Below are 72,089 nucleotides of genomic sequence, written 5' to 3' on the forward strand. Positions count from 1 at the left end.
TTTATGTACCTGAAGACTATTGTTATGTCTCCCCTCAATCTTCTCTTCTCCAAACTAAACAAACCCAGTTTTTTCAATCTTTTCTTCTAGGTCATGTTTTCTAGACTTTTAATTATTTTAGTTACCCTCCTCTGGACTTTCTCCAATTTGTCCACATCTTTCCCAAAGTATTATGCCCAGAACTGGACACAATACTGTTGAGGCCTTATTAGCATTGAGTGGAGTGGGAGAATTACTTCTCCTGTCTTGCTTACAACACTCCTGCTAGTACATCCCAGAATGTTTGATTCCTTTGCAACAGTGTTACACTGTTGACTCATTTATTTTGTGATCCACTAAAACCCTCAGATCCTTTTCTGAAGTACTCCTTCCTAGGCAGTCATTTCCCATTTTGTATTTGTGCAATTGATTATTCCTTTCTGAGTTATAATGAAAACAATAATAAGTTGATTATCAAAGATTCAAGAGATAATGAATAAGGATCATGGAAACAAAAGGCTACACATAAAACCATAACATGCTTTTTGATACTAAACTTAACAGGCTAACCTTCTAGCTAAAGACCTCTTTTCTCTCCCAAAGTCTTTCTACAGCATTTCTAACTCAGGCCGGTTGAGTTTGCACCATGCCCATTTATTTCCTAAGTGCAGGATAAGAGGACGTCTTCTTTGCCTTCTACTTCTATCTCCAAAAGTCATTGTCTGTACTCAGAGACAGTATAACTCCCTGGGGTTTGTTTTTCCTGTGTGTTGCTGCCCTGTTGATTTCATATCTCTCTATTGACTTTGTATGTAAATGATGCCCACTGTTTTACCTTACAAAGCTTAATTTACACCTCAACAAACACAGGTGAATAAACATCATTTGTTTGACAAAAAACCTGTTTGTCAAGTCTGCCTTAATACAGACTTTAAAACATGTTTTCATCATATAAACATAACTCCTTATACAGTGTATGTACATACATTTCACAATGCTGTTAATAACTGATGTGGCTCCAGCTTTCATTTAAGACCTCCCATGACATTCTTTGGTGAACCAGAATATAAATACCATAATCAGGACAGTCCAGTAAACCTCCTTGCCAATTAGCATTAAGAGTTTCTTGGGTCAAAATTGCATAAAAAAATTCAAATTTCTCAAAGAGAACAAAATTGTCTATAACAGCAGATCTCCCAGGCCAGGCTGTGGAGCACTGATGTTCAGCTGAGTGGTATCTCGTGGTCTGCAGAAAACTGGCTGCCTTTGTGGAGATACCTCTTTTCCTTGTTTCCATGTGTTAAATCACACAAAGAGAGCTAAACTTTAGAGCTGGTTGAAATCTTTTGTTTCTGTGGAAAATTTTAAAAATAAATTAAAAAAAACCCCAAATTTTCCATTCCCAGAAATTTTTCCCCCCAGAAATTTGAAAACCAAAATATTCAAGTTGGAAATCTTGCTGCCTCATGGGAGATGTAGTTCAGGTGTCTCAAGCTCCCATTCTCTTCTGTTGGCTGGACTTCCTGATCAGGTGACATCTCCCATGATGCACCCTGGTCTCCACTCTCTGAGAGGTGTGGTGGGTTTCCATGGGAATCCCTGGCCGTGATCCATGATGAGACATGTTCCAGCTGGAGAGCCCGCCTCAGAGGAGAATGGGTATATGAAGGAACTGAACTACAACTGCCATAAAGCACCATGGCAGCATTTCTCAATCAAAATATTTCAGGTTTGGGGTGAAATATTTTTCTTTTGGAGTGTTGAATTTTTCAATGAAAAATCAACTTTTTTCAGCAGAAAATGGACACTTTTTGAAATAATTTTTGTTTAATCAGACTCTCATTTTTCTGTCAAAAAGCAGATGATTGTTTTCAGCCAACCCTGCTAAGATTACCTTATAGTCTGTCCAATATTGTTTTTCAAAATAAACCATTTTTGATGTGCCAAAGAGATGATAACAGCTGGGAGATGGGTCCATGCAATTATGAATGAGAAGGGAGCTGCTCAATACAACAACCTTTCTATTAAGTTGTGTTCCATACTATGCAAAAGATTGAGAATCCACTGATTTTTACTATCGATTTCAGTCTGCAGTGTTCTTATAAACACCTCCTGGTGACATAAGAAGGATTGAAGCTAATGCGGCTGTCTGTTAGATTGAAATTATTTTTAAAGGTTCAGCCATATGACCTCTGGTTATGTGAGGTCACATGGGGTAGTGGAAGAGGAGATGGATTTGTGGTAGCAGGAGCCTGGACAGATATCCGTTGTGTCTACTTCCACAGCCCCATGTGTGTAATGCACATGCACACATGCAAAAGTGCACAGCCAACTTAGGCGTGCTGAATATCATTCACCTGACTTAGAAGAAAGGATGCTAAACTATCACAGAATTTGTGTTAGAGTAGTACAGTGATTCTGATTTCAGTGGGACTCGTGAGTGTATTTCTGATGAGCATTCTCTCAATCTGTTTGGAAAACCTGGGTGGGTGGCACAGAGGAAATGGTGACATAACTGAACATCTGTCAATGGATTCCAAATGTGCTGTTTCCTGTACTCCTAGAACAATGAGGAAAGTGAGGGGAAATCCAAATAAACTTTGTGTGACAGGGAAAGGAGAGGAAGCCTGAAACAATATCCAGGACACCATCGAGAATGGAACTACCACTTCCTACAGTGTTCAGGGGCAAAAAATACTGGAGGGGGCTCTAGACTAGACTCTTCAAAAGTTGGCCAGCAGCCACATCACCTTAGGTTGTGATCTTATCATATGTTAGAACTAAGTCATGTTAGGCCTGTCAGTACTTAGATGGGATGACCTCGAAGGAAAAGCTACGGTGGTGCAGGAAACGGAGTTGGTGATATAATAGGAAGTCACTCTTCCCTCTGATTGAGTGAACTCACTGCCCTTATGGGGCCTTCTGCTGCTGCAGGTGTTATCTTTTGGAAGAGATGTGAAACCAAGGACCTGATCACTAGTGACTATTAAGGGTGTCCCTGGAGTAGGAATGTTAGGTCTGGTGTCTTGGCCAAAGTCCAGGTTGTGTAATTCTAGTTTGCCTGAAAATGAGGGGACAGATCACTTGATGATTACCTGTTTTGTTCATTCCCTCTGGGGCACCTGGCATTGGCCACTGTCGGAAGACAAGATACTGGGCTAGATGGACCTTTGATCTGACCCAGTATGGCTATTCTTACACTCTAAGATTTCTTTTGATAAAAGTCTTACTTCCTGTCCTAACATGTTGGATAGAGTTGATGTGTAGTTAAACATGTGCAACTTTCCATGTTTATGGGTACTGTAAGTAAAACTTTTTGTAAAGCACTTTGTGATTACTGAGGGTGAAAGGGGTTAAACTAAATGTAAAAATATTAGTATTTAGTATTAGATATTGGGTATGAGTTTGAGACCTTCTGAGGAGACCACAGTCCTATGAGTCTGAATGTGCACACCGTGACTGGAAGAAACCAAATCCAAAAGTACATGGACATTTTGCCTGAGTAAAGATTGAATTAAGACAGAAGTTTCTGCCTGCCTGGCTGAACATGGAAGTGAACCCTTTGACTGGATCTCAGCTTCTAGGCAGCTGATTGAAACTATGTTCCTGGGAAATTGGGAAAGGGGAGGGGAGGGCAGGAAAAAAAGCAATTTATCTGTATTATTATTGCCACCCAAATAATGAAATGAGTTGGAAAACAGAGTCAGCCTTTCAATGATTTATTTACCATGAAACAAAACACCACCCATGATTAAGGGTATGTTTTAGTCATGGGTATTTTTAGGAAAAGTCATGGACAGGTCATGGGCAGTAAACAAAAATTCACGGCCGTGACCTGTCCATGACTTGTACTATATACCCCGACTAAATCTTGGGAGTGCCGAGGGTGCTCGTGTGGGTGTGTGGGTGCTTGGGGGGAGCGAACCAGGGGCGCTGTGGGTGACTGGGGGCCCTGCAGGTGTTGGGGGGGCAGTCCGGGGGGCTCAGCAAGTGCTGGGGGAGTGGTCCGGGGGTCATCATGGGTGTTGGGGTGGGGTGGGGGAGGAGTTGGCAGGGCTGGCAGGCTCCCTACCCACATGTCCCTCCCTAAGCTCGTAGCTCCGTGCGCTGCCAGCTCCGCAGTTCCCATTGGCTGGGAACCAATGGGAGCTGTGGGGGTGGTGCCTGCGGGAGGAGGCAGCGCTTGGAGCTAGGAGCTGAGGGAGGAACATGTGGACAAGGTAAGCGCCGTCCAGAGCCTTCACCTCTTCCCGCGCCCCAACTCACAGCCCTGAACCCTCTCCCATACCCAAACTCCTCCTTTTGCTGTTTGGGTGGCGGGGGACGGTGGCCTAAGACTGCCCCGGCAGTGGCAGGTGTGACTGGTCCAGGGGTTGCCTGAGCTGCTTGGGCAGCCCTGGAGCCAGCACACTGGCCGCTGCAGAAGTCATGGAGGTCATGGAAAGTCACGGAATCCATGACTTCCACGACCTCTGTGACAAACTTGCAGCCTTGCTCATGATGAATATTGAAAAGAAAGGGAGAAGCTGTGACCAGTTTGGCTGGTCTCTTCTAGCTGATCTTCCTGTGCTCTCTGGTCTGAATTGTAGGTTGCTGTGTGTCTAGGGCTGGCCTTAGCTGGCCAGGAGTTAGTTGTGGGGTATTGCTTTGCTTGAGCAATGTTAGAGATCACACAATACATCTGCACTCACACCGAGATAAAACACTTTCGCTCACATGCAATCCACAGGGCCATTTTCATGTGGTCAGAGACATGCGCAAACAGCACTCACGTAGGTAGATGGGTACTCACACAAGTGGAGGTGTGCACACACTTGTACACCCATTACTTACATGGTATGGATATGCTGGACTGATGGTTGAGATCACATACACACACAATACACCCACCCTTCACACCTCCCACCCCAAATATACACAACACTTCTAGTACTGGGTCTTTATTTAATGTCCGGTAGCCAGAAAGGCAGCAGGCACCCAACACTGGGGTATGGATGTGGTAGAATATCAGAGATCACACACATACAGAAATACATATACACTGACACAAAATAGCTTCATATTCATTTCATTGAATCAGCGTCGCATCGGAGTCATTACTCGTGTGTGGTGATCATTCTCGGATGTGAGATGCTCTCAGTGACTGCTGCTTTTGTTTTCTTAAAGTACATAAAATCACATGTTCCAAGAACGTGGGAGGGGCAGAAAACAAGGACAAAAATTCAAACTTTGCTACTCTGGCTTGTCTCTCCTCCCCCCCCCCCCAAGAGTTTCCTCAGTGCTTCATACATTTAAATCCTCCTCTTTAGGTCATTTTTTCATCCCTGCACTATGATTCTGAAGTTGCTCCTGTTTAGCTAGTTCTGCATGTGGGACTGAAAATGTACCTAGACCTAAGCCTTTTTCCTACTAATCTAAAGCTAGCTTCCAAGTCCTCTCTCCTACACCTATCTTAGGTACTTATATGGCCCCCACCACCTCAATGTGTAAGCAGTTCACAATATGTAAAGTATTGAGTGCACCATACCCCGGGGGAGGGGGTGGTGGTGGTAAGGAAGTGCTATTATTCCCATTTTACAGATGGGGAATGGAGGCACAGAGGGGCCAAGTGACTTGCCCAGAGTCACACAAGAACTCTGGGGCAGAGCAGGGTCTCTTCTAAGTGCTAGGCTAGTGCCCTAATCCCTGGACCACCCATCTCTTCTACATCACTCTCTGTCATGAATACCGATATACATCCCAACCGCAGACTCCTCCACAGCACTCGCTAACAGTGTATTGCTGTCTCATGAGACCTGCCACCTTCACACTGATATCCCAAGACGCCTAACTATTTACATCTCTACCTATCAAATCCTGTTCCACATCTCACAACTGGAACCTCCTTTTTGCCTGAGGAACTGTCACTGTCCTCTACATATTTCAAGAGGCGAGTCCTCCTCTTAGGGAATTTGCCCCCCCCTCCACTTTTTCCCCCTCCCATTCCGAGAGCTGTACTTGGTTTCCTGCAATCTACATGTTTTGTACCTATTTGAATTCAGACAATTATCTCCCTTTTTGATAGGGTGTTGCACTGGCTGGTGAGTGAATAGGAGACTTTCCATCAGACTCTAGCACTGACTTGCTTTGCCCTGTGGAATGCTTCCCTCTGGGTTGGAAGCCATTATTTTTAACATCTTCTTAAACATTTTTTCTTTTTTTAAATACAATTCTAAAAGCTTAAAATAACTCTATACAAATAAATAGGAAAAAATGTATCACAATTTCCACTTTGTCCCACAGCACATGGCAAGGAAAATATTTCTCTACACGGGATAGAATACTTTTTGGTGCATAGCTCCTACTGAGATATTGTGTGTGCTATACCGCCATCTAGTGGATATAGTTTGTCACATCTCTGGCCACTTAAGTAGGAAATTTGTGGGTGCTAGATATTAGAATAGATCTCACTCCCTTTACCTCTATGAGAAGAAGAATTCACAGGTTATTTACAACCAGGGAGCAAGACCAGGCAAGGAGTCTTTGGATCTAACTCCAGACCCATTCCTCTCTGACATCAGGGAGCGGCACCAGATAGGAGCCAAGGAAATTTGGGCAGATTAACCTTTAATCCAGCATTTACCCAGCTGGTCTTCCACTAAATGTAGGCTCTGGAGTCGTTCCTGTCATTTATCCTACAGGCTAGATCTCCATCATGACCTCAGATTTTAGTTCAGTGCTGCAGGGAGGTAAAAGCATAAACTCCCTTTTAGGGACATGCTTGCTGTCATATTTAAATCAGAACCTTGTAACTTGTTCCCAGCTGTGGGGATGGGTGCCACAAATGCTTGTAAAAATAACAACAGTAATAAAAATAGTGAATAATGCAGCATCTCTAATAACACTCTTAGTTTGGCTGTTTCAGCTGGATGTTCCCTGAGGTTTGACAGTGATCCTGGCACTTGAGCTGGGATTTCTTGTGTTGGAGGAAAGTTCTACTCTGGATTCTAAGAGTTCACAAACTTCGTCCATTGCTCTGATGCAGGACTCAAGGTTTTCAGCCAGTTTCTGGATTTTTGCCTTTAGCACAGCTTGGCTCACCTTTGTGACCTCCCTCGTGTACTCTGGCACAAGAAAGTTGCGCGAACCGTAGAATACCATGAAGCAGAGGGAATTGTACAGCGAGATGGAAGCGTTTTTCTCTGACTGGAGCAAGAGGGGGTCCATTGGGCCCTGTCCACGGTGGAGGAATTCTAGGCAGCTCAGGATTTCCCTCATCTGGTTCTGACAGTTCACTGCGATCTCCTGCACCCTTCTCAGTTCCCTGGAGTTAGAGAGTACTAAGGAGAGATCGGAAGTGACATTGACAGCCCCACCGGCAGAGGCTACGCCCAGCCCCACAGCAGAAGCCAGGAGAGATGCTCCTAAAGTGGCAGGGCTCAAGGAGAGCCCCACGATGGCTGTGATTGCTCCTACTGCACTCAGGGAACTCCCGGTGATGTTTGCAATCAGGGATCGCCTGCGCAGCTTGTTGATGTTACGTGCAATCTCGCGAAGCTTCCTGATCTGGCCATGCAGTCTGCTTCTCTGATTCAGCAGCAGCATTTGGAAGTGGCGTGTAGGGTCCAGTGCTGTAGGAAAGGTTATAGCACTTCTCTCCATGGCCCTGTCAGGAAATACAAACAGATGGGCTTTACTCAGCCGGTCAGTCTTAGGAGTGTGTGTTTGAGGATTGGTTCAAGGCCCTGTCTGCTATATCAAGGTAGTGCAGATACCAGGGAGGTGAATCTCAGGCACTTCTTCCTCGATGGAGATCCTATGGGATTTATCCTGGGTCCTTTCTATTTAAAGGTGGCAAATACAGAGACTGATGAGGTGAAGCCTAGAGGGGTAATCCCTAGGACATGGATTCTCAGTGGAGGTCAGGTTCCCCATGGGGAGTTGCAAACATGTTTCAGGAGGGTCCTGCATCCATCATCTTTTTCTTTAAGGTTAGTTGGGAGTCAGATCCTGAAACATTTTTCTATTGTCACTGTATGGAAAATGTTGAGAACCAGGTTTCTAGGGTGAATTTGAATGGGAAGATAGTAGAATAAATGATTAAACAATCAATTTGTAAGCACTTAGAGGATAATAAGGTGATAAGTAATAGCCAACATGGATTTGTCAAGAACAAATCAGGCAAAACCAATTTAATTTCCTACTTTGACAGGATTACTGGCCTAGTGGATGGGGGGAAGCTGTAGACAGGATATATCTTGATTTTAGTAAAGCTTTTGATACAGTCCCACATGACATTCTTCAAATACGTTAAGGACTGTAATAAAGAGGATAGTAAGTGATTATTTTCCAGGTCGCCTGGAGGTAGGACAAGACCTAATGGATTTATTCTGCCGCAAGAGTGATTGAGGGTAGATATTAGGAAAATCTTTCTAATTATAAGGATAGTTAAGTCCTGTAACAGGCTTCCAAGGGAGGTTGTGGAATCCCTATCATTGGAGGTTTTTAAGAACAGGCTGGACAAATACCTTTCAGGGATGGTCTAGGTTTACTTAGTCCTGACTCAGTGTGGGGGGGCTGGACTTGGTGACCTCTTTTCAGGCTGTGAGCCTTGTGTGATCATTACTTCACTACCGGTGCCCTGTACTTAGCTTAAGGGAAAAGTGCAACAATCTAATGATAATGCCTAGCTCTTTATAAAGCACTTTTCATAGTTGCTCTCAAATCGCTTTCAAAAGTATCGTTATCCCCATTTTACGGATAGGTAAACTGAGGCACAGAATGACATGACTTGCCCAAGGTCACACAGCAGCAGAGCTGGGAAGAGAAGCAGATCTCCTGAGTCCCAATGCAGTGGCCACACAGCCTCCCTAGCTAAAGCAGCTTTGCAAAGGAGCTACAAATGTGTGTACACTGCAGCCAGCGGTGTGATTGCAGCATGTGTAGCTATCCCTGAGCTAGCTTTAATCTAGCAATGGTGAGTACCAATAGCGGTGAAGTTGTGGCAGGATGTACTTCAGCACGAGCTGTACAAATCTGCCCAAGATCTGGGGTATTACTTGGGCAGCTAGTCCGTGCTGAAATCCATGCTGCCGCGCCTTCAGTGCTATTCGTACTTGCACTAGCTAGATTAAAGCTTGCTCTGGTATATCTATACGACCTGCAACCACATCTCACATCTACAGTGCAAGAAGTTCTCAGGACAAATTATTTAGTGGCCTCAGAGTGCGGCCCCCGACTCTTGCTGGTGACCGCTCTCACACTTTCCCCTGAAATACTTAATTAGCGTTAGGAAAAACAAATAAATATGCACATATACACGTCCAAATCATTGTAATTTATTTATTGCTAGCTAGCAAGTCTGCTGTGAAAAGTGGTATTAACAAACATACAAGTATCATTTGTCATAGCAGACTTACTCAGCCCCAAGAAGTCTGGGGACAAATTAAGCCCTGGATGTGGGATCGGGAGAGGCAACAGGGCCCAGGGGCAATGGCGGGGGGGAGTGTTGGCCAGGGGAGGAGGCGGGGGGGAGGGGGGCTGGAGCCTAAAATCCCGTGGCTGGTGCCCAAAGCCTTGTGGCAGGAGCCTGCCTTCCCTGCCACCCCTGGGCTGAAGCCCAAATCCTGAGCCCCACCACCCCTGGGAAAGTGGGGAACTCACCGGCTTCCCAACTCTTGCTAGAAGCCCCAGCAACCAAGGCTGTCCATTGAGGACACCAGGGATGGGGAGGGGGCACTGGTTTCCCCCTCCCCAATCACTGCCCAGGCGGCTGTAGCCACAAGAAGAGCCCCTGGTGGCCACATGGAGGCCACATTTGATAAACACTGGAGATAGACCCTTAGAGGTTGTTTCCTGTCTGATACAATTTCATGTGGAAAGACAGGCAGCCACTAGAGTGCCAGAGGATGAAAGATTTCTGTGGCAGGGATCCTAACCCACCCCAACTCTAGAAGACACAGGTAACCAAATCAACGCATTAACACTATTCTCAACCACCGTTCCTGTCCCCTAAACTGGTACAGATGATAAGCACTGAGCCAAACGTTTGCGCAGAACATAATCTGATATGATGATAATATATAAGAAATCAATTCTGGTAGCCCCTTAATCATTTGTGCGACTGATTTTCTTGCTGAGAAAATGAACATTTTTCTAAAAAGAAAACTGCAGTTGCACAGACACTACTAGTAAAATAATAATTTTAAATATAGCCCCCTCCATTCCAGGCTTCCCTGGGGTCTCTCCCAATTTACAGGGAGAACAGAATCTTCAGCCGTTCTCTCCCTCCCCCAGTTTTCAGAAAAAAGTTCCCTATGTAATTAATTATTTAAATAATAATAATGATTAATATAATTAATAATAGAGATGTGTCTGAAACAGACCAAAAACGTTTCTGGGCAGAATACTGTTTCCTAATCAAGGGTGCTGAAGGGGTCCCAAGGAATAATATTTCCAACTTACCTTTTGTTTCCAGCAAGTCTCACCAAGGACAAATTTTATGCTGTTTCTGGATGAACCCAATTTATAGTTCCCACGAACCAATTGCTGCAGTGGGAATGCTTTGCCTCATAGTGGGAGTCTGCCATTTCCTGCCCCCCTCGTCCAGAAGGATGTGACACACTGGAAAGTGACCTGGAGACAGTGCAGCACACATCATGTTCAGGAAATGATCCCGTCAAATGAACATTGTGTGTTCGCTTTTCCTGAAGTGCAGAAAAAAAAATCCGACTATTCCTGGCTCTGAATGAGAGCAGTCATCCTCTTAGGGGAATCACTGCCCTTCCTCCCCTTTAAATAGCTAGTGACTTTATCTAGTACTACACCGAATGAGATGAGTGCTAGCCAGTCAGCTTGCTGGATGAGTGAACCCTCATGTGCTTGTAACAAATAAGGAATAAATAAAATACACTTTCAACCAATCAGTTTATTCGCTAAGCCTAGTGTACTTTTAAAAACTGAACTCTGATGGAGATCCTAGTTCCTGACTGGCTGGAGCACACACACAACATGATAGAATCACTGGCCTACACCAGGGAAGCTGTCATCGGTGGTAAGCAATCGGTGTAGCTGCACCAGTGCTGACTCTTGAGTGTAGACAGGATCATGCAGAGGTTTGTAGTGACTGAGCTAATAGAGGTTTATCCCTTGTCCTGACTTTGTTCTGTTTACAGTCCTTACCTGTTGTGTCATATTGAATTGAGGCTGTACATTCCTCAGGGTAGGGACTGTATTTATATTTCCTTTTGTTAGGTGCCTAGCATGGTATTGGACGTTCAAATAATTTGTGACCAGAATGAGGGGTGCATTTGCTGGATAAATTAGTCATAATGAATTAGTCACCAAGCTCTAGTTCTAACACACCCTCTGGCCTGCCTTTAGACAAGCGACGTTGGCAAAGTCCTGGGTGTGCCATATTTTTCCCGGGAAAGTGCATATTCCAGGAGAGGGCCACCTCAGTGGCATTCTTTGTATTATTGACCATGTCAGTGACCAAACCCCAAGTGTAAGCTGAAAATCTTCTTGTAGTAGCCAGCTATCTACCTATGCACACAGGATGGCCTTTTAGTTAGTTGGCAGGTGGTCTCTCACCAGAAGTGTTATAAATAATCAGAGCTGAGGATATGTTTGTTGGTGTGAAGGTTTGCATGGCACTGAGGATGGGAGGATGGATGTGGCTGAGGAGATGGTGGAGAAGACAGAACAAACATTGAACAGCTACAGGTGACCCCTGCCGATAGTGGTGGTGGGGGTGGGCGGAGTGATGGCAGCGGCTTCAGCAGTGTTACTGAGCATGCTCAGTCCGTGTGAGCATGCTCAGTACAAGCCAAGCAGCAAACCTGCCCCCCCCACCCCCGCGTCTCCTCTGGACTATCACCATTCATACAACAAAGTGCTGTTAAGGACAAGTATACTGGAAGTACTGACCTAGATATCTGTGATTAAATGAACCACAGCATGTTTCATTTGTAGAGCTGATTGGATTCCAGCCCCCACCAATGGAAAAATTTGACTTTTCAAAAATCTCAAAACTGAAAAAAAAATGACCAGCCCTATACATTTGGTTTGCAACCTCTCTTGCAGAACCTAAAACTTGATGAGGACTGGTGTACTGCTCTGAGCACAGGGCTAGGAACCAGGAATGTCTGAGTGTTAATTCTGACTCTGTTGCTGGGACAAGTCAAGTATCCTCTTGGACTCATGTGCCTCCTCTGTAAAATGGTAAGAATATTTATCAACATCACCCAGCTGATGTGAAGATTCATTAATTTGTATTTGTCCCATGCTTTGAAGATGAAAAATGCCAGGTAAGTGACAAAAATATTTTGTTGGGGAAGAGAATGTGCACAAATGCAGCTGTGAATGGAATGTTGTATTGGGGCTTCAAATACGTTACCAGCTTCTGGGGCTTTGACAGGCCAAAAGGGTGTGTTTTTCAATTGTATTTGCTCAATTGAATTAGCGTAACACAACTAAAAACCCTCTAAAATTCTTGTACGGCTACATTAGGAAAATGGTTGAGTTGTTTAAAACATGCTAGCTAATACCTTTTCAAAGCCAAGATCTAGTCTACACTACAAAAGTTTGCTGGTATAACTATACAGATATAATCCGCCTAGCATAGGTGTAGTTTATACTGTACCTGCAAAAGAGGGCTTTTGCCAATATGACTTTTTCCAGTTTGTAGAACAAAATATGCTATGCTGATTAAAGGACTTTTTTGCAGGTATAACTGCATTTGCGCAAGGGCTTTTGCTGGTATATAAATGTCATAAAAATCCACACCTCTAACTGGCATTATTACACTGGCAAAAGTTTTACGTGTATAGCCAGGGCAAGTTGTAGTTTTTAACATGTTAACACTGCCGGCTAACACAGCTTGAGATGTGTTAACCTGCCTTTTAATAAGGGTTATCAGAGTTTTCAGTTGTGGGGAGCTGACATGATTGAACAAGCATGACTGGCAACACATTATCTTTGCCTATGAAGACAGGGCCTTGTAGCCTAGAGGAGACTGTTTTCCGTAAACCATGGAGGATGATTACAGCTCTAGTATCACCACCATTCCAATGGACAGTGAAGCAATTTCAGCTGCTTTGTGGTTGATCTTGTCAGCAGCATTCCTCCCCGTGGGACCGTGAGCATGGAAATAATGGCTGCTTCCACAGCTCCTTGTGGCTTTGTCTAGGAAAAAAGTGCTTTTTCAAGCATTTGAGTCACAGGTTTTAACTGTGTCTATGTTGGTGCAAAGTGGGGTTGTCAGTTGAGCTAACTGGATTGAACCCCCCCTCCCCCCAGCAAACTCTCTTTCCCTAGCGTAGACAAAGCCATAGAGGCCCAGCGGTAAAACACAGGGCAAGTAGCAGGGGGAGGTTGATTGGCCAGTACCTTACATGGCCAGCTACCTCCCACCCCCAACTATAAAACAGAGAGGAGGACAGATTATTGTCTTTTGCATGAGCCTGACTGTAACACTTCCACTCTCCCTCACTCCTTTTGGTGGCCAGGTGGGAACCAGAGGCAGCAATCTGACAGAGATAAGCACAGCACCCTTAGGAGTAACTGACTGCTTGCCAGAGCCAGGAAGGATATTTTTGCTACAGTGTTCCCCACCACAATTTAATCTAGCATGGAGGGCTCCCCCACCCCCAGCAAGGATGCATGTTTTATGCCTTCCTTGGAGGACTGATCAGTTCAGTTATTCAAGGGATTTCACAGGAGTTTTCCAACACTTTTTATTCTCTGTCAAGCAGCCCTTGGAGGAGCTCCAGATCACTCGGTTAAGCTAGGGTCTGGCGACTTGAAGGCTAGTTGTTTGGTATTTTTCTCTTGCAGCAAGCAGTGGGGCAGAAGGTCATGTACGGGAAAGTGACATGGGACCAATCAGCACCCCTCTGGTGCAGGGAGCCCCACTGAGCAGGATTTCCCACATCTGGATCACCTGGTTGTGTGTCAATGCCAGGGATCATAGATTCATGAGGTTGTTAGCCTCGCTGTAGTGATGGGCTGCCCTGAATAGGAGGTCACATGATAGGTCACTGGGATATGATTGACAGGCCAGCTATTCCCGCCCCCAGGACCTTTTGCACATCCATCCAGTTGGCTAGAGCTAAACTGTTACCAATAAAGGTCATTGCAGATCTTTGCACCACAAATCTGCATAGTGTACTTTAGATACAAGATTGGCATTAACATGTGTGGGCATGGGACTAGGCTGTCTATAAGGGCTTTGCTATCTCTAATTTCTATCTTGTAAAAAAGAAAAAACCCACAAATTTCTAGAGTTTTCCACTCTATTCCTTGTTCTGTTTTATTTCTTGTGCATGCATAGGAGAAATGAAACATTAGAATGTCTGAAGCCCCTTCATTCACATTACACTCAGTTACAGTTTGGATGGCACAATCACATTTCCCGTACACTCATATGATAATGATTTCCAATCAAAAATATTTCCCTTGGGAAATGAGTGGTCCAGGTAAACATTCTGGATAATGGAGGGTGATAAGACATGGTCCCACATATAAAGGTCACTTATTTCTCCCACAAAGCTTTGGGCCTTCTCAAAGCTGCCCCAAAATGTGTCTGGATCTTGCCCCAGCATGACAATGCCCTGTGGTTGGATCCTATGCCCTGGTCTCAGCACTTTTCTTAGGCTCCTTTTACCATTTACCCAAAAGGCTGTGAGACCAGATTTGGATTCCCAGGTCACACACATGTGACTCCCAAAGGTATTGAGTTTGGGGAGGGTGAAGTGCACTCCAGGACCACTCAGGTACAAACTAAAAGTGCCATTAAACTCTTGCCACACATTGAGTTCATCATAGTACTTGGTGCGGTAGGAGAAAAGAATGATTTCTCGATTGGGCGGTAACTCTGAGGCCGCCTTCATGCAAAGTGTGAATGCTTCAAGACTCAAGGGCTGTGCTGGAGACAGAACAACATAGCTATTGTCTGTTTCTTCCGGGAAAATAAAGACTTTTTCAAGGAGACCTAGGACAGAAATCATAGCTAGTTATAATCACACCTATCCCACAGCAACTGCAATTCTTCCATCATGACCCTCTTTGAGGCATGAATGGGTTTGATTAGAATAAGACCAGGAGAGAAGACAGAATGTGAGTAAGGCAACATGTCCAGAAGTAATGAAGAACCTTCCACAAACGTGTCCACCTTTCAAACCAAGTGTGTGATACCAGCTGAAGAGAAAAGGATTTACTATTCAATATGTGATTTCATTCATTCTCCTTCACAGCCTTTGTGCTGCATGATAGGGTGGTTTGAATAAGTATTGCCAAATGGTGTGTCACGTGTGTGATCATGCTCAGTCGTAATAAGTGATGGGTGAACCTTGACATGTTCTGAGGTGGCTGGGCTTTGATGAGATCACCCATTCAAAAAGGCATATACTCAAGTATATTAGGGGGAAGGATGGTCCAGCGGCTGTCTCTTGTCTTATACTTAGATTGTAAACTCTTTGGGGGCAGAGACCATCTTTTTGTTCTATGTTTGTACAGCACCTAGCACAATGGGGTCCTGGTCTGTCACTAAAGCTACAAGGCTCTATGGTAGTACAAGATAATAATAATAACCCCTGCCATTGAGAAACAGAGGAAAGGATAACAGTACTTATGTGAGCTTTTTCTCCCCTTTGAGGGTGAAGGGGAGTCTGTGATGGAAGCTTTTAAAAAAGAACAGAAGCTGTTAAAGAGGAAGAAAATCTGAGGTTTTTGCTTCAGCTAGTGCAGGATACAAATTATCACTGATATATCTTAAACATGACATAATTTAAAGGGACACTGTCACAGAGTTTGGGCCCAAAACTAGACCTTTAAAATTATTATAGTGTAACCCACACTCTCTCATGGCTCTCCTTAGAGCCCTGCGCAGATACAAAATTTGCATCCGCATCTGATCCATGATCCGCAAACATGGTCTCCGGATATCAAATAGATATCCGTGATTTGCAGGGCTCTAGCTCTCTGTACTTCTTGAGGAGATAGTCAGTAGAAGCTCATGCTTTTAGGTGTAGAGGTCTTAGGTTCGCTGCTGACCGCCCATCCAGGGGCAGCATGTTACAATAGGAAGTAAATAATAATATGAGTATATCACTGCAGTTGCAAACAATGTAATTAAGACCGAGAAGAGAAAGTTGGTGGGTACGTTAAGGGGCTGGGATCAGGAGCCCTAGGTTTTATTTTCAATCTTACACTGACTCACCCTTTGAACATGGATACATTACTTATCCTTTTTTCCTCATTTAACCTCATTTACCCCCACCTGTAAAAGGAGGATAAAACTACTTGCATACCTCAAGGGGGCACGGGAGGTAGCAATGCCTAATGCTTTTAAACTGCTCTGAGACCCTCAGATAAAAGTACTATATAAAGTGTGAAATGTCATTACTATTTGAAGGTTTCACCTACAGCCCCCAACTGAAACCTCTCCAGCACATCATCAAGGCTCTACAACCTATCCTGAAGGACAATCCCTCACTCTCACAGACCTTGGGAGACAGGCCAGTTCTCGCTTACAGACAGCCCCACAACCTAAAGCAAATACTCACCAGCAACTACACACCACGCAACAAAAACACCAACCCAGGAACCAAACCCTGTAACAAACCCCGGTGCCAAATCTGTCCATATATCTATTCAAGGGACACCATCATAGGACCTAACCACATCAGCCACACCATCGGGGCTTGTTCACCTGCACATCTACCAATGTGATATATGCCATCATGTGCCAGCAATTCCCCTCTACCATGTACATTGGCCAAACTGGACAGTCTGTACGCAAAAGAATAAATGGACACAAATCTGACATCAGGAATTATAACATTCAAAAACCAGTAGGAGAGCACTTCAGTTTCCCTGGGAGATGGAAAGGAAAAAAGACAACAAAAGACATAAATCTGTGTTTTTATTAAACAAAGAAGTTGTTTGAAATATTGCTGATGCTTTTTGATTTATGCTGCTTTCAGTAGTGGCCGAAAGTAATGTAAAATCAATGGCTCTGCCCTCCTGGGAATACCTTTAGCACAGGGTATTGTTACTCAAAAACAGACCTAAAAGTGGCAATTCTTCAACAAAAAAACTTCAAAAACAGACTCCCACATGAAACTGTAGAACTGGAATTAATTTGCAGACTGGACACCATCACATTAAGCCTGAATAAAGACTGAGAGTGGTTGGGTCATTACAAAACCTAAACCTAATTTCCCCCATACTAATTTCTCCCTATTGTTACTCACACCTTCTTGTCAACTGTTTGAAATAGGCCACTCTCAATTACCACTACAAAAGTTATTTTCCCTCCCTCGGTATCCTACTGTTAATTGAATCGTCTCGTTAGACTGACCTCGCACTTGGTAAGGCAACTCCCGTGTTTTCATGTATTTATACTCCTCCTGTATTTTCCACTCCATGCATCTGATGAAGTGGGGTCTAGCCCACGAAAGCTTATGCCCAAATAAATTTGTTAGTCTCTAAGGTGCCACAAGGACTCCTCGTTGTTTTTACTATTTGAAGGAGGCTCTGCTCCATACAGGCATGGGGTGGGAATAGGAGCAAGGTGGCTTTATTCCATGTATGTGGCTCCCCACAATCTGGTGCTTTTGTGGGGGTCTACCTGGCTCCTGGCATAAATTAAAATAGCCTCAGAGAGGCCCTAATAATTTATGTGTTACTGTCCACCACAGTCCTTAGGGGCCACTGCTATACCTGAGACTAGCCACAGTGCATCTGTGCTTCGGCCACGTCCCCTTCCCACTGGATGCCTTCTACACTGGGGGCTGTGAGAGGTGGTGGCACAGAGAGCTTGTGGGGGATAGGGAGGATGCTTGGGGGAAGGGTAAGTAGCTAGAACCATCCAGGGAAGCCCCTGTGCTAAAGGTATTCCCAGGAGGGCAGAGCCATTGATTTTACATTACTTTCGGCCACTACTGAAAGCAGCATAAATCAAAAAGCATCAGCAATATTTCAAACACCTTCTTTGTTTAATAAAAACACAGATTTCTGTCTTTTGTTGTCTTTTTTCCTTTCCATCTTCCAGTTTTTCTTCTCTCTCCTTTTAAAATCTCTATCTGCTTCTCTCCCTCCTTTCTCTTTTCTCCAGAGTTCTACCATTTTTCATTGTTCTTTTCTGTGTGTTCATTCTCATTATTCTCTTTCCTGTGTAAAAGCAACCATGATCCCATGGAGTGTAGAACAACGCTCCCTCTCCATGTGCTTTAGCACTGTGTATGTGAGGAATAAGCATAAGCTTTATAGGAGGAATGGTATTAAAGCGAACCTGGGGGATCTGCAGTGATCTTGTCTGCCACATGAACTCGGGGATAATAATGAACAAGAGGTTCTCACTGAAGGTGACCTGAAGCCAGCCAGCCTAATCCCTGAAGCCAAATGTGCCTAAATCAGAATTTGGCCCCAGATATCTGCTATTACTACAGAGAATTTGGAACATTAGCCCTGTAGTGTGGAATCTTGGGTGACATCACGGAATCATCCTGCCTAACTTTCAGTTGAATCTTGTTCATTACCCATTAGACAGAGAAGATGCTGTGTTTCCCTGGGGATGGGTGAAGAACACATGTGGGGAAATAATTTGGCCTCCCTTGTAAACCTGTAGGAAAGGGGAAATGGAGATGCAGATCTGCACAACTCCTTCCTGAGAAAGCTTGGGAAAGGAAGGGTGATCAATAGGGTGGCTCCAGTCATCTGTGTAAACAGTGGACGAAGAGGACTTTGGGTGATCTGGGAGACTGATAATCTATTTATACTGCAGAGGGAGGGAGAGAGTGTGTGTGTATATCACATATATGCTCCTGTAGTAAGTGTTTACATACTGTATTTTCCACTCCTGATTTTGATCTATCTGCTATTTTTTCCTTAGTGCATAATTTAAAACACTAGAAATAAGAACAACCCTCTAAATCTCCATAGTTTTATAACAATTACTTTATAGATTATAAAGAATCAGAACTGTGGAGAACAGTGATCCATCTGTGATAACTTTCTGTCACTGGATTATAACTAATGTTGAGGAGAGAGACTTCTATGCCCCAAGTAGTAATACAGATGAAGTAATGCAGATGGTTTGGTGGCAGCAGAAGCACATGAAAATTACCCACTAAGGTTATGTTTTTCATTTATCCAGGAATACAATTCTGCTTTATACTCCACTCCAGGCAAGAGCCAGTGGAATCATCCCCTGGTGTAAAGCCATTTCCTGGGAAGATATTCTAAAATCTTTGGCCTCACCAGCCTCTCAAAGGTCCCAGTTTTCAGGTACAACCAGTTCAGATGACTGCTATTAATTAAACTGGGAAGAGCATCTTCAGTCTAAGGAAATATCCACCAGCTAAGTAATGAGACTTAAATTTGCAAAGTATATTTCAAGTAATAAAAAAGGGATTTATTTCACATTGTTGCCAGTTTGTTCTGCACAATGAGGTGTTTAACTAGCATTTCTAGAGATAATTTTTTTGTCTCATCCTGAGCAAACAGTAAACACCATCCACATCTATTACTTGCCTTTTCCTACATATACAGAACTGCAGCATCTCCTAATATTCTTCATTAAATGAGGAATTGATCTTCATGTAGCCTAAGTTTTGAGTGTGTGCGTTTGAATTAACCAGACCTACCGTTCTGTTTTACTGGATTCCGTTCAGGGCTTGTTTTGGAAAGTGGCATCAGCCAGTCAGCGTCAATGCTCAGGTAGCCTGGGAAATATGACATGTTCAGTATTGTTATTACCTTCTATTATTTGGAGGTACACAAATTACCTTCAACTATTTAGCATAGCGGGTCCCTTCCTACTTGTATGTGGGCCAGCTCCAGTCTATTGAGATTAGACATCACTTTCTCTTTTGTAATTACTGTGGTTCAAAAGGTGTGTTCATCCCTTTGTAACCTGCAAATGTAATTACTCTCTAGTCATTTCAGACCCTAAGAACCATTTCTCCCCAATGCAGGTTAAGCGTCTCCATCTTGCAAAAGTCCATTTTTGAAGCAACTAACAGTTTACCTTTTCAAACCTCTAGCTTCAGAAGCAGGTTTTCAATCCCATAAAAAATGATAATCTTCACCACTCGCAAAATCATTCTTTCACAGGGGCTTTAATTAAAGCTCTGACCCAGCAAAGCATTTAAGCACATGCAAAACATCAAGCATGTGAGCAGTTCTATCAATTTTGATAGGGAGTAATCAAGTACTTAAATTTATATACATGCCAAAGTGCTTTGCTGGAACAAGGTCTGCAGAAGGTTGGCTATCAACCAAAAGGGCACGGTCTTAAAAATGTAATTTCAAGTTACCACTGGGTTAAAAAGAGACAAATCCTGTCTGAACAGAGTTAAATAAGCAGTTCTGATTATGATGATTGATTATTATTTATATTAAGATAGTGCCGTGAGGCTAAGTTTGTCTCTAAAGGAAATTGCATTGTATCCTTCCTCCTGGCACAGAAATAAGTAGGATAACACAGGTTTGATTATTTGCTTCTCCATCCCTGTATTCTGCACTTTTTCAGTTTAATCATCCTTGGGACTTTGTCAGAAATCATTGCATCAGCGTGTGTGGAATGGACATGAAAAGAATCCAGAAGACTGGATTTTGGTAATTAAACACTGAGTCCTCATTAAGATTTAAGTTACACAGTAGAAAATAAGGCTAATCATTCAAGAAGTTCACCTCTCAGCAGTGGGAGAATTACACTGGCTGCAGGCCTTGCCTACAAACAATGAGAATCTTCCTCAACTCCAGCCACTGGTGGGTGGACAACAGTGTAACTGCACCTGTCCAAATGCCAAATATAGCCAAGGCAAACTGCTTTCAAGCAGACATAAATGGCACTCATGCAAATTGCGGTTGAGCTTGGCTACACTAGGGGTGTGCACTGGTACTGCTACCTGGTTGGTGGCTAGTGATGGCTGGGATGGAGGCAAACCTCCGGTGTAGGGAAGACATTAGCCTGAGGGAAGCTTTACATCTGATCGATAAATCTTTACATCTGATTGACTTTACATCTGATTGATAAATCTTATGGTTTTTTGCATCTCTATCCTTGCATTGACATTATGATTTTCAGCAATGTACTCACTTAAAGGACTTACAGGCAGACCAAAGACCTGCACTTCACACAGACTGAGGTATTCAGCTCGCCCAGGAATGGTCACTGTCACATACCGCCCTTGCATTTCTTCACAGTCAAATGAGAGGGTTTCCTCATAATCCATGCGGAAAACTGTCCCACATCTGGAAAGAATAGCACTCTGATTAAAAGATAATGAGCTGTTGCACTATACATGGATAACTAAATCCATGACCAATTTGAATTTTTAAAAGATGTTACATTTTGAGTTAGGGTTGCACAAAACACAGACATATGCTCCTTTTGTCATTCTCATCACTAAAAAAAATGGCTAGTTCTATTTGCTTCAGACTTTTTCCTTTGGGCTGGGACTGAGCAGAAAACAATCTGAAACTACACTTTTCCTGTAAGTTAGAGTAGGCAGGAAAGCAGGCCAAAGAATGGAGAACATCTTGCAACCTTCACTCTGGAGTTGTGAATGAGTCCAGAATGAGTTAGTGAGCTCAATCCAGTTCCTAGTGGATGGGTATCCTCATCAGAAAAACCACCACCACAACTGGCACTAATTGGTACAGTGGTTGAGAGTCCTAGAAAAGACCTAGAACTGAACTAGGCATGGAGACCAAAACCCCTTCTTACTTCTTTAATGGTCTCTCCACATTAAGGTGGTAGCAAATGGTATAGGTAACATACGTACGGCCACTGCATGCATTCTATGGATAAAAGGTCGTTCTCCAGAGCTGTCGCTCTAGCCATAACTAGTATTTAGTAAGGGAAAAAGAAACAGCTTCTAATTCATTCCATATTTCTTTGGCCCATAGTGAGTTTGATTTTGGTATGTTCTTGCAATGACAGCTCAAGATTAGGAAGGATACCTGGGATTCTTTATTCCACCTTGTTCATTAGAGTTCCCAATCCGGATCTCAGCACCGTTTATCCGATCCTTGCAACAGTCTCCTCTGTTTGTTAATGCAACAGAGAAGATTTTATGCTCTGATTTCAAATCCAGCCTCCACCAGGGTGACCATTCTTTATGTGTGTGGGTACACTGTCCCATCAAAGCGTTGGCAGATAAAGAGCCATCGATAGCATTCTGAGCGTTATAGGAGTACATATATCTGCTGGACTGGGAGGCAATACCATGTGGTGCTACATTTGGGACTGGAAAGAAAGACAGTTGGTTGTGAAATTACTACAGGTGTAGTACCAGGGAGACTAGTAGCTTCATCAAGGTAATCAGCCCAAGAACGTGTAAGAGTTAGTGCCAAGAGATACAAAATGCAGCTCTTTAATGGCAAAATAAGGAAACAGCCGAAGATCTACACATTTTATTGAAAGAATTACCCCTATGCCCACAGCTGCAAAATAAAGTAGATTAAATAAATCAGTCAAGATCTAGCCTATCAAAATCATAAGACAGAGGCCTGCTTCAGCTATCTGCTGATCCTTATTTATCCGGTCTCTAATATTGAGAGACAGCTGGCAAATGCCATGCCACATGGTTACTGTCAAGCCAAGCTAAGCCACTTCTCAGCACAGACTGGACATGCTTGGCCTCTGGGATGTCAGATACCTCCACCGACGCTCTACATTGCGTGGGTTAATCTCGCTCAATTTAGACACATCTTTTACTGAAAACTGGTTGGTTGGCTGCCCTACTAATAGAATCAGGTGTCTGCAGAGCACTGTGGAGGACTGGCAGCTCTTTTCCTCGCCTCTTCTCAAGCAGTGACATCCTGCCACATTGAAGTCAATGGGAGTTTTGCCATTGACTTCAATGGGTCCAGGATTGCACCCAGCTCACTTTATAGTTGCTCACTATAGGGGATATTGATTTGCTTGCTATGGCTCCAGTTCAGGAAAGCATCCCTTTTCCAGGACAGGACTTAACTTTAAGTGCTCTCCTGAATAGGGATGGCCTTAAGCACGTGCTTCAGCACTTTCCTGAATCAGGGCCTGTCACAATATGCTACTGGCATGCTTGCTGTAGGCAGCGCTATACACTGGTGCACTCTCCCTGTGACATGTGATATTAGGGTGTACTGTGGACAGATATTATTTGTGCGTGCTATAGGTTTGTAGTGATGAAAAGATAACTCAAAACCTCTATGAAGTGTTAGTAAAGAGAAAGCTGGAGACTAAGATGTGCTGCATTCTAATCTGCAAGCACCAGCTATATTGTATTTCATATTGCTGAGCTTAAATGAGGTCTGGAAAACCTTATCAAGCACTGCTAATTGTCCCAGACTATTCTGGCTCCTGTCACAGACTCTTGAGGTGACCCATGCCTGCCGATGGGGGGCGGGGGGGTGGAGTGAGGGCAGCCAGCTTCAGCAGTATTACTGAGCATGCTCAGTCTGTGTGAGCATGCTCAGTACAAGCCAAGCAGCAAATCTGGGTGGGGGTGGCCAACCCTGCCCGCTTCCCTCCCACAGCGCGCCAGGCTCACCATGTAAATGCTCTCTGATGGGCTGGGCAGCATAATCCGAGGCTATCTGCCATGCCTGGTTGGTTTACTAATGAGTAAGACTGCGAGTTTGTCACGGAGGTCATGGCTCCGTGACTTTCCGGGACCTTGTGACTTCTGCAGTGGCCGGGTAGTGTGACTGGCCCCGGGGGCCACCTGGGCCAGCCACACCAACCATTGCTGGGGCAGTCTTGGGCCACCCCCCTCCCCAGCAGCAGCAGGCATTTCAGTGTGGGAGGGGGGTTACTTTTACTAAAACTACCTGTGACTAAAACGTAGCCTTACTAATGAGTCTTGGCAGTCTCCCTGTGGCCATACAAGCTAGAAAACAAACAGTTCAGCCTGGCCAGGAACACAAGGTGACATTCTGACCCTATTGCAATGAATGGGAATTTTGACATTGACTTCAATAGGGCTGAGATTTCACCCAGGGTGAAGAGGAAGCACTGCTCCCACGTAGCCGCCTATAGCTACCTCTGCAGTCCTGGTGGCCTGTATACACCCCAACACCTTGTGAACGGATGATGAGACTTCTCCTGTTGTGTATTCTGAGAAGATTTATTTGCTCAGTTCCCAAAAGGCTTCTGCACGCTTTCACAGGCACCATTTATCAGCGCTCACTATAGGTGTGTATTAGCAATGCAGTGGAGATTTGCAGTTTCAGCATGCTCTGCATATAGGCAGGAGCTGAACAAGTAGGCAGAAACTGTCTAGTGGTTACGGTGATTAAGAGTCAGGAAACTTGGAGACTCTGCCACGGACTTGCTCTTATAGCCTGGTCAAGTTGTTTAATTTCTGTGATCCTCAGGTTTCCTTTCCATACATATAACACCCACCTCTGCAAAATACTTTGAAATCCTTGGATGAAATGCACTGTATGAATGCAAAATATTATTGCTACCTGCTGTAGGTTAGTAGCATTATTTATAGGCCACCGAGCTAGGCATTTTTCCATATATGTGTAGAATAACAAATGATAGACTTGTGCTCTCTCTATTACAGCTTGGGACTATAAAGTGTGTGTTCTAGGACAGTGGTTTTCAAACTTTTTTTCTGGTGACCCAGTGGAAGAAAATTGTTGATGCCCATGACCCAACGGAACTGGGGATGAGGGGTTTGGGGTGTGGGAGGGGTTAAGGGCTGGGGCAGAGGTTTGGGGTGTTAGGGGCAGGGCAGGATGCGGAGCCCCGTGGCCCCCAAGCCTAAGAGCCGAACCTGCTGCTGGCCACTTGTGGGGCACAGCGCGGTGTCATAACAGGTAGGGACTAGCCTGCCTTAGCCGGGCAGCATCGCCGATGGGACTTTTAACGGCCCGGCTGGCAGTGCTGACCAGAGCTGCTGCGATCCAGTGCCTGACACTCTGCCACCCAGTACTGGATCGCGACCCATGGTTTAAAAACCACTGTTCTAGGTTCTATAAAGCACGTGCTGAATAGTCGCTCTGCAAGCCTGTGCCAAGTGAACATAGAGTCCAGTCTGTCTAACTGTATTCCATCATCCATATCAAATTGGCAGCATTTACCTCCTGTTGTTGTCTTTGGTGCTCGGAGTGTTTCACCTGAAACATAGTCAAAAAAACCAAATCATTACCAGAGCTGGTCACATAGCAGAAGGGAAGCATGAATGTGTTTGTTCTTATGTACTGGGCCACTTTTCAAAAGAAAAAAGATGCCAGATCCAAAATTTTGCCCCTGGACATGTAATTACTGTTGGGTTTCTCAGAATTACTCCCTTATCCAAGCTTTCCTTTGGCTCAGCGCTGCATTACATACAAGTCTCTCCTGTGAGGGTTCTGGGGCACTGGACCCAGACGCTGATTTCGTGATTGACATCTAACACAAAACTGAGGGGATCTGCCTATAGACTTCATTGCTTGTAAAGCATTTTGAAGATGTATAGTGTTATGTGGGTGATCATCCCCCCCCACCCCAGGATAAATGTTTCCTATTGGGTATTAAACGTTGTGCCCTTGGCACGGGGCTTTGTTGTGCCACATCATGCCTTAACATTGCTGGTATACTTTTCATTACGCTGCACCCAACACCTTGCCTCTGAAGTATATGGTGCTTGTCTACCTTTTGCCTAGAACTAAATTATTCTGAAGCAATATATCATCGCTCATTTAGCCCCTTATGAAAAAGTCAAATGATCCAGAGCCTTTTCTGTCTGGTCAGTCTGACGCTGCATTTCATCCCACTATTACCTTCCCCTCCTTCATCTCAGTCTGGTGTTTTCCATCTGGCTGAAATTATTTGTCCCTGGCTGGCACTGTTGGGTGTAAGGACTGCATTAAAGTGGCTGCCAGTGATGCTTGATGAATAGGCTGGACAGGAAGGCTGAAGGCCAAGGTGGACAATAACAGTACCAAAAGGCCTAATGAAACATATCAAAGATATGCTGGAGAGCAGACCCCCTAAGGTCAATCAGTTCCAGTATCCACAGGAGATCTCCCAATGTACCTCTTTTGGATTTAGACATCCCCTTTCAGTGCTTTGGCCTTGACCCTACCTTCCTATGAAAAGACAATGATCCTGATTCTCCACTGCCTGGCAGCCTGTGTAGTCATTCATATCTGTACAAAGGGAGCATATAAAGGGAGTAGATCAAAGTACACTATGGAAGTTTTAGTGCATGACAGCTAGTGTGCTGTAGATTTACACCCCATCTTACCATGCATGAATTCTCTGTATAGAAAAGCCTTAAATCAGATTTTTTTTACTCACTTACCCCATTGATAGTGTTTTATGCTCATTCTGCACTCCCTCTGCACAGGGCTCCAGTAAATTTTGGGGGGAACTTTCCCCAGACACAGCCAGAAATCTATTGTGTGTGAATTCAGTAACTGTACTCACCAGGGAAAATCAATGGCAGACCAAACACCTGCACTTCACACAGAGTCAGGTACTCAGCTCGCCTTGGGATGGTCACAGTCACATAACGCCCTTGCATTCCATGACAGTCGAATGAGAGTGTTTGCCCAAGCTCCATGGACTCAACTGTAGCACATCTGGAAATGAACAGGATCTTATTCACAGAGAGCGGTTATGCATTGTGAATCTGAGAGAGCACTAGCACCATGAAGTCTGTATCTGTGGAATGAAAGCTCCCATCTCTTGTATGCTCACGCGCTGAAATAAGCACATGTTGGCCGGGATTTTCAAAAGGGCCTAAGGGACCTGGGTTCCTCATATCCTTAGGCCTTTTCAAATGTCTCAGCCATGAGGTTCAGTTGATCACTTAAAAGTGTTTCTATTAATGATTTTCTTAAATGACGTAGCTATTAAAATGAAGTCAGTGAATCACGAACACCGTTCATGCAGTAGTATGGTTAAGAATGTCAAAGCCAAGATAAGCAGGGTTACCACAAAAACAGGGACCTCACGTGCTTTGTAGCCACTCAGAAAACCAAAGAATTGATTTTTCAGTCACAATGCCGCATAATTCTCTGCATTGCATCATTTTTTAAAAGGAACTACAACAACAAAAAGCTACTGTATTTTCTTGCCATTCTCCAGCTCTTCATCTTGTCCAGCTGCTGTTTTAGGAGGTCTGCAGGACAGAGAGTCTGGCTGGGGACATAAGGGCATGAGGAGCAGAAGAGGCTGAAGCCCTGCCTTCTCTGAACTGCACTGCATTCTGCAGCATTATTCAGCGATTCTTCTTATTCATAGAATTTAAGGCCAGAAGGAACCATTAGGTCATCTAGTTTGAACTCCTGTATATCACAGACCATTACATTGCACCCAGTTACCCCTGTATTGAGCCCACTAATTTTTGTTTGGCTAAAGCTAACGTCCAGAAAGGCAGCCAGTCCTAATCTGAGGACCTCAAGAGATGGAGAATCCACACTTGTCTTGGCAGTTTGTTCTATCACTATTAAAACATGTACCTTAGCTATCTATTAAAAAATTGTTTGATAACCTGTGTGGCCCCTAACCTGAGAGATCAAAAAGAAAGCAGTGGCAGGAAGGGTTGGAGCATCATCTAGGGACTTGTCTACACTGAGAAATTACATTGTGTCAGAACATGACTTTGAGGAGTTATGGTAACTAGCAAGATGGGGATTGATTCTCGTTTATACTGAGGCCCCTTTATGCTGTTGACAGTGTAAAATCCCTTAAAATGAGGGTAAATTACTGTCAGAGCAATATAAAGGGGCCTTAGTATAGACAAGAATCAGGCTTTCGCTATATGCAAGGACTGTCACACTCATCATCATGTCAGCTGGGTTATTCATGACCCACTGACACAAAGTTAAACACAACAGTCCTGTGGCCAGTGAGTGCAGTTTTGCTTAACATGTAATTATTTACCATGACTTCTCAGGGCTGTGTTCTTACACAACATAATTTTCCAGTGTAAGGTGCAGCTCACCTGGAGTAAGGGCACCAAATCTGCCCTTGTTTGTAAGTGTGACAGCATTATTAGTACAATACTAAATGCTGTGAGAATTTTATATATTTCTTGACTTTGGTGGGTTTTGATTAGCAACCAGTTAAAAGGTTTTTGCATCGTTTGATGCACAAGACTTGGATTGGTTTCAGAGTAGCAGCTGTGTTAGTCTGTATTCACAAAAAGAAAAGGAGTCCTTGTGTCACCTTAGAGACTAACAAATCCTCACATATGGGAAATGACCATCTGAGAAGACTGACTTTTCACCACTCTGCAGGAGCGTGGAAAAGACTGCACATAAAACCTGGGCTCAAGTCCTGTACAGGAAAGGTACCCAGTCACTTTCATTCAGTTTTCTTCTACATGCTCAAATACTTCCGCAAACTACAACAGACCAGTACCTGGGATTCAGTGTCCCACCAAGCTCTGATGAGTTCCCAATCCGAATCTCTGCACCATTGATCCTCTCTTTGTAACAGTCACCTTGATTTGTGATCACCACTGAGGACACAATAAATGTTTTGCTCAAATCCACTGTCCACCATGGCTGGAACTCTCTGCGTGTTTGTGAGCACTGTTGGCTCGGGAAATGGTTCAATAAAGATCCATCAGTGGCCCTCATAGGATTGTCCTCAATCTCTCTGGTGCTAGACTGGAAGGCTGTTTTCCCCAGGGCTACATTAGGAGCTGTAAAACAACAAACACAGTTCTTATGCATCACCTGCTTTGGAGAGAAGTGCTAGAGTAAGAACAGCTTGATTATCACAGAAAGAAAATGTGGCAGTTTATAAGATGCACTGAGTTAATGAGCCAGAGTTCCAGTCCATTTCCTCAAGGACAGGAGTTCAATTCTCAGCTCTGGTCACCATTTGCAGTTTCAGCAGAGAGAAGCCAAGGACTGAATGGGCCTGGAAACTGAACTTTCCTATCACCCCTATGAAGCCTGCCCCTCCCAACCCATCAGGTTAAAATGCCTTGGAGAGAGAGTGAGGAACTACCTGAGGGAAACTCGGACTGCTCTCTGCTCAGGGATCAAGAGTACTTCCATCTTTGGGGGCTGCAAATGCAGCACTCAAAGGTCAACATTGATTTTGAATTGGATTTTACATTACAAATATCACCTTTATGGTTCAGATATAGAGTGCATTTCTGTAGCTCCTGTTGCCCAATTCCTCCAATCTAAGGATTCTTCTATAGGGCTCAAAATTACCTGACGGGCAGACAGCCCTGATCAAAACTGTGCAAATGGAAAGTGAACTATTCCAGTGGGGACGTATGATTTTTCCCACAAAGAGAAATTTTTACTTTCCCAGTAAGGCTGTAGCAGGGGATGTACCTGACACCACAATGATGATTTGCTCAGGAACCCAGTATCATGTTTAAAAAAACCCTCCAATATTTACCTGCTCTAGAGTTATTCAGAGTGATCCATATGTCAGTTTCAAAATGATCTGAAAAATTAAGCAGAGCAGGAGTCACAAGATGCCTTTGAGGACAAGGATCATTTATCCTATTGCATGTTCCTTGTTCCCAGTACTAGAGCACAGCCCATGTCTTCTCTCTGCTGCTTTCCCCCAGCAGGCATAACAGAGAAACCTCACTTCCTGGTAGTTTACCCAGGCAAGGTCAATGTTTCAGTGCACATGGGAGAAAATGGGCAGCAGCAATCTGCATATTCCAGGATCTGGAAATCTGCGGAGACCACCTCTTCACCATTTGGCTCAGATCTATTCTAGGATCTGCTCACAGGTATGTCAGCTTTATAAAAAATCAAATTTTTCTGTTAAAATTGTTTCGCTACTAACACTTATGTTTACTTGAACTGAAAGAGACTACAGGAAAAATATTCTTCTCTGTTCTCTATTTTTCTCTTTAATTTGTGCATTTTACACACTTTGTATATTGTTATAATGGAGGTTGGGTGGAACCTGGCTGAAGCTGGTGGCTATGATAGCTGCCCTTCGTTTAGGACAAAGGTAAGCAGTTAAGCTCCTTTTTGGAGTAAGGTAACTGAAACAAGAAGGACCACAAACAAAACACAGACCATACGCAAGGCTGGTCAGAAGCTAAGCTATGTGATTGGAGGGGTTTCACTGGCAACTGAATACCAATACAGTTGGCTGGATATTGTTTGGTGGAGGTGTGTGCATCTGTGAGCAGAAGCAGAAGGAGGCAGATAAGGCAGCAGGAAAGCCAAGGAGACAGCAAAAGGAGCTCTTTCAACAAGACAAAGCCAAGAGGGAGAGCTTTTGGGGCACAGTGCTGGCTGGACAGTGGTTTGGAACTGTGAGCAAGGAAACTGCCTTCTGCTGTTTAATTCCTACTGTGTTCTGGGAAACAGGACTCTGTGCACATGCCTCGTAAATAACCAGGATTGCTCCAAAGAAATACCTGACTCCATAATCAGTTTCTTCTCCTAATGTCAACAACACACAAGACTCCAAATACTGGCTAACACGTTCAGGTAAAAGGGGTAACAATACCATGAATTTCATGGTCTCCCCCATACAATTAGTCTATATTCTCTGTTTGGATGCATTGTTCACACAGCAACAAGGAAGAGAAAAACATTTTAAAAACAAGAAAATTAGATAGTAAAAATCTATTTACTTTTAACACATGTTTTGAAATTGACTGGCTCTCAAGTTGGCATCCCTTTAATATCTAATAAGTTCTATAATGTGTGGCTATGTTTATTAATAATAATTAATACACATATAATTAATCTACATGCAGAACTTTGAAGATGTAAGACACTAGATGAATGCTAATGATTATATTATGTTTTGGCAGGAAGATAGGCTATCATCTAACAGATCTTTTCCTTCTGTAACTGCTAAGATCCAAAAGGAGTTGCAAAACTTAAAGAGTGTGAAGAAATGAAGGCAAAGTTGGATGAAGTTTGTATCAAAAGTGAAATCAAGCCAGTGGCATACATGGGCAAAGTTCTGAAGGTGATAAGAGGCTGATTTACAGACAAGGAAGATTTGAGAAAAGGAGAAAGAAAAATCAGGACAAAGGGAGAAGACACAGTTGGGTTTGATGATTCTCCTCTTACCCAGCAGAATCACTTCTGGTTCTGGAGACATCTAAGAAATAGAAGTGAAGCAAGCAAAGTAGACCAGGCCTGTTGCATCTCATTTCATCTTTCCTATAAGATTCTAACTTACCTCCATTGGGGATCCTTGGGCCCAGAGTTTCATTGAGCATGAGGTCTACAAAAGAACAAAAATGAAAGCAAAAATAAACAAAAAATACTCAGTTTCCATCCTGACACAAACTAGTGCTGTCCAGAGGACAACAATTCCATTTTGCACAACTTTTGATGTTTCTAAATTTGTTTTCGTTCCACATTGGAATGAAAAAAAACAAACAAACCCACAACCTTTTGAATGTTTTCACTAAACAGAATTGTGTGACATCCATTTTCAGATTGACAACCAGAACTTTTCTATTTCAGGGGTAGCCTTGTTAGTCTGGATCTGTAAAAGCGGCAGAGTCCTGTCGGATGTATTCACCCATGAAAGCTTATGCTCCAGTACATCTGTGAGTCTATAAGGTGCCACATGACTCTTTGCCGCTTTTTCAGTTTGAGTCAGTCTCTTTCTGGTCAAAAGTGACCAAAGATCCCTGGACCAAAACGAAAAACAACTGCCCCCACCTCAATACCCTTCCCAGTGAAACATTTGTCAAAACCGATCTGTTTTGACTTTGACAAAATCACATACTGTACTTCAACAAAATGTCATGTAGTCAAAAATGTTCCAACCATCTCTAAAACTAACTCCCCAGTCTGCCTGCCTGATAGCAGTGCACAAAAATGGCCAATGAAACAAACTAAGACTTATATGCATTTCTTCTGGATCTCTAATATAAAGTGAAGGTGAGTCTGGGAAGGAATCACCTACTTCTGGGATGCCCTCTGTCATACACACCTACATTTAGAATATTCATTAAGGGAGCTGAAACAGTCATTCCATTGCTTTACTTCTACCTTACACTTCTCTCAGATGTGTGACTGGCTCAAGAGGGTCAGCCAGCCAGCTTGCCTGTGGAGAGCAGAGAGCTTGCACCAGCTCCAGAATAGAGACCAATTACACCCAGCCTTAGGTGGCAGCATCCTGCTTTTGTGCCAAGGACTGTGCACCGTCCAGTCTGGTCTTGTGGCTCACCCTGATTTTAAGCAGGAGCATAAAAAGGACTCACCTGATGGCATGGAGCAGCAGAGTCCCTAAGAGAGAAAAGGAGGCTCGTCTTGGAGGCTGGTGCAGCAGCAGTGATAAAGAAGGAATTTAGGATATGTCTCCACTGGGGCTGGAAGGTGTCATTTCCAGCTTTACGAGACATATTCATGCTAGCTCTGAGAAGCTATCTGATTCTATCTAAGACCAGAGGTTCGTGCTTGGGGCAGCTAGCCCCTCCCACGCTTGTGCCGCTATGGCTACACTCCTATTTTTAGTGCACTTGCTCTATCAGAGCTAGTGTGGGTATGTTTCCTCAAGCTGGAATTTACACCTTCTGGCTCCAGTATAGCCAGACCCTTAGTCCAAGGTTAGCTCAGAGCCAGCTTGGCTCCACATGGTGCGTCCACCTATTGACTGTCTACAACTCTCACGGGTGACAAGAGGACCTGCAAGCCCAGCAAGCTTTTTAGGCCCACTAACTATCTTCATTCAGCAACAATGCCAGGCAATTCAAAATGATAGTAACGTTCTTTAGTCTGGAATTTTCAAAGAAGCCCAAGGCAGTGAGTCATCCAAAGCCCACTAGAATTCACTAGGATTTGGGCCCCTGACTCCTCTGAAAATACCTTAGGAGACAAAAACAGTTTCAGGATTGTTAGCACCATTTTAGGGTTTATGTTTCCCAACAGCATTTTGCCAGGTATTTTATGCTGGAAAAATTGTAAGCCACAAGCCTAGTTTCTTAGTTAAATGGACATTGTCAACTAGAAAAAAAAATCACATATTGTCTGCAATTTTGTTTGTTACTTTGGTAATGGGTAACATCTAATGAGATTATCTCCCCCCCCCATTTGTTTACAGTGGCCTAAGTTTTACACTATCTAAGTCCAGGAGGGTTTTGACTCCAATGAGAGTATGTGCAGGCCCTTTGTGTATTTGACAGCATTTTGTGCATAGTCAGTTTCAGGGTTCCTTTGTATGTTACACATCTATAGACATCTGTAAACATCAACAACTGGGAAGCAGGAAAAAAAATCAAGTCATAAATGGCTGTCTTTCAGGAACTGGAGTTTTTTAAAATGAGTTCATGAGAGCAGAGAAGGAAAATTAAACAAACAAACAAAAATTCCCAGAAGCATACACTAAAACCAGAACCCAAGCATAAGGCACAGAAAACCAGGGAAGCCAAGGAAAAAGATGGAAGGAAACAGAGGCTATGTCTACACTAGAGGTCTTACAGCGCCACAGCTGTAACGATGGAGTTGTGCCGCTGTAAAGTCTCCCATTTAGCCGCTCTGTGCCGAGGGAGAGAGCTCTCCCATTGCAATAATTAAACCACCCCAATGAGCGGCGGTAGCTATGTCAATGGGAGAGCTTCTGGCGGTGTAGCATATGTCCATCTGGGGGTGGTTTTTTTCACAGCCCTGAGTGACATAAGTTTTACTGACAAAAGTGCTCGTGTAGGCACAGCCAGAGAAAGACAGACAGACACAAACCGTTCTTTAAAAATGTCGGACAACATTCATACCGATCCTTGACACAGTTCCAAGCGTCTCACACTTTGTTTACCATCTCTGTGCTCAACGTCAAATTGGAGACTTCACTGAGTCACAAACCTCATCAAAACTCTCTTTGCAGCAGAACAGGCTTTCCCACATTTCTGGTGTGTCCTTTTCAGCACACCACACACTTGAGTATGTTTAAAGCATGTACACACATCCATGTAGATCTGATTCTCTCCAGCCAAGGGGAGCCATGCATCGGAACACAAGCCAATACATTCCATCGGAGCAATGCTCTACTTACCAGAAGAATTTACTGGTAGACCAAACACTTGGACTTCACACAGTGTGAGGTATTTTCCTGTGCCTGGGATGGTCACAGTCACATACTGCCCTTGCATTCCTTCACAGTCAAATGAGCGTGTTTCCCCAGGGCCCATGGAGTCGATCTGGGCACATCTGGAGTTGAACCATATTAATAGCCATTATTATTATTATACTTTGACAACAACAATAGCTCAGATCACGGGAGGAGGTGGGGGAAGGATGAAAAATACAAAGTGGCCCCATAATTCAGCAAATAAATGTCATCATCATCTTATTTTTCCTCAGTTATTTGTTAAACAATGAATCACTATTAAGGCAGAACAACACACACAGACTATTTACTCTAGTGTCATCTATAGCAGTGCTATAGATAAGGTTGATTCTACAAGTTTGGCATGAGGATCTTTAGGGCCAAATTCTGCCACCTTTACTCACATTGTGTAGTACCTCACTCCTCAAGGAGTTTCCAGGTAATACTCATAAGAGTGGAAGAATCTGATGCTGAATCATTTTAAACAACAGCTTTCTTTAAATCGATACTGTAGATTCATTAAATCAGTGGTCTCCAAAGAAGAAGAAGAGCTGCCGCCGAAGACGGAGCAGGGAGAGCTGAGCTGCCGCCAGCATGCCGCTGAAGAATCAAAGGTCCAGGAGCACTGCTCCTTCGGCAGCGCTCCTCCCGCTGCACACCCCCAGGGATGGTCTTGCGCACCCCCTGGGGTGCGCGCACCGCACTTTGGAGGACACTGCATTAAATCAATGTCCCATGGGAAAGCGGTTCTGAGAAAGAAACTGTGAAAGTCTAATTAAAGGACCAATCTTGGTTCAGGAGCCACTAGCTTGGTCCTCTGCACTCACACACAATAGTACCATGAGGGACTCGGCATGAATGCTGGGGTTTGTGCTTCTCACTTCCAGTGCAGCATCAAGAGTCTTAAGAGAGCAAAAAGCTGATCATGCAATTACTAGCAGGAGAGATGAGGAAATTACTTTTAGCCTCTAAAACCCCAACTACACATCATGCTTGATAGAAACCATTTTAAAGCATGTTAAAAGCACACACACAAACACACGCACAAACACAAGTGGTATGAACAGAGGCAGTTGTGCTGGCCAATGGGAACTGAGCATAGCTTAATTAAAACCATTATGAGCAACAAAACCATTTGAGGTCTGTTCTAACCACTTCCACTACATTTCCTTCTGTGTGCTCAAGCGCTTTCATTCAGACCATCAGAGCATATTACCTGGGATTTGTTGTGCCGCTTCTCTCCGGCGAGCTCCCAATTCGGATTTCAGCCCCGTTTATCCGCTCTTCACAACAGTCTCCTCGATTGGTGATCTTTACTCTGAACACTTGAACCCTTGCTTGCAAATCCAGTGTCCACCATGGATTAATTTCTAAATCCGTGTGACTACATTTGCCTCTCAGGTAATCACTGGATGGGGACCCATCAATGGCATTGCCAGGGTTTCCATATTTGTCATAGATGCTGGACTGGGATGCTACACCTTCAAGTGCCACTTCAGGAACTGCAGGAAATAATCAGGAATACCCTGTTTTACTGCAGGTGAGCTTAAAGTTTTGAATGACAAACCCTGTTTGCACTGGCAGAGAAATTCTTAAGGGAACGCTTTCCCAGATACAATCTGAAGGAATAGCTGGCAATATTGTAAAACTCTTTTCAGGGAAACATTTTAGCTAGAAGGTCTTCGGGTAGGGGAGTGCATTCCATTGTCTGCATTTGGGAGCTAAAAGCGTCTTTCAGAATCATGATCAAGTCTGTCAATGGTCAACAGAGAAAACAGATGGCATGTAAGAGGGTACCACACCACTGGTTCTGTAGCTGCATCTGGCAGTGATGGACTTGGCCTGCTTATAGGAATCCTTCCCACTAAACTAATTAGATAACAGGGAGGGGAGAAATAAAAGAAAAGAATAATCTCTAAATAGCATTTACCTTCATCAGTAGACAGTCCCTTCAAGGCTAGGATAAGCAGCAGGGAGAGGGTATGTAACATGGTTGGATAGTGACCTTTTCACTCTATTTGCAAACAAAATATTCAATTTCTGTGTCTGAAAAATGGACAGCTCCCCTATTCTGGGAGATGGAAGGATTTTGAGGGTTATTAAACTCATTTGAGCACCAATATTCTCCAATCAGAATTGTTCTAAAAAGAGGAACATTTTGTTACCATTGGCTCTTATCTGGCAGAACAAATAATTAAAGGTCCCTGTGACTGATCAAGTGGGAAGAAAGATCAATAATGAGTGGGGAACTGCACAAGGGTAGAGTCCCATGTCCATGCAGAGTCCCACTGAATTCAACACGTTTCTGCAGGGCTCTGCCCACACATAACACATTGCAGGATCAGTGGCCAAGTCTGTAAAGTTTTAGAGCAACACTGTTTCATGACCTGCCAATAAATAAATTCTTGGAGTGAATTGGGGGCAACTTCTTACTTCCAAAAGTGGAGGAAGTAACCAGGGGGACTGCCATTTTAGAGGTGATTCTAATCAGCAGGGAGGAATTGGTAGCAAATCTGAAGGTGGAAGGCAATTTGGGTGAAAGCGATCATGAAATGACACTTTTCATGATTGTAAGGAAAGGAAGGAGTGAGAGCAGCAGAATAAGAACAATGGACTTCAGAAAAACAGACTATAAAAAACTCAAGAGAGCTGGTAGGCAAGGTCCCATGGGAAAAAGCTCTAAGGGAAAAAGGAGTTCAGGAGAGCTCTCTTAAAGAGAGCATATCAAAGGCACAATTGCAAACTACCCTGATGCAAAGGAAAGATAGGAAGAGGCCAATATGGCTCCATAAGGAGCACTGTAATGACCTGAAAATCAAGAAGGAATCTTACAGAAAGTGGAAACGTGGATGAATTATTAAGGAGAAGTACAAAAGACTAGCACGTGCACATAGGGACAAAATCAGCAAGGCTCAGCATGAATTAAGTTACTCCTAGCAATAGACGTAAAAGGTAGTAAAAAGAAGTTCTTTAAATACGTAAGGAGCAAGGGAAAGATGGTGGAAAGTGTCGGTCCTCTACTTAGCAGGGGAAAAGATAATAACTGATGACATCAAGAAGGCTGAGGTGTTCAATGCCTGTTTTGCTTCAGTCTTCACTGAGAAGGTTAATGGTGACAGATACTTAACGCAATTACTATTAAAAACAAGGGGGAAGGAACAGGTTACAGAATATGTAGATAAGTTGGATGTCTTCAAGTCAGCAGGGCCTGAGAGGAAAGTGATCAGGAACAGCCAGCATGGATTCACCAAGGGAAGGTCATGCCTGACTAATCTAATCGCCTTTTATGATGAGATTACTGGTTCTGTGGATGAAGGGAAAGCAGTGGATGTATTGTTTCTTGACTTTAGCAAAGCTTTTGACACGGTCTCCCATAGTATTCTTGTCAGCAAGTTAAGGAAGTATGGGCTGGATGAATGCACTATTAGGTGGGTAGAAAGCTGGCTAAATTGTCGGGCTCAACGGGTAGTGATCAATGGCTCCATGTCTAGTTGGCAGCCGGTATCAAGTGGAGTGCCCCAAGGGTCGGTCCTGGGGCCGGTTTTATTCAATATCTTCATAAATGATCTGGAGGATGGTGTGGATTGCACTCTCAGCAAATTTGCGGATGATACTAAACTGGGAGGAGTGGTAGATACGCTGGAGGGGAGGGATAGGATACAGAAAGACCTAGACCAATTGGAAGATTGGGCCAAAAGGAATCTGATGAGGTTCAATAAGGATAAGTGCAGGGTCCTGCACTTAGGACGGAAGAACCCAATGCACAGCTACAGACTAGGGACCGAATGGCTAGGCAGCAGTTCTGCGGAAAAGGACTTAGGGGTGACAGTGGACGAGAAGCTGGATATGAGTCAGCAGTGTGCCCTTGTTGCCAAGAAGGCCAATGGCATTTTGGGATGTATAAGTAGGGGCATAGCGAGCAGATCGAGGGACGTGATCGTTCCCCTCTATTCGACATTGGTGAGGCCTCATCTGGAGTACTGTGTCCAGTTTTGGGCCCCACACTTCAAGAAGGATGTGGATAAATTGGAGAGAGTCCAGCGAAGGGCAACAAAAATGATTAGGGGACTGGAACACATGAGTTATGAGGAGAGGCTGAGGGAGCTGGGATTGTTTAGCCTGCAGAAGAGAAGAATGAGGGGGGATTTGATAGCTGCTTTCAACTACCTGAAAGGGGGTTCCAAAGAGGATGGCTCTAGACTGTTCTCAATGGTAGCAGATGACAGAACGAGGAGTAATGGTCTCAAGTTGCAGTGGGGGAGGTTTAGATTGGATATTAGGAAAAACTTTTTCACTAAGAGGGTGGTGAAACACTGGAATGCGTTACTTAGGGAGGTGGTAGAATCTCCTTCCTTAGAGGTTTTTAAGGTCAGGCTTGACAAAGCCCTGGCTGGGATGATTTAACTGGGAATTGGTCCTGCTTTGAGCAGGGGGTTGGACTAGATGACCTTCTGGTGTCCCTTCCAACCCTGATATTCTATGATTCTATGATTCTATGATTCTATGATAAAATTCATCTGAAGCAATCTCAGCACCGTTAGCAGTTATCTTCAAGAACTCATGGAGGATGGGTGAGGTGCCAGAAGATTGGAGAAGGGCAAGTATAGTACCTCTCTTTAAATAGGGGAACAAAGAGGACCCAGGGAATTATAGACCAGTCAGCCTAACTTCGATACCTGGGAAGATACTGGAACAAATTATTAAATAATCAATTTGTAAGCCCCTAGAGGATAAGTTCAGTGCCTGTCAGAGGCTTGTAGCTTGACATCAGCATCACAGTGTGAGAGGCAGCCCAGGCTGGTGGGGTTGGAGGGCTCAATAGTCCCGCACTCCAAATTGCACCACAGGGACCCCGTCACAGAGACCAAGCTGAGAGGGATTGCAAGCCCTCTGGAGGAGAAAATTAGAATTCAAAATGAGTTCTGCGAATTGGAGAGTAGGTCTGAATTCAACAAGATGGAATTCAATAAAGGCAAGTGCAAAATATGATATTTAGGAAGGAAAAATCAAATGCAAAACTACAATATGGGGACTCAGTGTCTAGGTCAGGGGTGGGCAAAATATGGCCTGCGAGCTGCTTTCAGTCCACCAGCCATTTTAATTTGGCCCTCAAGCTCCCACTGGGGAGTTGAGTCTGAGGCTTGCCCCGCTCCGGTGCTCCAGCTGCGGAGCAGGGTTGGGGGCAACTCTGTGCGGCTCCCAGAAGCAGTGGCATGTCCCTCTTCTGGCTCCTATGCATAGGGGCAACCATGGGGCTCTGCTCCACACGCTGCCCCCGCCCCAAGCGCTGCCTCTGCAGTTCCCATTGGCAACTTGAGGTAAGTGTCTCCCAGAGCCTGCACCCTGAGCCTCCCCCTCCCACCCTCTGAACCTCTCAGTCCCAGCCCAATGCACCCTCCTGCATCCCAAATCCCTCATTCCCAGCCCCACCCAAGAGCTTGCACTCCCAGCCAGAGCCCTCCCCGCTGTGCCCCAACCCCCTGTCCCAGCCCGGAGTCCCCTCCTGCACACTGAACTCTTCATTTCTGGCCCCACCTCAGAGTCCGTGCCCCCACCAGAGCCCTCACCCCCTCCCTCACCCCAACCCCAATTTTGTGAACATTCATGGCCCGCCATAACATTGCCATACCCAGATGTGTCCCTTGGGCCAAAAAGTTTGTCCACCTCGGTCTACGTTTAATTGGTGCTGCTTCAGTGCAGAGGGCTGGACTTGATGACTTCTCGAGCTCCCTTCCAGCCCAAAGTTTCTATGATTGCATGATTATAAACTGAAATTGTGAATGATCATAAAAGCGAACAATACAGAAACATTGCTGGTAACGCACTCGGATATTTTTTTCTTATTTGTTTTAAACATTTAGCAATGTCTTGTTTTGGAAAAAAAAAAGTAAATCTAGGTCTTATTAAAAATGGGGGAGTGAGAGGACTGGTAACTGCCGGACATAGTGCATTTTGAGTAATGCACTATGCCAGCTTTGTCCACACACAATTTGATCTATGCTCCTAAAGGCTCAGCTTCAGGACACCTTCTATTCCAGTCTCTTGTCACCACACAGATCTATCAGTGCACCTCAATCTATGTATATTTATTTTATTTTATCTAAGCCCTTCTTCCTCCCCCAGTAAATACAGCCCCTGATTCTTGGGTCTGGCTGCTCTGAGCTGGGGGCTGACTTGGTACGGGGGAGTAATGGTGGCTGTATGCCACCTTTGTGGCTCCCCAATTCTGGAACCAGCCAGGGGCCAGGTCAACTCCTGATGTAAGTTATAGTAGGCCAAAGGGGGCTCTCATTTATGTGTGGCTGCCCACAGCTGCAGGAGGCCATGCTGGCAGCCGGGAAAAGCTGAAGTGCAACAATAAGATGCTCCACTGAAATACACAGCAAATCTTTCATGATTAGTGTTACCCGAAATTGGGCCAGCTAGTAAGCTTAGGGAGAACTAATGACCCACCAGAGTTTGGCAGAAAGCAACACGTTTATTATTCTGATAGCTAAGCTCAAAAGATGGGGGGGCGGGGAAGGTGTCACACTCTCATACTCACGCTCCCAGGACAGGCACAGCACTGGAGATGTCAGGATCCTTCAAGGTAAGTGTCCCACAGCACAGCGATGGATGGTGCGATTAAGGTAAGTCTTCCCGAGGCACGATGGAATGCAACGCAGTGAACCACTGGCCAGGCGGTTCGGGCAAAGGGCCTTCATGGGAGGTACAAGCTTGTGAGTGCACTCCTGAGCATGTGGCCCCTTCCCCTTTTAAGGACCTGCTCCTCATGGCCTGCGACTAGAGATGACTTGGCCACGTCTGGTTGGTCACACTCCACCTCGGGCAGTGTCCATGCAGTGTCCATGCACTGGGGGTGTGAGTGCTGCCTAATTAGAGTTCCAGACACCTTGTCTACCTGAGAGCTCTTCTGATCTTCCAGCTGTTCAAGCAGCCCATTCATCCCACAAGCATTCCAGGAGGGAGCGGGAGGGGGAAAGCCACTTCACAGATATTCAAAGACAGAGAGGAGACAAAAGTGGTGGGAAAGTGTAACAGACCTTTTGAGCATACAGGTTATACAGAGCAGAGTCATACAGAGCATACAGATCACTGCTGCTCCTACAACAATTAGGAGATACAGTACTATGAAAATGTCTTAAAATGAGTCCTGAATGAAAGAGTCTCCTCTAAGATAGCACGAGATGGTGAGTTTACTCTGAGTCCTGTGGAAGGGGAAACACGGAGCTGCATCACCCCAGGAAGTCACTGTAACTCAAAAAGCGGCAAAGAGTCCTGTGGCACCTTATAGACTAACAGACATATTGGAGCATAAGCTTTTGTGGGTGAATACCCACTTCGTCAGATGCATGTAGTGGAAATTTCCAGAGGCAGGTATAAATATGCAAGCAAGAATCAGGCTAGGGATAACGAGGTTAGTCCAATCAGGGAGGATGAGGCTCTCTTCTAGCAGTTGAGGTGTGAACACCAAGGGAGGAGAAACTGCTTTTGTAGTTGGCTAGCCATTCACAGTCTTTGTTTTAATCTTCAAAGACAACACCCTGAGTCACATTTCCTCCAGCTCTCCAGTTTCACACACAATTAGAGGCATAGGGAGTATAGTTGTCAGGCTATTGCCAGAGACACAACACATTTGCCAGCTCCTGTCCAGCCAGTTCTCTTGGCTGGGGCATGTTGGGAATGATGGGGGGAGTCATGGCTCTTCCAAGGCCCCCTCAAAAAGAGTTTCAGACAGCCCCTGCTTCTCCTCACCTCCACCCCCTTAGCCCAGACTCAGAATTCAGGTAGGTCCTGCATGGTTGTACAGAGGACTGTGGTTGCGAGAGTGTGGAAACAGGGAGGGTTATGTCCCCATACTTTGCTGAATGTCAGTGTAGGTCACATTTACAATCTAGCCTTGAGTGAGACTTGGCAGGTCTGTATGGTTTCTGTTGAATTTGTTTTCCACAGAGTTCGAGGAGAACTACATTACATAAATTACCAGTCAATATCCATCAGAAGACTCAGTAATTAGTTACAGATTAAATAGGATAAAGGAGTGCTGTTTGTCTTGGGATGGGAACATATGGACATAATCAAGTATAATACACAAACATAACTTATTGCCTTCAAGACCTTATACCACCTACAGAATCATAGTTTTCCTCTTCCACTGTTGAAAAATCACAGAGAAATGGACATTAATTACCACTTACTGCAGGAAAATTGAGGCCTCCATCTCTACTGTAAGGGCAGAATCACAGGCCTGGTCTACACTATGGGGTTAGGTCGAATTTAGCCGTGTTAGGTTGATTTTAAAATGAACGCGTCCACACAACCAACCCCGTTCCATCAACTTAAAGGGCTCTTAAAATCAACTTCTGTACTACTCCCCTGTAGCGAGGGGAGTAGTGCTAAAATTGACCTTGCTGGGTCGAATTTGGGGCAGTGTGGATGCAAATTGACAGTATTGGCCTCCGGGAGCTATCCCAGAGTGCTCCATTGTGAGCACTCTGGACAGCACTTTGAACTCTGATGCACTAGCCAGGTACACAGGAAAAGCCCCGGTAACTTCTGAATTTCATTTCCTGTTTGGTCAGCATGGTGAACTCAGCAGCACAGGTGTCCATGCCGTCCCTCCAGAATTGCAAACGAGCTCCAGCATGGGCCAAAAGGGAGACACTGGATCTGATTGCTGTATGGGGAGAAGCATCTGTGCAGGCAGAACTCTGATCAAAAAGAAGAAATGCAAATATATTTGCCAAAATCTCACAGGGCATGTTGGAGAGAGGCTACAACAGGGACACACAGCAGTGCTGCGTGAAAGTTAAGGAGCTGAGGCAAGCCTACCAAAAGACAAAGGAGGCAAATGGTCACTCTGGGTCAGAGCCCCATACATGCCACTTCTATGATCAGCTGCATGGCATTCTAGGGGGGGAACCTACCACTAACCCACCACTGTCCGTGGACACCTGCAAGGGGGGAGTCTCACGCAACAGGGAGGAAGATTTTGTGGATGAGGAGTAGGAGGAGAATGTGCAGCAGGCAAGCTGTGAATCCATTCTCCCCGGCAGCCAGGACCTTTTCATCACCCTGGAGCCAATACCCTCCAAATGTGGGATCCCCGACCCTGAAGCTTGAGAAGGCACCTCTCGTGAGTGCACATTTGTAACTACAGTACAGGGTTTAAAAGCAATAGTGATTAATGTTTGATTTGCCCTGAAGAATTGGGATGCATTCGCAGCCAGTCCATCTACTGGAAAAGTCTGTTCACATGTCTGGGGATGGAGCAGGAATCCTCCAGGGACATCTCCATGAAGTTCTCCCGGAGGTACTCTGAAAGTATTCTGGAATCATTGCAGCACAAAGCATAGCAGCGAATGGTCCTGGGTTTTGGTCGCATTCAAGCAACATTTGGTCTATATCTTTCTGTGTTAGCCTCAGGAGAGTGATATCATTCATGGTCACCTGGTTGAAATAGGGGAATTTTTGTAAGGGAACAGTAAAAGGACTCCTTTCATGCTGGGCTGTTTGCACTTGGCTAAAAGGGATCATCCCAGAGAATAGCCACGTGGTGGGGTGGGGGGAGGTGTGTGCTGCACATCCACCTGAAAACCGCAGCCCCTCCTTTTAAATGTGAAACCCAACCCATTGCTTGCTGTGGGAAATGATGGCGCTGCAGTTTGAAACCATTCCCACAAGTTATGCGTAAGAAGCCAACCCCGCATACCCTTTGCCTTACCATGGCTGCATGGAAACTGAATTCTGTTGCCCCGCCATGTGTGATGTGTCACCATACCAGCAGGCGCTCAATATAAAAGGCGCAATGCGACCTTATACCTAAAGCACATGTGCTGTCTCCTGTGAATTCCTTGATTCACTGTGCAAGAGTCTCCCTTTTGTTCTCAGAAATGTATTATCTTAAATTTTACTCTCCCTTTTTATCTCCCCCCAGGTGCAAATGTTTCTAAGCTCCCCCTATCATCTCCGACCCTGAGGCTATCACAGATTAGAAGGAGAAAAAAATGCACTCGTGATTACATGTTTTCCGAGCTCATGCAGTCCTTCTGCACTGATAGGGCACAGCTGAATGCATGGAGGCATTCAGTGTTATAGGCTAGGAAAGCATTAAGTGAGCGCGAAGAGCAGAGGCAGGAGCGCGAAGAGTGGAGTGGGAGGCGATGCTAAGGCTAATGGAGGAGCAAACGGACATGATGAAGCATCTGGTGTAGCTGCAGGAAAGCCAACAAGAGCACAAACCCCCACTGCATCCATTGTACAACCGCCTGACCTCCTCCCCAAGTTCCATATCCTCCTCACCCAGACGCCCAAGAACATTGGGGGGGGGGGAATGCTCCTGGCACTCAGCCACTCCACTCCAGAGGATGGCCCAAGCAACAGAAGGCTATCATTCAAACAGTTTGATTTTTAGTGTGGCTACAATAAGCAATGTGGCCTTGTCCTTCCCTCCTCCCTGACCTCACTCCACCCAGGCTACTTTGTCAGTTACCTCCCTTTTAAAAAAAATAATAAAGAAAGAATGCATGGTTTCAAAATAATAGTTACTTTATTTCGAAGGGGAGAGGCTTACAGGGAATTAAAATCAACAAAGGGGGCGAGTTTGCATCAAGGACAAATACACACAACTGTCACACAACTGTCACACCGAAGCCTCACCAGTCATGAAACTGGTTTTCAAAGCCTTTCTGATGTGCAGCACACCTTGCTGTCTGGCTGCTCAAAATCAGATGCCAGGCGATTTTTCTCAACCTCCCATCCTGCCATAAACGTCTCCCCCTTACTCTCACAGATATTATGGAGCATAGAGCAAGCAGCAATAACCAAAGGGAATGTTGGTTGTGCTGAGGTCTGACCTAGTCAGCAAACAGCGCCAGTGAGCTTTTACACGTCCAAAGGCACATTCTACCACCATTCTGCATTTGCTCAGCCTATAGTTGAACTGCTCCTTACTACTGTCCAGGCTGCCTGTGTAAGGCTTCATAAGCCATGGGAGCAAGGGGTAGGCTGGATCCCCAAGGATAACTATTGGCATTTCAACATCCCCAATAGTAATTTTTGGTCTGGGAAGTAAGTCCCTTCTTGCAGCTGCTCGAACAGCCTGGAGTTCCTAAAGATGCGAGTGTCATGCACCTTTCACGACCATCCCATGTTGATGTCAGTGAAACGTCCCTTGTGATCCACCAGTGCTTGCAGCACCATTGAGAAGTACCCCTTGCGGTTTACGTACTGGTTGGCAAGGTGGTCCGGTGTCAAGATAGGGATATGCATTCCGTCTATTGCCCCACCACAGTTAAAGGAAAACCCATTGCAGCAAAGCCATCCACTATGACCTGCACATTTCCCAGAGTCACTACCCTTGCTAACAGAATGTCAATGATTGCATTCGCTATTTGGATCACAACAGCCCCCACAGTAGACTTGCCCACTCCAAATTGATTCCCGACTGACCGATAGCAGTCAGGCGTAGCAACTTTCCACAGGGCTATCGCCACTCACTTCTCAACTGTCAGGGCAGCTCCCATCTTGGTATTCCTGCACTTCAGGGCAGGAGAAAGCAACTTATAGAGTTCCAGGAAAGTGGCCTTACATATGCAAAAGTTTCACAGCCACTGTGAATCATTCCATACCTGCAACACTGTGTGGTCCCACCAGTCTCTGCTTGTTTGCCGGGCCCAGAATCGGTGTTCCACTGTATCAGCCAGCCCCACTGCCACCATGATGTTCCAATTGCCACATGCTTTCAGGAATGTCTGTGTCCATGTCCTCATCAAAATCGTCTTCGTGCTGGCGTCTCTTAGCCCGGTTCATATACTCCAGAATAATGCGTGAGGTGTTTACAATACTCACAACAGCAACAGTGAGCTGAGTGGGCTCCATGCGTGCCATGATATGGCGTCTGCAGGAGAGCAGAGTTGCAGCGAAAGCAGTGGATGATGACGGATGCCACGAGAATAGATATTTATACAGAAAGACGAGAGGACCTGCAAGATGGATTCATGGCACCAGGAGAGCAGGAGAGCAGAGCTGCAGCGGCAGATGATGACAACATGGAGAAATTTGCTATTGAGACTGAGTTCATTTACAAGAGCAGGAGAGCAAAGTTGCAGCAGAAGCGGAGGATGATGACGGTTAGCAGTCGTACTGTACCGTCTGCTGACAGCAGCATCCAGGACACAATAGCAGCGGTGACGGTGAGCTGAGCAGGCTCCATGCTTGCCGTGGTATGGCGTCTGCATGGAAAAAAGGCACGAAACGATTGTCTGCCATTGCTTTCACGGAGGGAGGGGCAACTGATGACATTTACCCAAAATCACCCGCGACAATGTTTTGCCCCATCAGGCATTGGGAGCTTAACCCAGAAATTCCAATGGAGATGGAGACTGCAGGAACTGTGGGATAGCTACCCACAGTGCACCTCTCTGTAAGTCGATGCTAGCCACGGTAGTGAGGACGCACTCCGCCGAATTAATGCGCTTAGTGTGGACATACGCAATCGACTGTATAAAATCGATTTCTAAAAATCGACTTCTATAAAATTGACCTAATTTCGTAGTGTAGACATACCCACACAGAATCATAGAAGATTAGGGTTAGAAAAAATACTCTGATAAGATCCACTGTGTCACTCTCAGACCTGAGGCAGAGATAGAAACTTTTCTTCCCAGAAGCAATCGTCTATCTTTGGATGCTCCAAAAATGGATTAGCACCAGCAGGATACCATATATATGAAAAATCAAGTATTTTTGGAAAAGGGACGTGGATCGGGTGAAAAGCTCTTTGTTTTTGTTTTGCTTTATTCAACTTCGTACTCTGAATCTTTTATATAAGCAAAAATTAACACCATGTTTGGTACAGAAGACAATCCGTAAACTTTGGTATCAAGCTGTTCAGTGCAATTATTGAATATGCCTTAGTGCTTTTGGAAGCATTATGGCCATAGGGCTTGATTTTCAGAGGCGCTGACCACCTTCAACATTATTTGAAGTCAGTGGGTGCTGTGGTGCTCAACATCTCTGAAAATCAGTCCCCTAATACCCTCTCTATCAGCACTTGGGCACTACAGATGCGTAAACCTACCTATCCCCCAGTGCACCACTGGCCCTTAGAGCCAAAGTTTAGCTCTAAAATTGCATCATTTATTGTATCAGTACATAGCTGAGTGAATCAGCAGTCCCTGAATGAGAACATTAGCAGTCCCTTAGGTGGCAGTTATTGACTTTACTTAAAAGACAACCAAAGGAAAGAACAAAAGCAGAAGTTCAATGCACAGAACCAGGGGAGTACATTGCCTTTGCAAATCAGCCAACTGGACATGGCATTTCTCATTACCCACATAAATATTACGTCAATCGGGTTCAAAGGTAAGTAATGTCTGGCACAGACAGTTTTGTGTAAATACAGCTAATAGAAACATGATTTATGTAGTTAAGGGCCAGGCTGTGATGCCCTTGCACTGAATAGAATCTTATACAATGAATAGTTCCCTTGAAGTTATTGGGGCTACTTGCGGAGTAGAGGACTAGTGTGAAGAGGGGAATCAGTTTGGCTCTAGGTGATTAAGCAAACTGAGGCCCAGATCTAGGAAGGTACATAAGCAGGTATGTAATCTTAACATGGGAACAGTCCCACAGCAACGTGGCTTGAAGTTATACCCACACTTTAGTATCATTCTCAATTGACACTTCAAGTAAGAAATAACCATTTCTAACAATTACTTGCGTGTTTAAAATTAGGTCTCTGTTGCCTTGCAAATGGAGAAACCTCAAACTACAGTATCTAAAATCTATATTAGACTGGAAATGGAAAGGAGTTTGGGGATTTTCCACTGGGTTAGACACTGTCTGTACTCAGTCACACTCAATCATCATACAAGGCTGGTCTGTTTTTAGGTTGAGCTAAAGTACATTCCTACCCCACACGCTCAGTTTAGGGGTGGACAGACTAGCAAATGAGCAGCTTTACACAGAATGTTAGCCATTACTAAACCTCCAATTCCCTATTGTTGCTCAGGGTATGTCTACACTGGCAGAGTTACAGCACTGGCAGTTACCGCGCCGCTCAGAGAGTGCTGAAGGGAAACCGCTGTTGTGTGTTCACACTGACAGCTGCCTGCGCAATAGCGTGTTCACACTTGCGGCACTTGCAGAGCTATTCAGAGCGGTGCACTCTGGGCAGTTATCCCCCAGAGCACCTCTTCCTCTTCTGCCACTAAGAGTTGTGGGACGGTGGAGGGGGTCGCAGGGCATCCTGGGTCCTGTCCCAGTGCTCTGTGATGCATTGCTTCTCATCCCAGCAATCCCTGTGCTTCTGTCCGCATTTGGTGCCATCTGTCAACGGTTTGTGTATTGTGCACCCTGCCTCTTCGGTCTGCAAGAATGGATCCCGCACTGTTGACCAGTATACTGCTCGCTGTGACTAACACGTCACGAGTGGCAGTGGAGTTATTCCTAAACTACAAAGGCAAGAGGAGCGTGACATTGATCTTGCTACGCGTAGTAGCTACGACATGAGATTGTTTGTGGCATTCACGGAGATGCTGACCACAGTGGAACGCCACTTTTGGGCTTGGGAAACAAGCACTGAGTGGTGGGATCACACTGACATGCATGTATGGGATGATGAGCAGTGGGTGCAGAACTTTCAGAGGAGGAAAGCCACATTCATGGGACTGTGTGATGAGCTCGCCCCAGCCCAGCAGCGCAAGGACACGAGAATGAGAGCTGCCCTGTCATTGGAGAAGCACATGGTGATTGCACTGTGGAAGCTGGCTACTCCAGACTGCTACCAATTGGTCACTAACCAGTTTGGAGTGGGAAAGTCGACCACTGGACTCGTGTTGACGGAAGTGTGCAGGGGCATTAATCGCATGCTGCTCTGAAAGACCATGACTCTGGGCAACGTGCGTGACATTGTGGATGGCTTTGCACAAATGGGCCTCCCTGACTGTGGAGGGCGACAGATGGGACTCATATTCCAATTCTGGCACCAGATTACCTAGCCACTGAGTACAATAATCGGGGTGGGGTGATGGTGGTGCAGGGACGGGAAGAGGCAGGGCAGGGGTGGGGTCAGGGGTGAGGGTGAGGTCGAGCACCCACTGGGTAGAGGTGAAGTTGGAGCCTATGGATGCATGCATCTTTTGGAATAGCGGCCTGTTCAGGAAGCTGCAAGCAGGGATTTCTTACTGGACCAGAAGATTACAGTACGGGAAATCAAAATGCCCATTGTGATCCTGGGAGACGCAGCCTACCCCTTAATGCCACAGCTTATGAAAGCATACACGGGGCACTTTGACAGTAGCAAGGAGCGGTTCAACAATAGGCTGAGCAAGTGCAGAATGGCTGTGGAGTGTGCTTTTGGACTTTTAAAGGCCCAGTGGTACAGCCTATATAGTAGGCTGGACCTGGCCGATGACAATATTCCTATACTTATAGCCGCATGCTGTACGCTCCATAATATTTGTGACAGGTAGGGTGAAAGCTTCACTCAGGGCTAGATGGCTGAGGCTCAGCACCTGGAGGCTGAATTTGAACAGTCAGAGACCAGGGCTATTAGAGGGGCGCAGCATGGGGCCATAAGGATCAGGGACGCCCTGAGGCAGCAATTTGAAGCTGAAAGCCACTAATATTTGTTGCTGTGCTCGGGAGTGCAATGCTTGTAATGCTAGGAGGTGACTGTGATTGGTGCAGACGATGCACTGTGAAGGTTTAAGGAAATTGCCTGTTGCTTTGCAGGGCTCTGTTTGCTTTCAATTAACGGAATAAAGATTGCTTTCCAACCAACACAATTATTTTATTAAAAAACAATAACTGGAGGAGAGAGCCAAACAAAAAAACACATCGGCACTGAGGGGGATGGGGGAAGGGAGGGTCCCAGGAGGAGGAGGGGTCCCGGGACGGTTAAAGGTTTGTGTATGTCCATGTATCATATCCAGCCTTCTTCACTGGAGTACAGTGCAGCAGGTACTGTACTTCAGCAGGGCTAAACTGTAGAGGGACGGGTGTTGATGCAGTGGGGCACTGGGATTCCGCAGGGCTGGACTGTGACCGGGCAGGAGTGGAATGCCGTGGGTACAGACTGGAGCCAGGAGGTTGATAAGAGTGTGTTGGTGGGGTCTGGGGGGTCCATGGGAAAGAGTTTTGCAATAGCGGCTGCAGGGGAGGGCGGGCATGCTAGTAGCGCCTGGAGTGTGTCCGCTTGGCACTCCATAATATTTAAGAGCCGCTCCGTGGCTTTGTTCTGGTGTGCCATGTTCTACTTTCGGCCCCTCTTCTTGCTGTCTGGCCACTCCTTCAATTCTTGTTTTCTGGCCGCCGAGTGCATCATGACATCAGGCAGAAAGTCCTCTTTAGTTCTTCGTGGCCGCTTTCTAATTCTGCGCAGCCATTCACCTGGCGATAACAAAAAGGGCGGCTGGGTTCCCAAGGTCATATCTGTGAAGCCAAAATGCAACATTTTACAGAAGCGGTATTGTTTGCAACACACAGACCACTGATTTAAAACACAGCCACTATGCACATACCTGTCACTAACTGGCTGACCCCAGGCAAGCACACATGAGCCACAAGACACCCAAAATGGTGAGTAACCACAGGGGCAGGGGAAATCAGTGTTCCAGGACTGTACTATACACTGGGTATGTGGCTATTGGGGAGAGCCAGCACTGTAGGGGGGGCCTTATAATCATTCCTGTCCCCACATTTTCCACAGGCTGTGTTCATTATGGAAGATATCTCGCTGCTGAGGGTGAGCAGGGAATCAAGGGAGGGTCTTCTCCAAGACTGTGGCTTCCGCCCTGGCCCTTATGCAGCTCGCCTGTGTGCAGGAATGGTCCCATCCCCCCACCAGTGATGGCACAGTGGCGCATGAAAGTTACCCTTAATGGGGCAAGAAACTGCAGCAGCTCTGCCAAAGAAACTGCAGCAGCAGTTTGGTCAGTATGTCCATGAGAGTTTCGTGGAGATCTCTGAGGTAGATTCCTGTGAAGTGAGGGAGTCAATCAACACCCTGTTCCGTTGCCCAGACTAGGCATGTGGTGGTACATGCATCATACAGACACAAGCCTGCTTTCTGCAAACCTCCTGCCCCTGAGAACTTGCTTCAGCGATTCCCAAAATCAAAGCCACATACCAGTTGCCTCCTCTCCTGTTTGCGCTTCCCCAAGATCTGACTGCTGTGACTGGCTAGATTCCTCCGGGGTAGAGAAGAACTGCTGGCTGCATGCATCTCTAACCTCTGAGTTGTCCTCTGCCTCTGGGTCCCCTTCCCCCTCCACATTCTCATCCAAGATTTCCTCCTCCTAGCTCAGTCCACTCTCGACTGGCATGTGAGCCACCGAAGTATCCACAGTGGCCTTCACAGTGGAGGTGGGGTTGCCACCGAGTATCGTGTCCAGCTCTTTGTAGAACTGGTAGCCAGGGCCATCCCTACCAATTATGGTGCCTTACACAGCCCGAGCACTTGCTCCCCCCGTGCGGAGGGTCTTGGCTGAGCTCAAGGCCTGTGGGGCCACAGAGGCAGGAGCTGTGGAGGGCCGCTTTGGGGGGGCCCACAGGCCCAGAGCAGCCCGGGGAATTAGCGGGGGGTCTGGTACTGGCAGCAGGAAATGGGACAACCCGGACCCAGCCCGCTCCGCTCCCCCGGACCCAGCCATGTCGCTCAGGGGAGGGGGCTTGGGGGAAGGCATCTGCCCCCCACCCCCGCACTCACCGGCGGTGGGAAGCAGAGTGACACAGCACGGAGCCAGCGGAGTGGAGCGGGCTGGGGCTGGGTTTCTCTGCTTCCCGCCACCGCTGGTGAGTGCAGGGGTAGGCCTGATTCCTGCTGCCATCGCCAGGCCACCCGGGCCGCATCCGTCGCTGGGGCAGGGGTCTTGGGAGAAGGGGTGGAAAATGGGGACAGGGTGGGCCTGAGGTGGAGGGAGTTGTCCCGGGCCCTGCATCCCCCGAGGAACTCACTGGAGGGCCAGATGGGGGATGGGGCTGGCCGCTGGCGCTGCAGCATATGAAGTATGCAGCTGCGTAGGACGCCATGAAATTTGGGGCAATTTGGTGCCCCAAATTTCATGGTGCCCTATGCAGCTGCATATTCTGCGTATGCCTAAGGACGGCCCAGCTGGCAGCTCATGGGCGCAGCACCAGAGCGGCAGTTTGACTCCCATGCCTCCGCAGCTCCTTCACTTTGACCCTGCACTGCAGTGTGTCCCAGTCATGGCCCCTTTCTGTCATGCATCGTGAAATCTGCCATAGGTATCATAATTCTAACAGCTGGAGCGCAGCTGGGACTGCGCAGCCTCCTCTCCCCAAACGCCGATGAAGTCCAGCCGCTCGGCATTGCTCCAAGCGGGGAATCGCCTGGTGCGTGGAGCAGGCCTGGCCACCTGGAAAGATGCATTGAGACCACTGCACACATCACTGAGCAAAGGAGAAGGAGGCTTTCAAAATTCCCAAGGAATTTAAGGGGTGGTACTCCCGGTGGGTCACCTGAGGGCAGGGCAGTAGAGTTCAAACCGATACCCAGAGAGGCGAGAACAGGCATTGTGGGACATCTCCCAGAGGCCAATCGCAGCGCTGTAATCGCCAGGGTGTCTACACTGGCACTGCAGTGCTGTAGCCCCGGCACAGAAAGCTGTTCACCTCTCGTCGGGGTGGGTTTTTACAGAGTTGCAACTGTGCAGTTTCTGGGCACTAAGTGGCTTGGCAGCGTCTACGCCTCGGGAGTTACACCACAGAAAGCTGCTTTACTGCGCAGAAACTTGCCAGTGTAGACCAGGCCTCAGTTATTGAAGAGGAAAGACTTCACACTCTGGATCACACCACTATTTGTGTAACACATGCTATTAAACAGCTGTGCCTGAAACAGGATCTAGTCTGGGGTTTAACTTTTTTCTGCACACATCCCAGACTTGCTACTTAGTGCGGTGGGGCAAGGTTAAATTTACACCACATGGACTTGATTTACCTCTTCAGATTCAGAATATGTAATTTGTTTGTTCCTTTATTTGGGAGACAGCTGCACTCCATGGGAAAACAGACCACTTAATTAGGGACTTCATCCAAAACCCAATGAAGTCATTCAGCATCTTTTCATTTACTTTGGTTGGCTCTGGCAGTGGGTTATATGATTCAAACAGAGGAAGATTCAGACTACAGTACATACTACTGTCATGAAATGGCTAGCCCCTCTTCTGTCTTATAGGGTTGCCAGGTGTCAGATTTCTACCAGAACATCCAGTTGAAAAGGGACCCTAGCAGCTCCAGTTAGCACAGCTGAGTGGGCCGTTAAAAGTGCTGCACCCGCCCTCTGTGCCAGCTCTGCACCTCCCATTGGCCAGGAACTGCAACCAATGGGAGCTGCTGAGGCAGCACCTGCAGGAGGAGGCACGTGCACAGTGCAGAGCTGCCTGACCACTCCTATGCCTAGGAGTCGAGGGACATGTTGCTGCTTCCTGGGAGCCCACCAAGGTAAGCACTACCCAGAGCCCACACCCTTTCCCACACCCCAACTCCCTGCTACAGCCTGGATCCCCCTCCCACACCCAAACTCCTTCCCAGGACCCTCACCCTATACCCCCCTCTGCACCCTAATCCCTGCCCCAGCCCTGAGCCCCCTCCCACACCCAAAGTCATGCCTGATGCTTGCACCCCCTCCCACACCTCTGCCCCAGCCCGGACCCCCCTCCCACACCCAAACTCCCTCCTGGAGCCTGCACCCTCCTGCATCCCAACCCCCTGCCCCAGCCCTGAGCCCTGTCCTGCAACCTGAACCCCTCATTTCTGGCCCCACCCCAGAGCCTGCACTCCCAGCCAGAGCCCTCACCCCCTCCTACATCCCAACCCCCTGCCCCAGCCCAGTGAAAATGAGTGAGTGAACGAGGCCGGGGGAGAGCAAGCCACAGAGGGATAGGGGATGGAGTAAGTGGGGGCGGGGCCCCAAAGAAGGGGCAGGACCTCAGAGGAGGGGCGGGGCAGGGGCAAGGGTGTTCAGTTTTGTGCAATTAGAAAGTTGGCAACCCTAACTGCCTAGGGAGTGGTATCAGAGCTGCTCAGCTGTGTGCCACCAGCCCTATATTGTTGATAGCAAAGGAGATTCATTTTTAGTTCAAGTAGTAAGGTCCTGTACTTTTGGAGCATGAGGATCTGAATTCTATCCTTACTGTTGCGGTGAGGGTCAGTGTGTGCAGCAAACTAACAGCCGCGCCACCTGTGAAGTTCCTCGATGGCTCTGCTAAATAATGTGAAAACTTACGGGAAAGGAACATTTTAAATTGTTGTTGTTTAAATTAGAATGACCAGCATTGCCCCACAAATGCAAAAAGACTGCCTGAGTTTATGTGATGGATCTCATATTCTGGCATTTGTGTACAGGTTGCTTCAGATCAGGATAGAGGTGAAGCGGTGGCAGACTTGGAGTTAGGAGCCCCTAGGACTGCAGTAAACTTCATACATAGCATTTTTACCTCTGCAGTCTAGGATTGTGTCTCAAGCCAATTCTCTCCTCCTCTCACAAGATGGCTGCCAGTCTAGTTACTACTGGTGGTTGCGGTGTGACATTTGACCCTTGGTTGGAGTCATGGGATCCTGCCAAATGCGTTCAAATGCAGTTCTGCCTGAAGTAACTGTATAAACATGACAATTACTCTGGTGATTTCCCCCTTTAGGAAGCGAGTTGTTACTTTAATGACTAAAACCAGGTTTATTTTGCAGACTTCTATTCCTTAACTGCCAAGTTCCGTTGATCTCAATGGAGTCTCCTAGGTTGTCACTGAGGCATCGCTACGGTGTTGTAACATTTTTATAAATGGACTAATTTTCTGGCTGATCCTTTATCACTGGTGTCGATGGGCAAGAAGAGCCCAGCTTGATTCTCAGATTCCAGCTTGATTCTCAGATTCCAGGTTAAATTTGAAGGTTTGGAAATTTGTAGTGGGAGAGGGGTTACTGCTTTTCCTTGTTAACTGAGTACATTTGCTCTGGAACTGGCTGAGAAACAAACCTGGAAGGCCGTACAGTTTCACAGTAACTCATCAGAGTAGAAATACAGTTTAAGGTTGCTGTCAATAGTGCTTTGTAATGAATATGTTGGAAAGGAGTGCTGAAGACGTGTGTGATATGTGCCAATCCCCAGGGAACTACATGACCCACCTCTGGGATACAACTTTCCCCCTGGCTTTAGAGAGGTGACCAAATTCAGTCCTGGGTTAACTCCATTGAAGTTAAATGCTGAGTTTGGCCTAGGGTCTCCTGAGGTTGGCTGCAAACTACAGCTACAAGAACTAGTTATGGATCATATTCTTGGCACTTAGGCAAAGTTTTAGTTCAAATTCATGAGGTAAAAATATACATACTGACATCACCTGACTTTCCCGGGGTTTTCCTCCAAGTTAGACACTTTCCACCACAACTCTGCATAGCGTCTTTGGTCTCAAGGTGTCTTGAGATAATACATTAGATACAAGTGTGGCATTAGCATGTGTGAGCATGGGACTAGTCTGCCTATAATGGATAATGGAATAATGGATAATGGATAATCCATGCCTATAATGGATAATGGAAGGTGATAAGACATGGTCCCACATATAAAGGTCGCTTATTTCTCCCACAAAGCTTGGGGCCTTGTCAAAGCTGCCCAATAAAGTGTCTGGATCTTGCCCCAACATGACAATGCCCTGTGGTTGGATCCTATGCCCTGGTCTCAACACTTTTCTTTGGCTCCTTTACCTTTTACTCAAAGGGCTGTGAGACCGGATTTGAAGTCCCAGGTCACACACAGATATGGTTCCCAAAGGTGTTGAGTGTTGGGAGAGTAAAGTGCACCCAAGGACCACTCAGGTACAAGCTGAAAGTGCCATTAAACTCTTGCCACACGTTAAGTTCATCATAGTCCTTGGTGCGGTAGGTGAAAAGAATGGTTTCCCATTTGGCTGGTAACTCTGAGGCCACCTTCATATAAAGTGTAAATGCTCCAAGACTAAAGGGCAGATCTGGGGACAGGACAACATAGCTAGTCTCTGTTTCCTCTGGGAAAATAAAGGCTTTTTCAAGGAGACCTAGGACAGAAATCATAGCTAGTTATAATCACACCCATCCTAGAGCAACTGTAATTCTCTCATCACTTGACTCTCTGTGAGGAATGAATGGGTTTGAGTCAGAATAAGATCAGGAAAGAAGACAGGATGTGACTTAGGCAAAAGTAATAAAGAACCCTCCACAAACGTGTCCATCTTTCAAACCAAGTGTGTGATAACAGTTGAAGAGAATGAAATTCATTCTTCAGTGTGAGATTTCATTCACTTGCCTTCACAGTATTTGTTCTGAACGTTAGAGTGGTTTGGATAATTATTGCCAAATGGTGAGTCATACCGGGGAGGGTTGTGTGAGCATGCTCAGTCGTAATAAGTGATGGGCGAAACTTGACGTGTTCTGTGGTGGCTTGACTTTGATGAGATCACCCATTCAAAAAGGTACACACAAGTATCTTAGGGAGAAGAACGAGAGAGTCCAGAGGCTCTCTCTTGTTTTGTACTGAGATTGTAAACTCCTTGAGGCAGAGAGCATCTTTTTGTTCTGTGTTTGTACAGCGTCCAGCACAATGGGACACTAGTCCATGGTGGGCCTTTTAGGCACTACAGTAATATGAATCAGTGTTGGTGGCCTTTTGGATGAGGAAATTTGTTCCTTAAAAATGGATTGAAACAACCAAATTTTTTCATATAAGCCCCCCCAAAATCACATTTTTCTGTGAAAATTGTTTAACTATTAACACTTCAGGTTTCTTGCACTGCAAAAGACTACAGGAAAGAATATTCTTTGTTTTCTATACTTCCCTTTCTGTATTTTGTGCATTTGACACACTTTGTATATTATTAGGCTAGAGGATGGGTGGAACCTGTCTAACACTGGTGGGTCTGATAGCTGCCTTTCATCTGGGATAATGTTAGCAGTTAAGCTACTTTTTGGAGTAAGATAACTGAAACAAGAGGGACCACTGACCAAACCACAGAACACATGCAAGGCTCATTAGATGTTGAGCTATGTGGTTGGAGGGGTTTCACTGGTGACTGAATGCCAATGCAGCTGGCTGGCTGCTGTTTGGTGGAAGCGTGCTTGTCTGTGGGCAGAAGCAGCCAGAAGCAGAAGAAGGCAGAGAAGGCAGCAGAAGCAGAAAGCCAAAGAGACAACAAGTGGAACACAGTTAACAAGGCCCTGAGAGAAAGCCTATAGGGAGAACTTTTTGGGCAGAAGTGCTGACTGGAAAGAGGTTTGGAACTGAGAGCAAGGAAACTGCCTCCTACTTCTTAATTCCTACTGTGTTCTGGGAAACAGGACTTTGTGCACATTGCTTGTGAATAAAAGGATTGCTTCAAGGAAATACCTGACTCCATAATGAATTTCTTTTCCTAATGTCAGCAAGGGAAGGAGGTTGGTAGGGGCGAGGGAGAGAGGAGCAAGTGGGGGGCAGGACCTTGAGGGAAGAGGCAGAGCAGAGGGCAGGGCCTTGGGGAAAGGGGCAGGGCAATGGTGGAGCCTCAAGGGAAGAGGTGGAGCAGGGGTAGGGTTTCAGGGGGAAGAGGCAGGGCAGGGGGTGGGGCAGAGGGGGACCAGCTGTCAGCATTTAGAAAGTTGGCAACCCTATGTTTTTATGATGGAAAAACTGTAGGCCACAAGTTTAGTTTGTTTGTTAAATGGATGTAGTCAATTTGAAAATTTACATATTTGTCTGAAATTGTGTTTGTTACTTTAGTAACAAGAAACACCTAAAATTATCCCCTTTTCCCCCAGTTTGTTTACACTGGGCTTGGTCTAGCACTATTTAAGTCAAGGAGAGTTTTGTCCCTGACTTCAGTGAGAGTAAGCACAGGCCCCTTCTACATTTGACAGCATTTTGTGTATAGTTAGTTTCAGTGTTCCTTTATAGATTCAGTTAGTCAGTTTCTGCCTTTCTGGAAAAACATCTAAAACATCTGTAAACATCAACAGAAAAGCAGAAAAAAATATCAAGTAATAAAGGGTTGTCTTTCAGAAACTGGAGTACTGTATTTTAAAAGGAGTATGTTAACAAAAGATCAAGTCGACTGTCCCTTTTAGGGGATGTAGAGAGGGGGTGAAAGAATATTAAACAAACAAAAATCCCCCAAAGCAGAAACCAAAACTATAACCCAAGAATAAGGCACAAAAAAAACAAAAAAAGGCAAGGAAAAAGTTGGAAGGAAACAGAGAAAGAAAAAGAGACAAACTATTCTTTAAAAATGTAAGAAAACATTCATACCAGTTGTTTACACAGTTCCAGGCGTCTCACAAACTTTGTTTACCACCTCAGTGGTCACAGTCAAATTGGAGACTTCACTCCCAAAAACTCTCTTTGCAGCAGAAAAGGCTTTCCCCCAGAAGTCCCTTCTCTTTTGAGTGACATAAATTGAACATTGCTGGTGTGTGTCCAATACACCACACGCTTGACTATATCTAATTCCAACGATCAGAAAGCAGTGGTGCATGTACATATACCTATGTAGATCTGATTCTTTCCAGCAAACGGCAGCCATGTCTCTGAACACAAGCCAGTGCATTCCACCGAGGCAATGCTCTACTCATACACCTAATATTATCCTCTCCTACCTGCAGTTTATTTACACTGGGCTTAGTCCTTCACCATTGAAGTCAAGGAGAGTTTTGCCTTAAATGAGACTTAAATAGAGTAAGCACAGGTCCCTTGTACATTTGACAACATTTTGTGTACAGTTAGTTTCAGTGCTCCTTTATAGATTCAGTTAGTCCGTTTCTCCCTTGCTGGAAAAAACATCTACAAACATCTGTAAACATCAATAGGGAAGCAGAAAAAAATCAAGTCAGAAAGGGTTGTCTCAGAAACTGGAGTACTGAAAAGGAGTACGTTAACAAAAATCAAATTGACTGTCCCTTTTAGGGGATGTAGAGAGGGCAGAGGGGTATACGAAAATTAAACAAACAAACAAAAATCTCCCAAAGTAGAAACCAAAACTAGAAACCAAGAGTAAGGCACAAAAAAGAAAGAAAGGCAAGGAAAAATATGGAAGGAAACAGAGAAAAAAAGAGAGACAAACTGTTCTTTAAAAATGTAGGACAATATTCATACCAGTTATTTATACAGTTCCAGGCATCTCACAAGCTTTGTTTACCATCTCGGCGGGCACAGTCAGATTGGAGACTTCACTCCCAAAAACTCTCTTTGCAGCAGATAAGGCTTTTCCCCAGAAGTCTCTTCTCTTCAGTGACATACATTTAACATTGCTGGTGTGTATCCAATACATCACACACTTGCGTATGTCTTATTCTACAGATCAGAAAGCAGTGGTGCGTATACACACATCCATGTAGATCTGAGTCTCTCCAGCAAAAGGCAGCCATGTATCTGAACACAAGCCAGTGCATTCCACTGGGGCATTTTCCACTCAGGTAATCACTGGATGGAGACCCATCAATGGCATTGCCAGGGTTTCCATATTCGTTAAAGGTGCTGGACTGGGATGCTACACCTTCAAGTGCCACATTAGAAACTGCAGGAAATAATCAGGAATACCCTGTTTTACTGCAGGCGAACTTAAACTTTCAAATGATAAACCCCATTTGCACTGGCAGAGAGGACCTGGGAAGGGTTTCTTCTGGGAGCATTTTCCCAGATAAATTTTAGATAGGAGAAGGTCTTGCTGGTAGGGGAGGGTGCCAGCGGCACTATTTCAGATTTTGGTGTGTGTTTGTGGGGGCAACTTTAACCTTGGTTCCAGGGGCTACTTAGGCATTTGAAAACTCTGTTTTTTAGGCAGATAACTTAGCAATTAGCTGACAGGACTACTGTATCTAATTCCCATATAAAAGAAAGAAAATTAAATAAATATTAGACCCATTCAACTCTAATACTAACATGTTTTGACATCTTGTGGCAAGTCACTTAAGGGATTCCGGTTAGGTTTAAAATTTTAATGTATATTCTTACTTTGTTACTAACTCTACAGAGAAACACCATCAGGACTCTTGGGTTCTATCTCAGCTCTGGGAGGGGAGTGGGGTCTACAGCAGGGAGCAGATACATCTGGGTTCCATATACGAAGATTAAAATGGCCATACTGGATAAGACCAATAGTCCATCTAGCCCAGTATCCTGTCTTCCCACAGTGGCCGATACCAGGTGCTTCAGAGGGAATGAACAGAACAGGGCAATCATCATATGATTCATTCCATTGCCCACTCCCAGCTTCTGGCAAAGAGAGGCTTGGAACACACAGAACATGATGTTGGATCTCTGCCCACCCTGGCTAATAGCCATTGATGGACCTGTCCTCCATGAACTTATCTAGGTCTTACTGGAACCCGGTTATAGTCTTGGCCTTCACAACATCCTCTGGCACAGAATTCCACAGGTTGACTGTGAAGAAATACTTTCTTATGTTTGTTTTAAATCTGCTGCCTATTCATTTAATTGGGTGACCCCTAGTTCTTGTGTTATGTGAAGGAGTAAATAACACTTCCTTATTAAATTTTTCTACACCATTTGTGATTTTATAGATCTCTATCATATCCCCCCCTTAATCATCTCTTTTCCAACATGAAAAGTCCCAGTTTTATTAATCTCTCTTCATATGGAAGCTGTTCCATACCTCAGTCATTTCTGTTGCCCTTCTCTGTACCTTTTCCAAATCCAATATATCTTTTTTTGAGATGGGGTGACCAAATCTGCAGCAATATTCAATATGTGAGCATAGCATGGATTTATATAGAGGCAATATGATATTTTCTGTCTTATTAGCTATCCCTTTCCTAATGATTCCCAATATTCTGCTAGCTTTATTGATTGCTGCTGCACATTGAGCAGATGCTTTCAGAGAACTATCCACAATGACTCCAAGATCTCTTTCGTGAGTGGTAAAAGCTAATTTAGACCCCCATCGTTTTGTATGTATAGTTGGGACTATATTTTGCCATGTGCATTACTTTGCATTTATCAACATTGAATTTCATCTGCCACTCTGCTGCCCAGTGACCCAGTTTTGTGAGATCCCTTTGTAACTCTTTGCAGTCAGCTTTGGATTTAACTGTTTTGAGTAATTTTGTATCATCTGCAAATTTTGCCACCTCACTGTTTACCCCTTTCTCCAGCTCATTTATGAATATGTTGAACAGCTCTGGTCCCAATAAAGACCCCTGAGGGACACCACTATGTACTTCTCTCCATTCTCACCATTTATTCCTACCCTTTGTTTCCTATCTTTTAACTGGAGTGCCTGGCAATGCTTTCAGGATCATTTAATAATCCTTAATTTAATTTAATGGCAAGCTTTTTGTTATCTTAATCACTTTTCCTCTGTTTATAAACAAACTGCCTGCCCCAAAGGCAGAAGCTGGGAGCAGCACAGAACTCATCACATAGCACACTCAAGTTGTGTTGCAGATAAGAGCTCTGTCTGGGGCTGGAGGTGCACTGTGAGCAGACCTCAGGTAAGAAACTTGGGCGGGGGGGAGGGCTAAAGCCCCTCCGGCCCCCCTAAATGGCGTCCCTGGAGGGTGTGTCCCATTGTCTGCATTTGGAAACTAATAGTATCTTGTAGGATTACGATCAAATCTGTCAACGATCAACGGAGAAAACAGTTGGCATGTAAGAGTGCTCAGTGGCAGAATCACGGCTAATGTAAGTGGGTCAACACGCTGGTTCTGTAGCTGATTTTGGCAGTGGTGGACTTGGCCTGCTAATAGGAATCCTTCTCAATAAAATGATCAGATAATGGGGAGTGGGGAAATAAAAGTAAAGAATAATCTCTAACTAGCACTTACCTTCATCTGCAGACGGTCCCTTCAGGACTAGCATAAGAAGCAGGGAGAGTCTACGTAACATGGTTGTATAGTGGCCTTTTCACTGTATTTGCAAACAAAATGTTCGATTTCTATTTAAATACCCTGTTTGAAAATTGGACAACTCCCCAGTTCTGGGAGATGGAAAGATTCTGAGAGGATTAAACTCACTTGAGCACAATATCTTCCAATCAGAATTGTTCTAGAAAGAGGAACGTTGTTTGACCAAATATTTAAAGGTCCCTGTGACTGATAAAGTGGGAAGAAAGTTCAATAATGAGAGGGGAACTACATGAGGGTGGTGTCCCGTATCCATGCAGAAACCCACTGAATTCAATAAATGCACAATTGCAAACTATCCTGATGCAAAGGAAAGATAGGAAGAGGCCAATATGGCTCCATCAGGAACACTCTAATGACCTGAAAACAATGGTGCAAGTAGAAATAATTTCTTACCAGTACTGCATTCATAGGAGGGACACAAGGGAGTGCACGTGACCTACCCATGTGACTCCTCCCCAGCCTGGGGCCTCCATGTTCTCCCCATCCCCTCCAACACCCCCCTTACCTGTCTCAAATTTTACAACTGCATCTGTTGAACAGATGCAATTGTAAAAATAATGCTTTGGGCCCCTGGTGCCAACTGTACTTCTAGGTATCACTGAGGATCCAGCAGCACCCCAAATTGAAAACTTCTTAAATGAAAGAAGGATAGGAAGAACAATCACCCCATTTCCCGTAACACACTATCAGTGCCTCCCTTATGTCCAAACTAAGCTTCTGCAGCTTGCCTTTATCTAAGTATTGCTCTCCGCCAGGCACTAGGAAAGACAAGATGCTGTGCCATCTGGGTTTGATGGAAAAGAGGCATCAAACTGTGTGTGCCATGTACATCTTGATAGAACTACAGCCCAAATGATTTTATTATTTTCCTCAGCATGACATACAGGAGGGGCAATCAAAATCAGCCTGGCAGAACATGCATGAGAACTGTCTCTAGACAGATAAGCAACTGATCAAAATCACATTGTCTGATCTCTTGGGGTCAAATCCTGTTTCCATTGACATCAAAAGGAGTTTTGCTATTGAGTTCAATGGGAACAGGCTTTGACATTTGGAGAGGAAAGAACAAAACCACTCAAGCAAAGGCTATGTTGCTTATACTACAGGTATCAAAAGCTGCTGACTCATGTGAGAAAGTCAGCAGACATCTGATCTTTGTCCATTGCAAGGGAGAAATCAGCAATCAATGAGGCTAGAACAGTCTCTGTACCATAACCAACTCATAAGTCCATCTGCAAAGGATCAAGGAAATATGAAGGCTCCAGATTACTTTCAAGTCCACAGTCCCTTGGTTAGAATGCTCCCATTAGAATATGTTCACAGTCCAGAGGCTGGAGCAGGAAAGAGACCAGAGCAGGAAAGAGGCAAAATGGAGATGTTTCCAGGCCAGGGCCTTTTAGCTTCTGCCAAGTGCCAAGGAAAGGGAAATCTGTTCTCACTGTGAAAGATGGTGTATGGAGTCACATGGGCAAGTTACATGTCCATCACCCCCACCCATATTCTAGTTAGAACATTCACAAAAAGTCCATTAAGTGTAGACAGTGTCTTCCAGGGTCCATTGTGAGCTAAGTGTTCCTTAATGGGCCATTCAACTTGACTTGTCCCTCTATGTGCTGGCTAAATACCTTGTGAGCATTACCACAAGAGCAAGAAAACATGTAGTAAACATAGCTAATATTCATAACTTCATATACCAAGATGAATATACATGCATAGAAATAGCATAATCATAAGTACCAGCTATTTCACCTACATGACTGTTCCCAGAAAAGATTCTGAAAAATCATACCATGTACCTGAGACCCTGTGTACCAGCACCATGCCCCACTGGAGTTTTGTTACCTGTTATGTAAGAACAGAGATGGAGTCAGTGACATGACTCTGTTTAGCCTAAAGGGGCAAGGTTAATTTTTAGCTGTTCAAGTGTGACTGCACCTTTAGTCAGTGAGGGCATACTGACTAGCACACATTCATGTTAATGGGCTTCACTGTTCCTTTTAAGGGTCATAAACATGGTATGTGCTGAGGTGGTTTAAAGCATAACACAAGTTTTCACGTTTGCAAATCTGTGTACCTCTGCCTCTTTGAGATTCTATTATTAATTATTATTATTATTTTGCTGGTCATAATGTGGGAGGAGTGGAACTCTCCACCCTCTGCTCATAAGGTTATGTATGTGTCTTGTAGCACTCTTCTGAACACTAGTTGGAAGGAATTTTTTTTTCAGTAAGTGTGGACTGATTCTTTTTTCTTAGAAGGCATGTAATTTTTTCAGGTACAGACTGATTAACACAGAAAACAATTGGGGCTGTTAAACTTCCTTCTAACTCCATAGAAAATTAAGTTCAGCTATATTTTCCAGTACAGTGATGAAATGGGTGTTTGTATATACAAACATCAACATGCTTAACTACTCACTCTCCCCCCCAGATATGTAGTATTCAGTCTGTTTATATGGAATATGGGAGTTGGGTGAGGAGCCATTTCAGCATATGTCTGACTTATTAAAAGACAAATTTTCAGTAGAACTGTATCCTAAACAGTACTGGGTTTACAATGGCTCCAGTGGTGCCGTGGCTTGGAAGGGGCCCACAAAGGGTTAATCCAGCTTGGGCCACAGCCCAGAAATGTGAAGAGTCAGCAACTTCCCAGCACCAGCTGAAACACTCAGCAGCCTGGGGAGCACAGTATGCAGGTGCAACAGGGACTGGGTATTGAAGGGTATGCTGGGAGTTATAGTTTGCATATCTCTGTGTTCCACTGGGGCCCTGGGACCGGCGAGGACAGCTGCACTACTATTCCCAGAATGCCCTGCACCATGTTGCCAGTTGCCTTGGCTGAAGTGGGCGGAACAGACCAAAAAGAAATCCCAAGTAAGGAAATGGTCTGGTGCAGGGAGAGGTTTCCCAGCGCTAATCCTGCTGCAGCCTCCCTCCCCTCTCCCAGCGCTGTAAAAAACCCACCCTCACGAGAGGAGTAGCTACCAGCGCCAGGGCACTGTCTACACTGCCACTTTACAGCACTGAAACTTGCAGCGCTCAGGGGTTTTTTTTTCACACCCCTGAGCAAGGAAGTTGCAGCGCTGTAAAGTGGCAGTGCAGACAAGGCCTTAGCTCCATTGCTAAGATGAAGAACATATTTTCAGTGAAGTTCTTGACAGATTCCTGAGGCAGCTGGTTTAAGGCTGTCAGTGTCCCGCATTATAATCTTCACTCATAGTTCTCTCACCACAAAGCTGGAAAAGGAGGCATTTGTTTTCTTTGTTTTGCAGCTCCAGTTTGGGTTAACATTTCCTCCCGATCTCCTGTTTCACACAGGGTTAGAGGCATAGGGAGCGTACTTGTCAGGCCCTTGCCAGATGCAACATACTCGCCATTTCCTCTGCAGCCAGTTCTCCCAGCTGGGGCATGCTGGGAAAGGTGGGGGGGAGTCATGGCTCTGCCTAGGCCCCCTCAGCACTCACTTGTTAGTGGAGGGGAGAAATGGAGTTTCAGACTGCCCCTGCTCCCCACACCCACCCCTTTGTCCAGACTCAGGTAGGTCCTGCATGGTTATACAGAGGAGTGTGTGGGGTGGGGTCTGGAGGCAGAGAGGGTTATGTCCAGTGATGAGCTGCCAAAATCTTAACAACCGGTTCCCCATAAAAAGTTCTGATTTAAGGCATGTGCCCCAGTATGTATTTTTTGTACCAACAGGGTTACCATATGTCCGTATTTTCCTGGGAGGAATTTTTAAAATTTAAAAATTCCTCCCGGATGGCGATTTAAGAACCAAAAAGCCTGACCTGTCTGGGAAAATACGGTTGTATGTTAACCCAGCCTAAAGCTCTTTTTTAAAAAGATGGGCCTGAACTAGAAATGAGCTCCATTTCACATGTGCGGGTCCCCGCCACTCCCTGGGGGTGTGCAAGGGTGACCAGATGTCCCAATTTTATAGGGACAGTCCTGATTTTGGGGTCTTTTTCTTATATAGGCTCCTATTACACCCCACCCCCGTCCTGATTTTTCACACTTGCTGTCTGGTCACCCTAGGGTGTGCACATGTGTGGGTCCCAGCTGCTCCCTGCCCCCCTCATTGAAGCAGGTGTGCAGGGTTACTGCCCTGGGAACTGCAGGGCACCAGTGGACATGGGGCCAGCTGCAGACAGGGGCGTGGGGCAGGGCTAGCTGGAGGCAGGGGGTGCAGGGCTGGCTGCGGGCAGGGCAGGGGGTGCGGAGCTGGTTGGAGACTGGAGGGTGCGGGGTTGGCTGGAGGCAAAGGGGTGTGGGGCTGGCTGGAGACAGGGGCTGGCTGCAGGCAGGGCAGAGGGTGCAGCAGGGACTGGTATGGGCAGGGCAGGGGGTGTGGCATTGGCTGGCTGAGGGCAGGGGGTGCAGGGGTGGCTAGAGGTAGGGCAGGGAGTGGCTGGAGATGGGGGCTGGCTGCAGGCAGGAGGTGCGGGGGTGGCTGGAGGCAGGGGCTGGCTGCAGGCAGGGCAGGGGTGGCTGGAGATGGGGGCTGGTGCGGGCAGTGGGTGCTGGGGTGTGGCAGAGGCTGGCTGCAGGCAGGGCAGGGGGTGGCTGGAGACGGGGGCTGGCTGGAGGGCAGGGGGTACGGCAGGGGCTGGCTGCAGGTAGCGGGTGCGGGGGTGGCTGGAGGCAGGGGCTGGCTGCGGGCAGGGTGGTGGGTACTCATGGGGAGAGCAGCAGGAGGCAGCCCAGGCCCAGCAGAGCAGCCGGGGACCCACCAGGCAGCATCAGGAGCCCCAGGGCCAGGGGAGCAGCAGCAGCAACAGGGCTCGTGTCCAAAGCCAGGCGGCAGCCCACATGGCTCCTGTAGCGCAGCGCCCCCAGCAGCCAGAGGAGGAATTACATCACTTCCCAGCCAGAGCCCATCAAAGCCTCAGCGCCCCCCTCAGGGGAAGCGGGTTAACAATTGGTTCTAAAACTGCTTCAAAATTTAACAACCACTTCATGCGAATCAGTGCGAACTGGCTCCAGCTCACCACTGGTTATGTCCCCTTGCTTTGTTGAATGGCTGTGCAGTCCACATTTACAATCTAGCCTTTAGCGAGACTTGGCCAATGTCTATGGTTTCTGTTGAATTTGTTTTTCACAGAGTTCAAGGGGAACTATATTACATAAATTACCAGTCAATATCCATCAGAAGACACAGTAATTAGTTACAGATTAAATAGGATGAAGGAGTGGTGTTTGTCTTGGGGTTCTGTGGAAATAACCATATCCAATACACAAACATATCTTCTTGACTTTTGAGACCTTACACCACCTGCTGAATCATAGTTTTCCTCTTCCACTGGGGAAAAATCACAGAGAAATGGACATTAATTACTTCTTACTGCAGGAAAATTGGGGCCTCCATCTCTATTGTAAGGGCAAAATACTTCAGTAAGATCCACTGTGTCACTCTTAGATCTGCAGCAAAAATAGTGACTTTTCTTCCCACCTGCAAGAAATTATCTATGTTTGGATGCTCCAAAAAGTGGATTAGCACCAGCAGGGTACCAAATGCATGAAAAATCAAATATTTTTAGAAAAGGGACCTGGATCAGGTGAAAAGCTCTTTGTTTTCATTTTGCTTTATCCTACTCCATGCTCTTAATCCTTTAAATGGGCAAAAATTAACACCATGTTTGGTCGAGAAGACAATCCATCCCAAAGGCACAGTAGTTGGGGTACAATAACTACTACAGAAGTGAAGGCCCCAAGGATGTTTTACAGATACAGATATTTAATATAACCCAATCTTTAAAAAAAAATGCATATGAGTAAGCAGCAGCCTAAAAGTGAGCAGAGCAAAACGTGTGCACCGGTGACCTGCAGTCATGTCACGTGACTCCCAGATTCCCAGTTGCTGTATCACTTATGAATCAGGGCATGTTGACAGCCCAATGAAACACCTGTGGCTGGCCCATGTATGCTGACTCAGGCTCACAGGGCTCAAGCTGCAGGGCTATAGAACTGCACCGTAGACCTCTGTGCTTGGGCTGTAGCCCAGGCTCTGGGACAACTGTGGGGGGGAAGGTCCCAGAGCCCACTCTTCAGCCTGAGCCCAGATGTTTACACTGCAGCTCGATAGCCCCTCAACCTGAGCCCCATGAGCCTGAGTTACCTGTCACACATGACAAACAATGAACAGCTGAAATACGTGCAGACATCTCACAGACTCAATGTTTTCCAAATTATCTGGAGAGCAACAAATATGTTTGACAGAAATCAGGATCCGTTCACAAATCATTCCTAAACAAACAAAACAAAAAAGGCAAAATTTACCCAGAATAAAGTGAACATCTGAAACAGAAGCCCTGGATTCCCAAATCTAATACATTGGACGTGTTGGCATATTCAGCTAGGGCTCCACGCTCTCTACACAGTGGCTAGCTCTGGGTTAAGTGGTGGGAAGATACATGCTACGCTTTGGTATCAGGCTGTTAAGGGCAGTTATTGAGTACGCCTCCCTTAGTGCTTTTGAAAGTGTTATGGGCGTAGGGCTTGATTTTTCGGAAGTGCCAAGCACCCTCAACATTAATTGAAGTCAATGGGTGCTGTGGTGTTCAGTACCTCTGACCATCCATCTCCTCTATCAGCACTTGGATGCTACGGGTGCAAAAACCCACCTATCCCTCAGTGCACCACTGGTGCTTAGACCCAAAGTTTAGCTCTAATGTTACATGTATTTTATTGGTCAATAGCTGAGTGAATCAAAAGTCCCTGAATGAGAACATTAGCAGTTCCTTAGGTGGCTGTTATTGACATATATACTTTACTTTACTTTACTTAAAAAATGATCAAAAGAAAGAACAAAAGCAGAAGAACATTACAATTACAACAATACAGAGAACCAGGGGAACATATTGCATTTGCAAAACAGCCAACTGGACATTGCATTTCTCATTACCAGCCTAAACATTATGTCAATCAGATTCAAAGATAAGTAATTTCAGGCACAGAAAGTTATGGGTAAATACAACTACTAGAAACATAAAAACATAACAATGGCCATACTGGGTCCGAACAAAGGACTATCTGTCCCAGTATCCTGTCTTCTGACAGTGGCCAATGCCAGGTGCCTCAGAGGGAATGAACAGAACACGTAAATCATCAGGTGATCCATCCCCTGCTGACCATTTCCAGTTTCTGGCAAACAAAGGCTAGGGACACCATTCCTGCCTGTCCTGGCTAACAGCCATTGGTGGACGTACCCTCCATGAATTTTTCTAGTTCTTTTTTGAACCCTGTTATAGTCTTGGCATTCACAGCATGCTCTGGCAAGGAGTTCCACAGGCTGATTGTGCATTGTGTGAAAAAATACTTCCTTTTGTTTGTTTTAAACCTGCTACATGTTAATTTCATTTGGTGAACCCTAGTTCTTGTGTTATGAGAAGGAGTTAATAACACTTCCTTATTTACTTTCTCCACACCAGTCATGATTTTATAGACCTCTATCATATCCCCCCGAGTCATTTCTTACTCTTTTCCAAGCTGAAAAGTCCCAGTCTTATTAATCTCTCTTCATATGGAAGATGATCCATACCTCAGTCATTTTTGTTGCCCTTTTCTCTACCCTTTCCAATTTCAATATATCTTTTTTGAGATGGGGAGACAACATCTGCACACAGAATTCAAGATGTGGGCATAACATTGATTTATATAGAGGCAATATGATATTTCTGTCTTATTAGCTATCCCTGTCCTAATGATTCCCAACATTCTGTTAGCTTTTTTGACTGCCGCTTTACATTGAGTGGATGTTTTCAGAGAACTATCCACAATGACTTCAAGATCTCTTTCTTGAGTGGTAACAGCTAATTTAGACCCCATCGTTTTATATGTATAGTTGGGGTTATGTTTTCCAATGTACATTACTTTGCATTTATCAACATTGAATTTCGTCTACCATTTTGGGGTCCTGTCACCCAGTTTTGTGAAATCCCTTTGTAACTCTTCGCAGTCTGCTTTGGACTTAACTATCTTGAGTAGTTTTGTATCATCTGCAAATGTTGCCAACTCACTATTTATCCCTTTTTCCTGATCATTTATGAATATGTTGAATAGAACTGGTCCCAGTACAGACCCCTAGGGGATACCACTATTTACCTCTCTGCATTCTGAAAACTGACAATTTATTCTTACCCTTTGTTTCCTATCTTTTAACTAGTTACAGATCCATGAGAGGACCTTCCCTCTTATCCCATGACAGCTTACTTTGCTTAAGAACCTTTGGTGAGGGATCTTTCAAAGGCTTTCTGAAAATCTAAGTACACTATATCCACTGGATCCCCCTTTTCCAAATGCTTGTTAACCCCCTCAAAGAATTCTAGTACATTGGTGAGGCATGATTTCCCTTTACAAAAACCAGGTTGACTCTTCCCCAACAAATCGTGTTCATCTATGTGTTAGAGAATTCTGTTCTTTACTAGAGTTTCAACCAGTTTGCCCAGTACTGAAGTTAGGCTTACTGGCCTGTAATTGCCCGGATCACCTCAGGAGCCTTTTAAAAAAATTGGTGTCACATTAGCTATCCTTGGGTCATCTGGTACAGAAGCTCATTTAAATGATAGGTTACATACAGTGATGCCAGAACCGGGGGAGGCCATAACCTTTTCACTTTTTGAAAATGGATGGACCTGGTTAGTTCACTATTCACCGGGGCTGACCCCACCCCTTTCACCTCCTCTTCCCCCCAAGGCCCCACCCCAGCGTGGAGCCTGGCCAGGGAGCCCAGGCACCTGTGGGGAGCTGCGGCAGACCTTCCACCTGCCCGGGGTAGGGGGAGGCTGAGAGCAGCCCCTGGCCTGTGTCCCCACCCCACTTCTCCCTGCCCGGCCCAGGGCAGGTGAAGGTGGAAGGTCCGTGACTCTGTACCGGTTGCCCACAGCTTCTCTCGTGGCTCTCCCTGACCTGGCTCTGGCTGGGGGAGCCCTCGGAGCTGCAGGCTGAGGGCTGGTCTCCTTGGGCCCCCCATATCATGGGGAGGTGGAGCGTCCACTGTTGCTCCCCTACCCTGATTGCCCGGCTCTTATCATGGCCAGGCTGTGGCTTTTAGGCCCCCACTCCAGTCAGAGCCAGGTTGGGGAGAGTCACATGGGCAGCTTTGGGAGCCTGAGTTCCTTCACCTGCCCTGGGCAGGTGGCCTGGGACATGGGCAGGGGCTGCTTTTGTCCCACCCTGGGTAGGATGGCTCCTCGGCCATGCTCTGGCTTCTGGCTTGGCTGAGGGCAGGGACTTAGGGGGGTAGGGGTGGGGTCTCGGGGGTGTGTTCCTCCCCACCACCTTTGGGAAGGCTCTGGTGCCCTTGATTACGTAACACAGTTAGTAGTTGTGCAATTTCACATTGGATTTACAGTTAAGGACCAGGCTGTGATGCACTTGCACTGACTAGAATCTTACACCATGAATAGTTCCCTTGAAGTCAATGGGGCTCCTTGTGGAGTACACAGTACAGGACTAGTGTGAGGAAGGGAATCAGTCTGGCTCGAAGTGATTAAACAAACTGAGGTCCAGATCTAGGAGTTGTACGTAAGCAGGTGTGTAATGTTAAACATGGGAGCAGTCCCATGGGGACTTGGCTTTAAGTTATACCCACGCTTTAGTATCATTCTCAACTGACACTTCAAAGATTTCAAGTAAGAAATAACCACCTCTAACAATTACTTGTGTGTTTAAAATTAGGTCTCTGTTGCCTTGCAAATGGAGAGATCTCAAGCTAAAGTTAGCTGGAAATGTTTGGTGATTTTTCTCGGGTTAGACACTGTACTCAGTCACTCTTAATCATCATACAAGGCTGGTCTATTCTTAGGTTGAGCAACTACGTTCCTACCCCCACAGGCTCAGTTTAGGGGAGGATGGACTAGCAAATAAGCAGCATTATACAGAAAGTTAAAAACTGCTAAACCTCCTATTCGCTTTTGTTGTTCAGTTATTGAAGAGGAAAGACTCCACACTCTGGATCATACTGTGACATTGCACCCCATATTCTTCATCGTTGTATGATTATAACATAATTATGATATATTTTGTACAAGATATGTCTTGTCAGGGTCTATGGAAAAGTTATAATGTGCTGAATATGATTATCCTATTTGTATGCATGTATCATTTTTGTATCTGAAGTTATTAATAGTGACTATGTAGCTGTATTTCAAATGTAGTTACACCTGGATGACACCCATGGGGCAAGATGCTCCCAGTCTAGACAGCTGGGCCTATTCAAGGTAATGGGACATTAGGGGAAACAATAGGCTTTT

At 45.5% G+C, this 72,089-nt stretch overlaps 2 protein-coding genes across 2 annotated transcripts; both read right to left on the reverse strand.

Annotated features, from left to right (window-relative positions):
* Nucleotides 1-5,959: 5,959 nt before the first annotated feature.
* APOLD1 (apolipoprotein L domain containing 1) lies at nt 5,960-10,559 on the reverse strand. The gene is made up of 2 exons (XM_084617533.1): nt 10,423-10,559; nt 5,960-7,624 (listed from the first exon to the last, which is right to left on the reverse strand). The coding sequence occupies exon 2, from the start codon at nt 7,618-7,620 to the stop codon at nt 6,880-6,882; it is 741 nt and encodes a 246-aa protein (XP_084473659.1). The 5' UTR covers nt 7,621-7,624; nt 10,423-10,559; the 3' UTR covers nt 5,960-6,879.
* Nucleotides 10,560-14,342: 3,783 nt separating this feature from the next.
* On the reverse strand, nt 14,343-34,040 carry LOC311524583 (pentraxin fusion protein-like; the record flags this gene model as incomplete). The annotated part of the gene is made up of 10 exons (XM_084635811.1): nt 14,343-14,950; nt 19,608-19,685; nt 21,065-21,219; nt 21,931-22,216; nt 25,045-25,080; nt 26,375-26,529; nt 28,316-28,601; nt 29,318-29,365; nt 31,085-31,129; nt 33,905-34,040. The coding sequence occupies 10 exons, from the start codon at nt 34,038-34,040 to the stop codon at nt 14,343-14,345; spliced, it is 1,833 nt and encodes a 610-aa protein (XP_084491937.1).
* Between the last annotated feature and the right edge of the window lie 38,049 nt (nt 34,041-72,089).

Source organism: Lepidochelys olivacea (assembly GCF_965140295.1).
Source record: "Lepidochelys olivacea isolate rLepOli2 genome assembly, chromosome: 1".
In the NCBI taxonomy this organism is placed as follows: Eukaryota; Metazoa; Chordata; order Testudines; family Cheloniidae; genus Lepidochelys; species Lepidochelys olivacea.

Bases quoted from the DNA above. Each gene is read 5' to 3' on its own strand.
- APOLD1 (XM_084617533.1), bottom strand. From the start codon at position 7,620: ATGGAGAGAAGTGCTATAACCTTTCCTACAGCACTGGACCCTACACGC.